The following is a 72089-nucleotide window of genomic DNA, read 5'->3' as shown; positions in this document are numbered from 1 at the left end:
ATAATATTAATATTCTTGACATTATAAATATTTATGAATATGCAGATAATGCTTAAATTATTTCATGGGTATGATCTAAAAAGGATAAATAGAAATGCTGTGTTCATTAAGCCAATTGGAGTATTAGAGTTTGTACTTTTATCAATGAAAAAATACTCACTGCCGCAGGCAAGCAAAGATAAAATAGCAGAAATCTGCTTCCCATGACCATATTTTCAGAATTGTTTTTAATGCTTCTGTTTGAATGTCAGCTTTATCATGGCAGGGGTGTTGTCTGTTCTGTTCAGTTGTATTTCAGTGCCCAGAGCAGCACCCACATATAACAAATGCCCAATAAGTATTTGCTGAAAAAATAAATCTGAGGGAAGAGTGCAAGAAGACCTCTTAGACTCATAGCTTCTCGTAGTGTACCACAAACAGCTTGATGTATACTTTGTAGTTTACACACACACACACACACACACACACAGAGTCCTACCTTCAATAACCAGAAAACAGAAAACCCATAATCTTCTCATATAACTTTGTATTCTTTTATGTCTTCAGATCAGTTAATAATGGCTTACTTTTATTTGACAGTTCTTTACCATGATGGCAGCTGAACACAGTTTGCCCAGTAGCCTGATAGAATCAGATTTGTTCATGAAATTTAAGTATTGACTATCAGCATCATGAAGACATTAATTTATCCAAAAGTGTGACTCTTTTGCCCATGGCATAGTAGGGTTGGTCTGATAGTATTATTGTTATTTCTAAAACATGAAAGGATATGAATACTTTTATTATGTAATTCTTTTATTTTAAAGTATACATAACACTATTGTAAAGTGTCTAAAACAGTAAAGAATTAATCAGAATAGTCTAATTATAAACCATTGTCTTTCTAAAAAAAAAAAGAGTTTGTAATACATTGGTTAAAAATGTCCATCACAAAAGAAACACTGTAGAATGTTTCAATCCTTAGCAAAGTTTAAATTGCAAAGCACAGATTAAATATGATCTCATAGAAGGAAAATTTATTAAGGGCTGGAGTGATTGGGAAAATTCACTAACAAAGTAATGACTTGAGTTAATTCTTCCATATTAGTGGTGGAAGAAAATGTGGGGAAGGATTAGAAGGTGGAAAAATTAATAGTTACTATTCTGGTGTAGCAGCAAGTGAGGAAATCCAAATGCCTACAACAAAGGATCACCTTTTTGTGGTGCTGAGGGAAATACTGACTGGATAATGACAAGGTTCCCAAAATAAAGACATTAGGATCCTAAATTCTTCATCCAATCAGTCTCTAGGATTTATTCTTCATCCAGTCAATCTCTAGGATTTCCTTGGAATGGAGTGAGGGATTAGGTGATAAATTCATACTTTTCATGACAAATTAAGGCTTTATCTTGAAATGTTCTATGGTTTATTGTCTGAGAAATTTGTTCAAACACTGTGGAAATATTGAGATTGCCTTTGGCCATATTCTCTACAATTTAGAGAAAAGCTGACCCCACTTTCTGCCTAAGGTCCAGATGAATGGTCTGCTTCATGGTTCTTTTCCCCTCGTCCCTAACCATGCATGACTAGGCTTTCTAAGGTTGGGGAAGGCTCATACTCAGAATGTAGCTCCAGGTCCATTTTAGAGTAGAAAAGAGCCTGTAAAAAAGACAGACTCTTTTTGTCATTTTTAGTGACAAAAATTGAAATGATTAAAATTTGTAATGATTAAAATTTTAATAACCAATTAAGAAAATTGTCTCATGACCACAAAACATTTAGAGGAAACAAGAACAGAAGGCACTTCTTTCTTTTCCTCCCCAAACTCTACCATATTCTATGCAAGCTCCATTCTATAACATCAAGTACATACTTTTGTCCCTAGCTCATCATGTCAGAGAGCCTCCTTGGGAATGGGATAATAATGATAATGGGTAGTTGTTTTGATATTTTTAAGACGGGCAGCAACACAGTGCAGCTTTGTAAGATTGATCTTAGTGTGCAGAATGAGTCAGATGAGGAAAAATCAATCAGAAGAAAATAAAAGGAAGGGACTTACTGAACCTGGCACTTCTGAATTGAGAGGAGCAAATTCAATAAATAGTTGAAAGCAAGAATTTGTAAAATATAATGACAAGTCGAGTGTTGGTAAGGAAGGGGAAAGAAGAATTAAAGAGGTCTCCAAGCCTGCTAATATGAGTGGGAAAATGATTTTATGGTACCATATTTGAAAAAGAACCGCTTTTGTTGCAGGGATATGAACTTCTTTTAAGAAAAATACCCTATGAACTTTTGGAAATATGGAAGTTGACATCAAGTAGAAGCCAAATGTTTTTATTTTCCCAGAACTATAAAAAGTAGAAATTATCATGGCTCTCTCTACACCTACAAGATATGGTTTAACATGACCCTAGGAATCTACATTTGAAAATAAAGGAGAAGAAACAAATTTTCCTTATGGAATAATTATAAATATTTTATGTAGATCCTCCTCCCTCTAGGAGATGGAGCTTAGTCTCTTGACTTATTTGAGTGTAGGTTGTAGTTAAAGACTTGCTTTCAAAGAATGGAATATGATACTACAAATAACATAGTTACCTTATTTTTAAAAGATGAATAATATTCCATTGTATGCATACATTTCTTTATTCACATATATGTTGATGAACATTTACCTTGTTTCTGTCTTTGCTATTATAAATAAAAACTGCAATGAACATAGGAGACCTGCTCCCAGAGGTGAGATTTCTGTACTTATTTGAGTATCCTAAAAAGTCAAATTCAGAGAAGTAGAGAGCAGAATGAAGGTTTCCAGAGACTGAAGAGAATAGGAAGTGGTGAAATATTGGTCAAAAGATATAAAGATTCAGTTATTAAAGATGAATAAATCATAGAGATCTACCATACTGCCTATGCTTGATCATATTTTATTTTAGATTTAAAATTATGCTGAGAAGGTAGATCTTATGTTAAATGTTCTTTTTTAAAAAAAATGCAAATATTGAGCCAGTAAACTTTATTGGACTGTACACATAGTCTCTCAGATGATAAGCTTGTTCCTCTGACTTACTGCTGGATTGTTAAGTAGCGTTTCATTTTTTTTTATTAGCTACACATGGCATTACAATGATCTTGGCAATTCATACATTAGAATCAATTAGGAAGGGAAGCAGAATAGAATAGACATTATGATTGCTGTATGTATATAGGTGACTATATGACCAATGTGATTCTGCAATCTGTACAATCAGAAAAATGAGAAATTATACCTCAATTGATTCTAATGTTAAATGTTCTTAACATACATACATGATAACTAATAAGAGGGGAAATACAGTAATGTTATAGTGGAGAAATCTGGTAATCACTACTTTAATCAGGTGATCAAGATTAACATCACCAATGATATCCTGAAGATATCATGTATTCCCTTCCTATGTAATAACAATACTTCATCATGGTATTCTTTCCAAAAAAAACCCTAGTCCGATCATAAGGAATATATCAAAAGAAAAGGACAATCTGTAAAGTGCTTGAACGGTAGTTATCAAATGTCAATGAGGTCACAAAAACCAAGGAAAGACTAAGAAACTGTCAAAGATCAGAGATGATTAAGAACTTTAACACACAAAAAGGAGATATGTGGAAAAACTGGTGAAATCAGAATAAAGTCTGAGTTTAGTAAATAGTAATGTGCCCATTTTTTTCTTAGTTTTGATTAATGTATTGCAGTGATTTAAGTTGACGACATTAGAGGAAGCTGAAAATGGGTAATGGGGAGCTAGAAATGCTATGTATTTGCATTTCTTATAAATATGAAATTATTATGAAATTAAAAAAATCATTTCCAAAAAGGACTCTGGGGGGAATTCTAATTACTACCCAGTTTGAAGAATCTCCTGTTGAGAAAGTAGAGCTATAAATATAAATGAATTGATCAGTTTATTATAACTTCAGGACATGGCATAGTGCCTGGCACACAATAATTCCTCAGTAAATATTTATTCAAATACTGAATCCCTGAGCATTTTGGATAACATTGTAAAAAAGAAGACTGAGTGTACAATCATAGAGACAGAAGGTAGTATGGGTATGGCCAGGGGCTGGGCAGAGGAGCCTATAGGGAGTGAATGTGATGTGTTTAGTTTTAATTTTCCAAATTGAAAATAATTCTGGAGATATGTGGTAGTGATGGTTGCACAACCATGTGAATGTACTCAGTCGCACCAAATGGTATAGTTTAAAATGGTTAAGATAGTAACTTCTATGTGATGTTTATTTTTCCAAAATTTCAAAAATTGGGAAAAAGGAAGCCTGAAGTATTGGTGGCACTTGTATTTATGGTGTAGGAGTCAGAAACATGGCAGAAATGAGTGAAAAGGGACTCAGGAAGCCAAGAGGGGCCAGGTTTTAGATGGAAAGTTTGGGAGGGTCAGCCATATTAAATACTGTGGATGTGGAGAAGACTGGGGCTTAGGAAGAGGCTGCTGGTGAGTGGGTTATAAAGAAATCACTGGTGCTTTTCAAAGATGAGGGACCAGAGACTGGTGATAAGTGACAAAACCAAACCAATACGCACACGCGCATACACACACACACTCACACGTGTAACCAAGAGGACAGAGAGATTGGGGTAGTGGGTGGAAAAGTAAATTTTTGTTAATGAGATCCAGCTATACACATTTGAAAAGCTGTTTCTATAAATATTTTTCTCCGTGTGATTCAGAGAGCATATCTTGGATTAATCAACTAAAATTCCAGGAAGAAGACAGCTCTCACCCTCATTTGGGAGAAAGTTTTTCCCAAATGGAGTTTGAAGGCAACAGACTCAGCTGCCTTGGGTTATAGTGAGCTTCCTGTGCCTGGAGCTTTGGGTTTGTATAGAGGGGATTCCTAGGTGAGGCAGGTGGTAGACCAAATGACTTTTAGTTTTGTAATGTCTTCAGGAATGTAGCATGATGCTATTGCACTTTGAGAATGTTTCAAAGTTGGACAACAGAGTTTGTGAAACTGTTAGTAGACTCCTCTGGGAAGAACAGAACAGGCAGGATCCTTGGAGACCTGGGAGACCAGCAGAGAAGAGTTTTGAAAAAAAAAAAATTACTTGTTTCTTCTGCCACTCCTCATCTCAGGCTATAATACCTTCACATCCCCCAGGCTCCATTTATGCCTTGAAGACATTGCATACTTTATATTTTACCATCCATTTGAATAATAATTATCAACAGGATCTTATCATCAAGGGAAAATAACACAATTATAATTGATAAATTATGTTGACCAAAATTTTCATATATTGTAATATCAGAAGACACTTATTTCTAACATTGTCATCCAGTGTTAGAATATTTCTGTGAGAAAAATCTCTGGTCACTTTCTTTAGCTAAATGACAAGCATCCTGTAGTGGGGGGTAAGAAGAGTGAGTAAGTTTGACCTAAATGTGAGATGAGACCACATGCAGAATAATAAACTTCACTTTCCCTCTTTCTTGATGGTTTCTATCCAATAACAGTCATCACTGTTAAGTACTTATTGAGTGGTTTTCTAACATAGTCAGATTCTTAATTGGGAATCTGTCTTTCAGGATGTGGTGAGCAGACATTATGAAGCTTCAACTGCAAATATGTGCTGTGACTCTTTCTTAATGAGTCTTATTTTCATAGGTCACACAAGAAAATCAATTGAATTATTTCACAGTCACACAATCCACACCAGGAAGGCCCTTCTTAATTCTTCTTTGTCTAATTCTCACTCCAGCTGGACAGCTTTGCTCATTGTCCCTCAAACATACCAAAATCATTTCAATGTCATTGCCTTTGGTCCAGTTCCGTTCCCTACTTCTTGGTGGAATTTTCTTTATGATTTCTCCAACTTCACACATTGCCTCTTTTAGAATTGCAGTAGAATTTATTTTCTATACACCTGACACTTAAAATATTTATTTATTTATTTTCTGGTCTTTGCGAATAGTTTTATTGATTCATGGATTGATATTCAACTGGGTCGGCTTACTCTAATTCAATTAAAGAGCATAAATTCTGGGACATTTTCAGGTTGGGTAAGCAACCATCCTAAACCCTGTCTTCTTTTCCTCACCATTATTAAAGTTTGATGACTGTTTCCTCATGGGCCAGAGACTGTGTTATCACAAGATCCAGAGGCCAACTCATGAATCCTTCTCACTGTGCACATAGATAATCCCCCTTGAAAACAAATCATCCTCTCTCCTTGGTTCCTTTGCCTCCTCTCTTTAAACTGTTATGAAAATTCAGTGAGCTCAGAGCTTTTTATTTAAAGTGTTACAAAGTCTGACTTGCCTAGTCTTATCATAAAGCTAATAGGAATCAAATTTAGTTATCAGTTCTGATTAACTGATGATTTCCAATAAACTAAGTCTAGGTTATTCTGGGATTTCTAGTCAGTTTAGTCACTCTTGTCTTGAATTTAATAATGGTAATGATAGAACAAAAAAAGATGAGGTCAATTTACTAGTAAAGCTATGCTTGCAGTGTTGACAGTTTTCAGATATCTGAGTTAGTTTAAATGTAACAGATTGTTAAATTGTTTCCCTCTGTGGGATTTAGAAACTTAAGACTGTAATTTTATAAGTTGAAAAACAGTGTGATCTATCATTCTTAGCCTTTATTAAACATCAGGATACTGTCTCTTCCATTTGGGGTAGAGTTTAATATTGAAAAAAAAAAGAGTTCAAAATTTTCTTTCCTGCTTTTGAATGAACAGAAATCTATTTTGTGAAGATAATTTTTTTTCTTTGCCTTCCTCTCTCCCACCCCAGGTGGCCCTGAGAATTCTGAAGGCTGTCTTTTAGTATGATTGAATAGGAAGTTCTCTGAGTGATATGACTTGAGAGCAACTTGAAAAATCCCTCTTTGTCCTGGAACTTTGTTCTGAAGTCCCAGTTCCACATTATATTGAGACGAAAATAATGTGGCCTTCAACTGCTTCCTTAGCCTGTTGGTTAGCTTTCTGCCCACACCCTCTGGGCCCTGGATAGACTTTGAGGGAGTGGGCACCCTGTGGGATGGATTGTGTCTAGTGGGAAACTCTTGATGATAGTGACTGGATCCGGTGAGTTTCTCCTTCTTTCTTCTGTAACTAGTTCAAGATGAAGTTCATTTTTGAACCCGTTTATGTGACCTATTCATGAATGAACAGGCCACCTGGGCACATTGCTGTGAAACTGTGGCTCACTTTGGAGGTGTGCCCAGCATGAGGGGGCTGCATATTTTATTGCTTTGCTCCCTTTCTTTGCTTCATTTCCTTTTTCTCCTTGTTCTCAAGGCCTTGGGATTGTACCTCTCAAATGAAGTGAAAACCTATTCATCTATGCCTTAGTCTCTGCTTCCTAAAAGGGCCAGGTTGAGACACTCTAGATGCTAGAATAGTTCTTTTGAGTGAAATAATTTCTCTCCTTGTGGGTCTGCTTTGAAAACAAATACATTCAGAAAGGAAAAGGTCTTAAAGAATATGGTTTGCTTCTAGCACTATTAAACCAGAATGAGGATATTAGTTTATTACAGGGCACAGGACAACAACAAAAAGGTATAAAAGGAGATAACAAAAAAGAAGAACACTAATGTAAAACTTCAGCTACTTCACTTTTTAAACTTTTTTTAGTCTCAGCCAACAGCAAGCCAAAAATAATTAAGTATCATTTCCATGCCCTATTTTTTCCCCCAATTCCTCATTAGATACGGCCCCAGTTTGGACTTGGAAAATACTCTCATATGGTATGTACATTTGAAATTCTATTTTTCTTCTTAACAATGAGTGTGCAATGGGAAATTTCCAAATGCTTACAATTTTTTTCATCCTAGCATTGATTTTAACTTCAAAAGTATAATTAACTGTATTTCTTTGGAAATTAATATGATTTAATATCCGCTGGGTTGTGAAGTAGTACTGTCTCAGATCTGACTTTATCAACTATATTTGTATCATTGAATCACTTAACCAACCAACTGCATCATCAACCCCAAATGTCATGAATGGCATGCTGAATCACAGACAGAACTGTACTGAGAATACAACCAGCCACACATGTAGAAGATGCCACATTTCCGTTAATCAGCTGAGGAATATTAACCTCTTTAAAAACTACTAGGGAGAAACAGCATGTGGAGAGACCAAAAGGCAGTTTTGTCTCAGTAAGTACATCAATATAAACACACTGCTTAAATGTAGTGGGTACGTATATGCACATACATTTAGCTTTTGCACTTTATATCACAACCATATACATAAGTCAAATTTTACTCTAAATGTAGATATTTGTCATTAAATATTTATGAGCGTGAGGACCTAGTTTTTACCAAAAAAATTATAATTCCCCTTCTTTTACTTCCTCTGCAAAACATTACCTATGAAGGTTAAATATTCTTAATTTCCTTTCTCTGTCCCCTGTATTTAAGCACATAGTTAAATCTTTACCACATCCATGTGAGTTAGGTATGCTGGGCTTCACTTTACAGAAGGAAACCCTGAAGCTGGGTTGTTTTGTACTATCAAAATCACAAATCTGACAATTAAAATGCAGTTCGAGGATTCAAATGCAGCTCCATTTGACCCTAAAGCTTTTCTTTTCCTGTTACTCTGTTCTGCTTCCTTTTAATATAAATGAAATTCCAGGGATTTGACTGTGAAATATTATTTCAATTTCTGTTTGAACCAATAGATTGATTAATTCTCTTTTGGGCTCCTTGGGTTTACAACTGGATTTTCCAATAGATCCTAGGATGTGATTCCAATCATGAAATTGATATGGAGGCAAGAAATCATTGGATTTGGTATACACAAGTAGAAGTTTTCAATGTACCTAAGATGTCAATGTCCTAAATCATGAAAATAGAAACAAATGGACATTTTGTGATCATGTTATACATATATTTTTAAATACAAAATGTACTTGGCTTTAAAAATGGAAAATTCAGCTCAGAGATGAGGCAAATGTAACGTATATGGCTGTTTAAGTTGGTCACATATGATCTTTTTAAATAGTTGACCCAGCTGGTGCACTACTTACCTCAGCATTAGCAGTGGCTTTGAGACTGAGTGTCATGTGCCTTGTCAGTCTGCCCCTGTTTGAATGCTTGCATTGTTCCCACTGACTTCACTGCCCATGCTGACTGACAGGGATAATACTTTTTCTACACTCTGTAATTTTTAACTTGAAAATCTCAAAGTGCATAAAAGTAAATGGAGCTTTGGCTCACTAGAGATGGATTTCTTTCCCTTTTTTCTTTAATTTTACAAGTGAAGTTGATATTTTAAAACTAGTCCTAGAAAAAAGGACTCAACTTGTAGTCACTTAGCAAGCATAGCTAACTATATTATTTTGTCTAATCCTAGTTTTATTGCTTTAACGCATTTGAGAAATTCTGCAGACCTTGTGAAGCAGGGAGGTATGGATGAAAGGAGTCAAGTATAAAATCATTGGCACAGGTGAAAACCAAACATGGAACAAAACACAGCAACAAAGAAAAAAATTCCAATACATTGCTTCCCAGCAGCATAAGAAATTTAAAAGCTTTATTTTATGATAAGCAGAATAAACCCTGACATTTAATGTGACAGCCATAAGGGCTGATGTACCCTGGGGCTGTCTTGCTGCAAGTGTGGGGCTGAGAGCCCCACTCTGTTCTGTTCTTGCTAGTCCATGGGGGATAACACTTTATTTAAATGTATTACATTTTTGTTGGACATGATGAAGATTCCTCAAAAGCCCATCCATCCTCCCTAATTTTCAATGCATTACATATTTGAAAATTTGAATGTAATTAGGGAGGATGGATGGTTTTTGAGGAATCTTCATCATATCCAATAAAATATGGCTGAAAGAACCAGCATGATGGTTAGCCTGAAGAAGGGAAATCCATTTCTGGAACCTTGATAGCTGGCTTCTAGGAAATGAGGATCTGTTATGGGAAAGAGAGATTAGACTTATTTTAGGAGACTTCAAACAGGAAAATCCTAGCTCAACATGTAGAAGCACTTACAGAGCTTTGGAAATAGGTGCTTAATATATTTTTTTGAAAGAATGAATGGGTGTGATTGAAAGCATGGGCACATGATCTCCCTGAAGTGGAATACTGTGGAAGAGACTGAAGTCTCTCTATTGAATTTTAAATGTGGAATTGATGAATTCTTCCAGGGAACAATTTCCAGAGAGGTGAGAGTTGGTTTGTGGGATATTTGAAAATTCTTAGAATCTTACTAATTCTGAAGTTGAATGTAATTTGTGACTCTCTTTATTAGAAATCTTTTATTTTCCATAGAGAAACACCACACTTTCCCTAAAATACAATTTGTGTTTTCCCTGATGATAAATAATATAATTTTAATAATGTATAGTCTTTTTAAAAAATTCTTATTTTATTGATATTTATAAACCAGATTATGGGATGGGAAAGGAAACTATGATCCTAGGTTTTCCTAGGAAAAATGATCTAGACAGTTTGTTGAGTACTTTCAAGTCATATAGTGAATTAAAAATGATGGTGTCTGGTTGGTGATCTTTTTATAAGATAATGGTGTTTTTCCTAAAAAAAAAAAAAATTAAAAGCTAAAATTCAAGACTTTGAAGTCTGCACAATTGATTCAGAATTAAGGGATATATTTAAAATTAAAGCTACCTTTTGGATTAAAATAAATTTGGTTGAAGAGAATTACAGTGGTTCTCAGATGAGGCAATCTTCCACCTATTCTACAACCACAGGGGAAATCTAGCAATATCTGCACATTTTTTATTATGACAACTGAGTCAGGGGTGGATGCTATTGGCATCTAATCAACTTGCAGTATACAGTATCCTACAACAAACAAGTATCCAGCCCCAAATGTCAATAGTGTGAGGGTTGAGAAAACCATTTGATGCTTCTCATTCATTTAAAACCAGACATAGGATTTCTCTGAACAATGAAATGATATGTATAGAATATAAAATATATTTTAGTTCTTATCTTCCGAAGATTTTCCATTTACTCAAATTGAAGTTATATTTGACAGAATGGCTAACTTTGACAACATGAGATCAAACATTGCAGAAGAGGCCCTGGCTTTCAGGCTAAAATTTCCTACCTTTTCTACTTGTATTAGTAACCCATCTTTGTTTCTCTTACCACTGACTTGTTCTTGTCAAGTATCTCTCACATTAAAAAACAAAACAAAAAACTCTCTTCTTTGGGAATATGTTGACTAATCTCTCTCTTTAAGTTCAATGTATTTGAAGAGTAATCTACAATTATTTACACATTCTTCATGCTACTGAGATTTCTCTAGAAACATATTACTAGTGCAAATCTAATGCATGCTTTTCATTTCTTATATTTATATCTCTGACAATTTATATTTTGTTCAATTTCTTCTGAAGAAGTTTTTTTTTTTTCTAGCTCTGTGGCCTCTTCTCAGTCTCTGAAAGGCCCTTCTCTTTCTGCCATCCTATCTTATTGATATTCTTCAGAATTCTATCCTTAATCAGCTTTCTCTTTTCACACAGCTTTTTCTGAGAGATCCATTCCCATGGAATTTAGTACCAGGAGGATGAATCTTTATGACTCCCAAATATAGAACCTGTAGTTCTGACTTCATTCTACAGTTCTGGATTTATATATTCATAAATTGTCCCCTGGATGATCTACAGATATCTCAAATTTAGTGTCTAAAACTGGATTACTCTTCAGGTACAATCTTCCATATACCTGAGATCTGCTAATGAATTAAGCAGTTACTTAATTTGCAAACTCTGAGTCATCTCCAACTCTTTTATCATCAATTCCTGCCAAATGTTTCAGATTTAACCTTGTGAATCTCTCATATTCATTTATTCTTCTCCATAACCAGTACTAACATCTTGATTTAGGAATGTCTGAATTATTAAATATTAACATTAATTTTTTTTTCAAATTTGAAAAAGGAAAAGGATGATTATGTTTTTTGCTTTCGACTTTTCACTGGTCACATCTTAGCTGCATCATAGAATTCAACCTACCATGGCATGTATATTTTGTTACCCATTTTCTTCCCAACTTTCTCTTCCTTCACAATCCCCACCCTGAAAACAAGATGAATAAGTCATGTTATTTCATGACATGTCTTTATGTAGTCCTTTTTGTTTAGCATGCCCTAGTGAACTAAAATTTTATTTATTATCTTTAAAAATTTTCTTCTTAATAAAGAAGTAGATAGAAATAGATTTAAAAAAAAGAAGAAGACGACCTTTGCACCACACCTTCTTGCCTTTCCACCTCCCTAGAGGCAGCACCTGTTGCCTCTTTTAGGAGTTTCTTCTGCTATTCACCTCTGTATTATGAAATGCTTTGCTTATGATGCTACTTCTTGACTTGTCAGCTTTAGATCTCTGCTATTGAGTGCCTTCTTTTTCATAATTCTAGTACCATTCACTTCAGGCTGATACTCAAAAATTAAGAACTGGTACAGCACAGGCACTGATTAATTACTACCAGTCTCCCAGGTGGTGTACATGTGCTAGCAAGTGGCCCTAATTTTATGATAATCTTTTATTCAATTATCACTATTGATATTATTATAACTATATAGGTTTTATCCACTGATGAAACAAATGATAAACTGTGATTATATTGCTTACATATTTTTGTTTTTCACAAGTATTAATTGATGCTTTAAAAATCATTTATTTCTCATTAAAAATTCATCATAAACCTCAATTCCTCTATGAAGTCTTTGCCACTGGGCCAAGTTGATTCTTCACCTGGTGTAATTCCTGTGTTATCTTTGTTGCTATGCTGACTACACTTTACCTTGAATATTTGTGTATCTGTGTTTTCTAGTATATGATCTCCTTGAGGTCAGTGATAATATCTTTGAGACATCAGCATCTTGCACCAGTGCCAAATGCATAGTGCTTAATAAATATCTGTTGAGAGGATGGAACAGGAGTACCCTTTTTGTAATAGACTTCACTATTTGGTAGATGGGTTTGAGAGCATTTTTCTGTTTTCTGCATCTCTTCTTACAGATTGCAAACTCAAATGTCCACTAGGATCCTGACTGTTAAAATAAATGAGATCAGCAAGTCTCACATAGTTTGTGGCACTTAAAGGGGTTACCTGCTTCTGAGTCCCAGCCAGTTGTTAGAGGAGAAAATCCTTCACTGCCAGACCTCCTATAATTTTGAGGGAAGCACAAACTTCAGGTCTAATATGAACTGCCTTAATTCAGTTGTGAAAAACTGTGTAGGTCAAGGAAATGATTCTTCAGGAATAATCCTGTTCATGGTCATCAGTTGATGAACTGAAGATTGTGGGTGAGCAGTGGGAGGTAGAGTGCATGTTGTTCCAGGTTCTCTGCTTGGTTTGGGTGCTGGTTTGGCTAAAGATGCCTCCTCCCCAGGGGCTCTGCGTCTACCTGATAATGGTGTCCTTTTGTCAAGTGAAGACAGCATGTAGAGTGAGGTCCAGCTGAAAGGGCTTGGTTAGGTTTTTATGAGATCGGGATCCCCTCCATTACATGGTGGTGGAGAATAATGGGTTAAATTATAAATGATAGTGGAAGGAGTGCAACTAGACTAAAAATTGCATAAGATGTGCCAATTCATGTTTTTTTTTTTTCTGATAAAACTTAATTTTGCAAACCCTGAGCAGATATTGCTATCCCCAGTTTGTAGATGTTGACATTTACCTTTCTTTTGAGTCTCCATTATTAGAACAGATTAACTGTAAAAGTAAGGTGTCCTCATTTTGCCCCATAAAAAAGTTCATGTATGGAATTTTGGAAATGGATTAAATGTCTTTTATTATTTTCCACTAGAAATTGCTACTACGATTTTTGATTTTGAGGTTTTTGTTTGGTTATAGATTGACTGAGTCATTCTTCATCCTTTATGCTCTGTATCATTTGCCGAGATTATGAAGATGAGTAATACATAGTTTCTGTGTTTGAGAAACCCTAAGTGATTGTTTGCTTCTATTTGTTCTAAGTGTAAAGGGTGAGACAAATGTTGGGGGGAAAATGTGTAAATAATTGAGAAATTTGGTGGCCAAACTGTGACAAAAAAAGTGAGTCATTCCTTTTTCTCTTGTTGCAATAAACAAAATGTGCTGGTAAAAAAATTGGAAAGCACAAATAAACAAGATTAAGAAAAAAATCCCCTCTTAGCCAGTGTGAGCAACTCTGTATTTATTTATTAAGCGATTATTTATACAAATTATTTTTTTACACTTTATAAACAAAGAAACCCATGCACACAAATCACACTAAATGATTATCCTATAGTCTGCTTTCTTGTTTAGAAATATATTAAAATGTTCTGTTGGTGTTTGAACACCATTTTTTTATGGATGAAAACTTATTACATGAAGATAAATAAAATGTATTTAATCAATCCTCTATTGTTAACTATTTAGGTAATTTCTATATTTTTCTTACACCATAGAGAAAATTTCTAAAGCTAGCTAAATCTTTTTTATGTGTTCTGAATTATTTCTTTAGGAAAAATTACTAGCAATGTAGCTATTGGATTTAAGGGTTTGTACATTGTTTGAGTTATTTTTTGATTTAACTTCTGTAGAGTTAAATCTACAGATTTAAGATTACAGATTAAATTTATAGATAACCAGTATGAGTTCATCCATCACCAGTGGATTTGAGTTGCCATTTCTCTTTACTTTTTCCAACACCAAGTAGCATATCTTTCTTTAAAAAAAAAAATCTTTTCTAATTTGAAAAATGGAAAAAAAAGCCTGTCTTTATAAAGACCCTTTTGAATAGTCTTTGACATTTGAACATCTTGGCTACTGCAGTTCTCTGTTGTAGGACTATTATTTTGTGTTGTGAAGAATTGGTTGGCTGATTATCTGCTTTAGTTATCTGCTTTAGAGCAAGTTGAGGGTCAGGAATGTCCTATTCACCTATGTGTTCCTGGATGCTCATGAATGTTGGTTGAATTGAAATGAATTGAGGAAGATGTGCTGTTTAGAAATTGTTAGCCAAGTGTATAATTTTCAATATAACCATTGAGAGGTTAAGTTACATCTTGCATAATAATGAGTAAGTTTTACTGATCACTGATTATATGCCAACACTATCTTCAGTGCTTTGAATTCTTAACACATTGCTATGGTTTAAGTATAAGGTATCTCCCAAAAGCGTATGTGTGAAACAATACAAGAATATTCAGAGGTGAAATGATTAGAGTATGAGGGCCTTAACGTAATCTGTGGATTAATCCACTGATTTGGACTAACTGGGTGGTAATTGTAAGCTGGTAGGGTGCGGTTAGAGAAAATAGTTTCCTGGGGGCATTCATTGGGGTTTATATTTTGTCCCTGGTAAATGGAGCGCATTCTCTCTGTGTTTCCTTTTTACCACGTCTTGAGCTATTCTTGGCCATGGTCTTCCACCATGATGGTCTGCCTCACCTTGAGCCCAGAGCTGTGGAGTCAGCCAACCATGGACTGAACCTTTGAAACTATAAGCCAAGATAAACTTTTATTAAATGACTATTTATACTATGTATGTTTTGTTCTTGTCAGGTTTTTTGGTCACAGCAGTGAAACTGACTTAAATACACCAAATTAGCATACTTTTAACACTGATAAACAGGTCTTAAACTCAGGACTAGCTACTTCCTAAGCCATCTTTATATTCCCCTTTTCTATCCTCTCCTCTTTTCCTTGTAGACATTTTGGATATATACTTACTAGAGAGAACAGCATAATGAACCTCAACACACCATCATCCAGCTTCAACAATTACTACCATGCAGCCAGCCAGTCTTGTTTCCTTTGTCTTTTCCTCATTACTTTGTACCCTTATTTCCATGTTGGATTATTTTAAAGCAAATCTCAGGCTCCTTCCTAAGATATGTCCAAGTCTCCTCCCTTAAGATGCATAGTCAGGTATAAGAACTCTAGCTTGAAAATACCATCTTTAGCTGAAAATATGAGACATTCTGGCCTCTGTTCCCCTGCCTGGCTGGGAGAGAGGTACAGAGCCACAGACTTGCTATTCTCCTAAGTGGATCATGACTTGGAGATGGTATTTCACATTAAGCAAATTCTTGAGTTCTCATGCTTATTTTTTTTGGTTCTGTTTTGTACTTAAAGGCCTAGTGATCCTCCACTGTGTGGTGGCTGATGGGAATTCAACCAGAAGTCCTGAAACGAATGGCCCTCTCTGTGGAGATCTTGGGGAAAACTGCACAGGTAACACTTCATATTCAGTCTTGGAAAGTTGATCTCCCTGTTTTAATCTTTTGATAATAGAAGTCATAATAGTAGGCAGTTCTTTAAGCACAGAGTAATGTACAAGGTTTTGTACTAAGTGGTATACATGCAATAATTCATTCATTCCTTAAAACAGCCCTCTGAGTGAAGTTATATTTTTTAAAATTTTATTTTAGGATAAAGTTTAGAAAGGTTAAGCAAATTTCCCAAGGTCACACAGCTAATAAATAGAAAATCTGGGATTTGAACTCAGGTCTTTCTGATTTCCAATATCTTCATTCTTAACTACTATATTGGATGTACCAGACATGAACCACAACCTGTGATATCTTGCACTAGATTCATGGAAAGATGGCACATACTGTTTAAATTTAAATTATTTTCTTTTCTCTGCTTGGAAAAAGAGAAAAAGGTAAAGGAGATGCTTGAGTTAGTTTTCTCAAAGTTATCGTTCTAAGGCAGAGTTTTTCCTTAGTAAGGGTTTATGGACCATCTAGTCCTTGCTGAAGTACTGAACCTTGAAACCAGCCATGAAAGCAGCCATTCATGCTATGCAAATTAATAGGCTTGGCTGTGTTCCAACAAAATTTTATTTAGAGAAACAGCTCATGGGCCCAATGTGACCCTTGGAACATAGTTTGCTGACCCCCAGTCTAAGGTGCTGTTTATTTTGTTTATAGATTATGTGATCTTGTCTTCTATAAGGTATTGTCTGATTTTTAAAAATAACAAAAATAAAATACAAGCCAATTTATAAGAGTAGGGTGGAGTAGAGAAGAGCCTGTAGGTTCCCTGGAAACTTTTCTGGGCTGGGAGTATGGTGACTTGATGTGAGTGCCCCTTTCCTAGCACCCTGGGAACGTTGTGGCTGAGCCAGGAACATGCTGAGCAACTCTTCCTGAGCTGAGTCATTAGCTCCAGCCCAGTCTTCGTCTTTCATCCTGGAGAGCAGTGGGTGGGCTGGAGGGTGTGCATAGGCTGTGGCATCCACTGGTGTCTTAGGTCATGCTTGTGTGGGCCTGGCCTTGTCACCCATATAGGGAGAACAAGGCCAACTTTATGTGATTGTGTGTTTTTCTTCAGTCTGGCTTCAGATGTCTTCAATGATGACATTTTCACATTTCCCTTGGGAAATTATCCATCATCTGATGACTGACAATGTTCAAAAATCTACTTCTAGATGTGTTTTTGTTTTTGTTTTGTTTTGCAGTGCTGGGAATTGAACCCAGAGCCTTGTGCATGCCAGGCAAGCAATTATCACTGAGCCACATTGCCAGTCCCTAAATGTGTTTTCTAATTTTACTTTTATTGTAGCAAGACATTTAACATGAGATCTAAATTTTTAATCAATTTGAAGGTGGACAGTACAGAAGATCTCTTGAATTTATTTCCTTTGAATAACTACAACTTCATACCTGTTGAGTAGAAACTTACCATCTCCTCCCTCCTCAAACTCCTGGCACAACCACCTTTCCACTCTCTGCTTCTATAAATTTTGCTGTTTTAGATACTTCGTAAAAGTGAATTCAAAAGGTTTTGTACTAAGTGGTTTACATGCAGTAATTCATTCATTCCTTAAAACAGCCTTCTGAGTGAGGTTATATTTTTTAAGATTTTATTTTAGGATAAAGTTTAGAAAGACTAAGCAAATTTCCCATGTCCTTATGTGACTGGTTTATTTCACTTAGTATAGTATCATCCAGGTTAAGTGACATTTTCATGCATTGTAGGGTCTTCTTCTTTTAAAAGGCTGAATATCATTTCCTTGTATTTCTATGCCACATTTTCTTTATCTATTCCTCAGTCAGTAGACACATGGTTTATGTCCAGTTTTGGATTCTTGTGAATAGTGCTGCAATGAGCATGGAAGTGAAAATCTCTCTTTGAGTTTCTGATTTCAGTTCTTTTGAATTAATACCCAGAAGTGGGATTATTGGATTATATGGAAATTCTATTTTTCATTTTTTTGAGGAGCCTACATATTGTTTCCCATAGTAGCTGTGCCATTTTACATTCTGACCAAAAGTTTACAAGGATTCCAATTTCTCCATATATTTGCCAACACTTTTTCTGTCTTTGATAATGGCAATGCTAACAGATGTGAGGTGATCTTATTATGGTTTTGATTTGCACTTCTCTGATGATTTATGGTATTGAACACCTTACACTTTGGCCATTTGTAAGTCTTTGGAGAAATATATATTCAATTCCTTAGCCCAGTTTAGAACTCAGAGTATTTGTTTTCTTGGATTGAGATGTAAGAGCTCCTTATATGCTTTGGATATTATTTCCTTATCTCATATATAATTTGAAAACACTTTCCCCTATTCTATAGGTACCTTTCCACTCTGTTGTTTCCTTTACTATGAATAAATTTTTAATTTGGTGCCATTCCACTTGATTTTGGCTTTTGTTGACTGTGTTTTGGATATCAAATTCAAGAAATGATTAACAATGATTATAGTGATTTTACAGTTTCACGTCTTATATTGAAGTCTCCAATCTGTTCTGAGTTGAATTTTGTGTATGGTGTGAAAAAAGAGCCCAACTTCATTCTTTTTACATATGAGTGTCAAGTTTTAAAACATCATTTATTGGAGAAACGATCCTGTTTTCATTTTGTATTCTTTGCACTGTTGCTGAAGATTAGTTGACCATATATGCATGAGTTTATTTCTGTGTTGTCTATTTTGTTCCATGGTCTGCATTATGTCTGTTTTTATGCCAGTACCACATTGTTTTGTTTTTGAGGATGGGGTAAATTGAACTCAGAGGCATTTAACCACTGAGCCACATCCCCATCCCTTTTGTTTTTGTATTTTATTTAGAGATCGGGTCTCACTGAGTTGCTTAGGGCCTTGCTAAATTGCTGAGGCTGGTTTTGAACGTACAATCCTACCCTTAGTCTTCTGAGCCACTGGGATAGAGTCCTGTGTCACTATGCCTGGCTACCGCACTGTTGCAAACACTGAATCTATCTTTGTAATATATTTTGAAATCACATTGATTGGTTTTCCTATGGAACCATCCTCACATCTTAGGGACGAATCTAATTTTCTCATGGTGTATCATTTTTTTATTTTGCTGTAGGATTTTGTTTTCTAGTATTTTGTTGAGGAGTTTTACAACTATGTTCATCTGGGGCATTAGCCTGTAACTTGATTTTCTTGAAGTGATTTTTGTTTGGCTTTGAGGTCACACAATGCTGCACTTACAAAATGAGTTTGGAAGTGTTCTCTCTGCTTCAACTTTTGGGAATAGCTTGAGAAGATTTAGCATTAACTATTTAAATATTTGATAGAATTTACCAGAGAAGCCATCTTAGTCCTGAACTTTTCTGTTTTGGAAGGGTTTTAATACCTCTTTTTGTATGTAATTGTGTGCGTGTGTGCTGCTGGGTTTTGAACCCAGGGCCTTGTGCATGCGAGGCAAGCATTCTACCAACAGAGCTATATCCCCAGCCCCTTGTTTCAGAAAATTTCTGATTTGATTCAGTCTCATTAGTTACAAGTGTTGAGATATTCTTTTCCTTATGATATGGTTATGGTAGGTTTTATGTTTCTAGGAACTTATTCTAGATCCTTCCATTTGTTGGTGTATAGTTTTTCATAGTCTCATGTGATGCCTTTCATCTCTGTACCATCAATTGTAATATCTTTTTTATTTCGTTCTTTATTTATTCTTTTCTTCTCACTGCTTTGCTATTCATCAATTTTATTTGCCTTTTCAAAAATCAACTCTTAATTCTTTTAATTTTTTTTTCTATTGATTTTCTTGTCTGTTTCATTTATTCTTAATCTAATCTCTACTATTTCCTCCCTTCTATGAACTTCAAGCTTGGTTTGTTCCTCTTTTTCTAGTTTCTTAAACTTTCTTAAAGTGTAAATTTGAGATTTTATTTCATTCTTTATTATTGGAAGTGGACTATTTGAGTCTTCTAATATTATAGTATTGCCATCTAGAGGAAAGTTTCCCAGATGGTCTTGGACCATCCTAGGTATCTTCCTTTTCTTACCTGTAATTAGTTCCCAGGAAAAACTGTAGAATGTACTAGGAATCATCATCAGGACACTCATATCGTATCAGGAGTAACTGACAGGAATAGCCTGGACTCTGTTCCTGTCCCTGCTAGAAGAAGAGATCCTACAGAGTTTTATCCTAGTGAGTCTCATTTACCCATTGTGTAAATCTCAGGGAAAGCTGCTTTTCAGGATTCCTCAACTGCAGTACCACACGGAACACATGCAGATTAGATTCCTTTCTCCCTGTATAGTTTTCCTGAGCTTTGGTGGTCACCACAAATCTTAGTATTTTATTGCTCCTTGCTGCCTGTGAAAATAATGTTGTTTTGCTTGTTGTATGAGTATTCTGTCTACTGGACTTGTACAAATCAATTGCTAACTAATGCATGGTGAGGATTATGTCTTTCTTTCATGTCTGTCAATATTTGCTTCATATATTTAGATATTATAATGTTGAATGCATATATATTTACAATAGTTTTATCATTCTGGTAAAATAAAAACTTTATCAGTGTACAACGTCTATGTTTCTCATTTGATCTCCTTTGGCAGATTTTGAATTAATGGCTATTTTGTCTAATATATGTCTAGTCACCTCTGATCTCTTTTGTTTACCCTTTGTGTGGGCTCTGTCCATCCCTTCAATTTTGGCCTCCATATATTCTTGAATCTAAAGTGATTCATTTCCATGCCATGCAAGACATAGACTTGAATCTTGTGTTTTTGTATCTATTCAGCCATTCTATAGCATAGGATTGGGAAGTTTAACTTATTTACATTTAAAGTAATTATTGATAGGGAAGAAATATCCTATTGCTATTTTGTTAATTATTTTATATCCTGTAGTCTTTTTCCTCTCCTGTTATATTCCTTTATGTTCTGTTGAGGTTTTTTTATTATTGATGTGCTTTGATTATTTTCTCTTTTTCTTTTACGTGTCTCCTTTAGATATCCTATTTTTGGTCACCGTGGGGCTTTCATAAAATACAATTGAAATATGATATATCAAGAACTATGTAATGTTTTGAACAACCTACAATAAAAATTAATTAAAAAAAAAAAGATTTAGTATATAAAGCTGGAAACAGCTTAACTTCAATCACATAAAAAATTCTTCCTTTTACTTCCTTTCATTCTACACCTTGTGACTGATATCACAATTTATACTTTTACACTATTGTATATCCATTAATATATTTTATATTTATAACCATTTTATACTTTTGTCTTTTAACTTTAAACTAAAATTAAAAGTAATATATCTTTCTCATTATAGTAATAGAAGGTTTTGTATTTGTCTATATATTTTACATTTACCAATAAGTTTTATATTTTCTTGGGATTTTTATAACTATTTAGCATTCTTTGACTTCCACATTACTTTGCTTGTAAGGTAGCATTGGAGGTGGTAAAATCTCTGACTTCCTCTGGGAAAGTCTGTACTTTTTCTTAGATTGTGAAGGTCAATTTTGCTTAATATAGTATTCTTGGTTGGCAGATTATTTCTTTCAGTGGTTTGACTATGTCATCTCACTCCTTTATGGCCTATAAGATTTCTACTGAGAAATCCACGTACAGTTTAATGGAGATTCCTTTGTACATGAAAAGTCTTGCTGCCAAATATTTTCTCGTCATCTTAGACTTTTGACCATTTGACTATAATGAGATTTGGTGTGGATTTCTTTGGGTTCCTCTTATTTGGGATACAGTGGACCTCCTGGGTATGGATATCCATTTATTTCCTTTGATTTGGAAAATTTTGTCCATTATTTATTTGAATAAGCTTTCTGCCCTTTCTCTATTTTGTTTCCCTCATACTCACATAAACTATATATTGAGCTTCTTGATGGTGATCTGTAGGTCCCTTGTTATTGTTTAGATATGAGGTGTTCACCAAAAGCTCATGTGTGAGACAATGCAAGAGAGTTCAGTGGTGAAATGATTGGATTATGAGAGCCTTAACCTAATCAGGTATTAATCCCCTGATAGGTATTAACTGGGTGGTAACTATAGGCAGGTGGGGTGTGGCTGGCAGAGGAGGGTCATTGGAAGTGTGCCTTTGGGATATACATTTTGTCCCTGGAGAGTGGAACTACCTCTCTCTACTTCCTGGTGCCATGTACTGAGTTTCTTTTCTCTACAGCATTCTTCTACCCTGATGTTCTGTCTTACCTAGCGCCCAGAGCAATGGATCCCAGTCTATGGACTGAGACTTCTGAAACAGTGAGTGCCAAATAAACTTTTCCCCCTCTAAAAATGTTCTTCTCAGGCCTTTTGTTCATAGCAGCAAAAAAAAAAAAAAAAAAAAATTGACTAAATCATCCTTTAAGCTTCTTTTTCTCTCTTTTTGCTCTTTTTTAACTGTACAATTTTCAATGACTTCTTCAAGTTCACTGATGATACTTTTTTTTTGCTTGACATAGTCTGCTTTTGAATTTCTAGTGACTTTTCAGTTCCATTATTATTCAGCAACAACATTTATGTTTAATATTTTTAAGCATTTATCTCTCTTTGTCGAAATGTTTACTTGGTACATGCATAGTTCTCCTTACTTTGTTCAGTATCCTTATGATCATTTATTTTGAATTCTCTGTCAGGTATATTTCCTCGTATCATTAGGATTAGTTTATTTTGACCCTTTCTTTGTGACAGTTTTCACTCTTTCTTCATTTCCCTTGACTCTTTTTGCTGGTATTTGAATATTGAAGAAAATACCTACTGCTGACAGTTTTTGCAGGCTGGTCTTATATGAGACGAGACCCTCATCAATCAATCCAGTTAGATATGGTCAGGACCTTTCAAATTTCCATGCTAGTTACTCTGACTCCTTTGTTCTTAATGGCCCTTGGACTCAAGAGAATGCCAAGTCTCATCAGTGCTCTGAGACAAATTAGACCAAAGTCAGTCTCTTGACAGCTTTGGCAAGAATTGGGTCTTTACATAGTCTTCCTGACGTTTTCTCTCCACAAGGAGAATCTGAGAAAAGGTCTTTTGGCGCTTTCATTCTGTGATACTTAGTGGAGGGTGCATGATTGCTGCTAGTTCAAACCGTGGTCTCTGTTCTTTCTGGCTCCCAGGCAGCTAGAGTATGCTGGGTCCTGTCAGTGTTCCAAAAGAGGCAAGACAGAAACATGTCATTTGTCAACCCTCAGATGAAACAGGACAAGTCATATATTGAATGTGAAGTTCGACTCTTTTACTCCCTGGGGAGAAGGTGGGCGCTGGTATTCTTCCTCTGCTTACTCTGTGCTGAGCCAGAGGATGAGCCAGGGAATTGCCAGTGTAAACTGCTGTCTCTGATATCACTGGTCTCATGTGGGTAGAGTATGCTCCAAAACAAGCAAGATAGAAACCAATCTTCTGGGAAGCCCCTGTAAGTGCTGGGGTATTGGATATGCAGTCTGAATCTTTCTCTTTCAAAGGAGAAGCTAGGATATGGAGTTGGGAGGCAGGGAGCAGGTAGTTCTGATCATATGGCACTGTACTCTAGGTAGAGACTGAGGTGAGAGGCTCTGATGACTTTCCTTGCTCGCTTCCATGGGTTTCTGCACTCATCTCGGGTACAGGAGCTTTTCAATTAATTTCTGCATTGCTCACAAAGGGAATTTGTCTGATGTTGTTGATGACTCAGTGAAGGGGAGGAGAGTTGAAGCCTCTTTATTCTGCTGTCTTTCTGATGTTACTTTCTGTTTTCTAATTTTCTATGTAATACAAATAGATGTTATTTTTGTATTTTCCTCCAATAACCTTTAACGAAAGAGGGGCTAAGGAAACCCCAAACAGAGTAATCCTCAGTCTTTCACAGCCATTTTGTTATCTCAGATGTCTTTCTTCTTCCAGCACCAAACTGTCTTCCTTTAAAGACTGTCCCATAGATGTAAATCTTCCCTCTGTCATACTCCCCCAGTAATCAGTGACACTTGACTTCTTGCATGGTTCCCATTGTACAAAAGCCAATTGATCAGAGGGTAGAAACTGTGGAATATGGTCTATATCTTCAACTTTTTAAATTCAAATTTTAAAAATTAAAATTGCATTAATTTTGTATTACTTGCATAATATTTGGACTTTTAGATTTCTCTTCCCTTCTACTTAGGAAGATCAGTGAGGAAATTGGTTCCCCTCTTAAAATCCATACCTTTCTCTGGATTTTGATCAAGGAATTTCCCTTAGTCATAATTTCTCAGAGGTGATCTGCAAAAAATGCCCAAATAATTTTTTTTAGTCATATCCTGCTTTCTTCCTACAGCTTCCAAATTGAAGAATCCTTGATTCTTGTGTCTCACCATCATTATTTGTTTCTATCCATTTTACTCCTTTTTAAGAGTTCAGGTTGGCATTTCTAGATCTTATGATACCCAAGTAGCATTATTAGCACAATTAAAGCACAAATAGATTAGTAGCTTGGTAGAGGACTAGAGTTTGTTTACCACAATTTGATGTCAGAAAAACAATTTTGGATTTTTCTGGATAAGATATTGTTCTTTTTCAAAAAATAATAATATCTTTTGCTATGTGAGAAATATGTCCAGGAAATGGAGAGAGAAAGGATTCTAGCATGGCTGTATTTTGGACAGTATTGATGAATCAAATGAGAAACTAGAAATATAAACCAGAAATATTCAGTATTTCTTTGGTTTACTCTCCTTTTCATAATAGTCTATTTTTAATCTACTCAGAAAACGGCAAAACCCCTCCCAAAAGATGATTCTAAACATGATGAAAATCAATGGATTTGATTTTGAAAATGCTAACCAGAAAATGGGCTTCCAAATTTTTGTGTCATCAGAAGTGCTATTATCTGATATTAACATCATCCTTTCATATTAGCAGGCTAATTCACTGCACTGCCTTAAAATATCACCTAAAAGCAATACACATGCTATGGTGAACACGCTTGAGTGATCTTTCAGGACTGAAACTGGATTGGCCTGTTCTCACGTTATAATTAACTGAATTTATATAAACCATCTTCCTTTTCTTTCCCTTCCCCTCCCTCTCTCCCTCTTTCCTTCTGTCTTTGTTTCCTTCCTTATTTTGTTTTCTTCCCTTTTTTGCTGTGTTTATTATATTACATTAACATGTATCTAGGGACCACACATCATACCAATAACAAAAGAAAACAATAGCACCCATCATCTATCAAACTTCTGCTAATTGCCAAATACCTTTCTACTGTTTTACATATATAAATTCACTTAATTTATAATTTTGTCTTTGTTATCCATTTTTTAGATAAAAAAAAATCAAGGCACAGAGAGACTAAGTGATTTGTTTCAGGTCACGCAGTTAACATGACTTTGGAGAGACCATCTCCTAAACTGCTTAGAATCATGTGGGAATATAAAAATGTGAAACATGAGGGAAATACTTAAAAGGAACGTTGCTTGGAAGTAAAGTCTAAATGGACAAAAGATTCTTGAGAGAGGAATTAATATGGAGCTGGAGCAGGTCGTTTCTAATAACTGGCTATGTGACCTATAGTAAGTCACTTAAACTTTCAAAGACTGAGCCTGTAACCTGTAAAATGAAAACGTGGATTGGGTGATCTTCAGGAATCTTTTCTGTGTCTAATTGTTTCTATGATTTAATTTTCACTATCTAAGGAAGGATTCCATTTTTAATTTGCCATTTGCTACCTGAGTAAGGCATTTATCCATTCCACTAATACTCATCATCACCTGCACCTAAGCAGAAGATGCTAGGTGCCCTGGATGAATAGTTCATACAGGTAAAGATAAGGTCAGAAAGGCAGTGGAGAGATGGTCAGCAGGTAGGTCCCACGAGGTCTTGCCAGGACTCAGAGGACATCCACCTTTACTCTGAGTCAGTTTAACAGCGTCCTCTGTTTTCTTGCACAGTCTAGGCAGTGAAGAGAACCTCAATAGAAGTAGGGAGATGAGTTACGTGTTGCCATGGAGACTTTTTGCAGCCTAGACATGGCTTACACCAGGGTTGAGGAGATAATTGGGTAATTCTACATGTATTCTCAATGCAGTCAGTAGGTTCTGCTGAGGAATTGGATGTAGAGCAAGAGAGAAAGAAGTTAAGATACTGCCAAATATTTGATCTAAATAACAGAAATAATGGATATTATTTACTGAGTTAAGGAAAGACCATGTTTGAAGGAAAAATCAAGGATCACATTTTGGAAGGGTTAAGTTGAAATGCTGGTGGGAGTCCAACTGGACCTAGTTGTATTGTTGGCATTGAGGGAAGATACTTGGGATGGAAACTACATTTGGGAATTGTGGCCCTAAAGATGTGTTTATAGAAAGGAGATGATGAAACCAGTCAGGGAAGGAGTGTGAAGAGAAGAGATGAGAAAACATGGAGCACCCTTGTACTGTAAAACTGTAGAGAGTGAGTGAGATGAGGAAGAACCTGCAAGGGAGAATAAGCAAAGGATCCATCATATACATTAGAATTGCATAGTGTGTATTCCCGACATACAAAAGGAATACAGTCTTTTTTTCTGTCCATTGATCTTTATTGGCTCCCAGCCTTGAGCAATTTTAAATGCATGAAGATATACTCACCCTTCAACACATGAGTCAGCTTTCTGTTACTGTAACAAATAACTGATATGATCAGCTTATTAATAAGAAAGGTTAATTTTGGCTCCTAGTTTTGGAGGATTCCATCTATGAGTTGGTCCCATTGCTTTTGGTCTGTGGCAAGGATGTGCATCAGCCTTGTTGGGGGAGGATGCTGCTCACCTCATGGTGGCTAGGAAGCAAAGAGAGAGGAAGAGACTATTGTATCACAACCCCTTTGAGAGCATGCCTGTAATGATCTGAGACCTCCCACAGGCCAACCTGGTTAAAAGATGACTTGCTGATCTGCCTGTATTGCTGCCCTCCCCAACCCATGCATTCCCAGTAACTTAGAAAGGGGTAAGAGTGAATGTGTGAGTCACAACTTCCTCTTTTACTTTTCTATAGCAAATGTCATTAGATATAGGACAAGTGGGAATCCTATATTATAATAAATTTTCAAATTTTGCTTTTATTCAAGGACACCATGAATTCCCATTCTCTAAAATCACAGTTAGTTAGCAAGATAAGAAGGAAAATTAACTTTAAAAAATATAAAACTTTCTATCTCACCTTTTGGCTTAAGCAGGTTGTAAAATGAGGGAAAACCCTATTGGGAAGATGCCTGGAAGCCAAGGAGTATAATATCAATGCCTTTGGCTCTACTTCATAGGCTCAGAGGACGTTTCTCTAAACTCTTAGATTCTTTTCTGTGCACTTCTACCTTTTGTAGGTCATATACCTGTGTGGAAGGATGGATTAGGAGTTATTTATTTTCCTTCCCCTCTCTCCTTATTAACACCTGTGGGACTTCTACTTCAAAATCTAGCATCCCTTATAATTCTCTTACATGGAATTTTAACTATGTATCTAAATAAGGGGCTAGAAATACTATGAAATTATAACTTTTGTAACATGTATTACAAAAAGTGTTCTCATAATAATTATAGTATTAATTGCCCTTAGAATTGATTTGTCATTTACAGAATCATCATCATATAGATTTGTAATAAGCACTGTCTTAACATTAAGTGAGGGTTTTAGGAAAAAATAGACCTAATGTATTCGTTCTAAAGAGTTTTAGTCGCAAAGGTGTCCTAAATCTTTTTTTCTTTTTAAGAATTAGAATCATACACAGAAGGACAAAGAAACCATGCTATATTTAATCAAAACATCCATAAAATTGAGGAAAATTCCATATTGGAAATAAGTCACTTGGGGGTCTTCTATATTCCTCCATGTTGGCTTAGCCCAAGGGGATCTATTACAGCTCATCTCACTGTTCATAGACCCAAGAAGGATGACCACTTCTCAGTGATTTAAAAAAGATGTCCTTGCTTCTGATTCTTTTTGCAAACTCTTAAAGTCAGATTTTTATTTATATCGACCTGCAGTAACCATAATGCTTGTTTTAATTGCTTTAGAATCTTTGGAAAATATTGTCTGATGAAGAGATTGCAATCCATCACTTGTAGTACTCTTCGGGTTTCATTGTGGACTAGCCAATCAGTAAATATAGGTTTTCAATGAAAATTTGAAGCATCATCTCACTCCCAAGGGGAATGCATCAGTTTAGGGAATGTGTGTTGGAAAGGGCAAGGTAAGGTGGAAAGAAAAATCACCAATTACGTTTCCCCATCCCAAGGTCATAGGAGTTTTCCTTGAGTTTTCAAGAATAAAAATAACACTTGGGCTGGGCATGGTGACCCATGCCTATAATCCCAGTGGCTTGGGAGGCTGATACAGGAGGATTGCAAGTTCAAAGCCAGCTTCAGTAAAAGCGAGGCACTAAGCAATTCAGTGAGACCCTGTCTCTAAATAAAATACAAAAAATAGGGCGGGGGATATGGCTCAGTGGTCGAGTGCCCCTGAGTAAAATCCCCAGTAACCACCACCCCCCCCACAAAAAATAATCATTATTTTGTCATAGAAGTAACTTTTCCTTCTTCTCAATGAATATTCTGGAATGCAAGGACTGGTTTTGCACTCCTGTGTCTTTATCATCAGGTCTCATGATAAGCAGAAAACATTTGGCTTCACAGTTGCTTAATTTTCAGTTAGCATGACTTTGATGTATTCTGATGAGGAGCAACTGGAATTTTAGGTGCAGCTCTCAAGGGAGAATGCTGATCAACTTTCTCATTTCCAGGAGAGGAAAAAAGGATCCCATTTGGGTTTGGTCTGGTTTGGTTTTAGATGCAGTATTCATGATTTGTTTTTCTTTTGGGTTTGAAAGTTCCATAGAGAAATCACTGGACATTTTCTGCCTGGTGGCATGGAAAGGTTTTAAATTCAAATAATGCTGGGAATACTTCAGAGCATGCTTCTTTGGCAAAGGAGGGAGTTCTGTGAGTGATCAAAACAGGACCTGGCAATCATGTTGCTGGCATGGATTTGTGCTGCTTGGATGGGCCGAGACTGATCAAATCACTGCATCCAGCAGCTGCTGGTTAATTTGCTTTTGGAATTATACTCTGTGTGGTGTTTATTAAAAAATTGAGTGCATTTAAAGGGGCACAGCAACGAGCAGAATCAGTAAAGTTTAGGATGCAGAGCCAAATGGCTTATATTTAAAGGCAAGTATGCCTGGCCAATCAAAGAAGCCTTTCTGCAGCAGGCCAGATCTGTCTGTAAGTCTTGCTGCTTCTTGAATTCATTTCTTTGCCCTCCATTGCCATGTTCCAGGCCTGTATCGCACTTGCCTGCCTGGCTCAGGTATGCCCTGGTGTTCTAGGCCCCTCTATCTTCTTGCTCTCATCCACTCTTCACTGACTTATCTGATGCATCAATAGAACACTTTATAGTTTAAAGTATTTTTTCAAAATTAATTTAATTTAATTCATAAGAACCATCTTCAGCTCTCTCTCACCCTGTATTTCATTTCAGCCTGCTGACATCCAGGTCTCTAAATCTATTCACAGCTGTTCTAGGCTCCTCCCCTTCAGGACCCTTCCATTTCAATTACCTCTGCCTTCCACCCTTGGTATTCAACCTTCGTATTCCTGATTCTGTGACTTTCTTTGCTCTTAACATTCTTCTTAACTAAATCAATTGCTTACTGCCTCCTAAAATCTATACTTTATAGAAATTTTTCTCTGATTAGGAAAGCAAATGGTTACACAAGATTTTTCTTAAGATTACCAAGATTTTCAATGTTCTAGAAACACCTCATTGCTGGGGATTGAATGTTTTAGGAACTCTACTAGGAACTTCCACATATATATGAATATCTATCTATCTATATACATATATATGATATATGTAATTATACACACACACACACACACACACATAGTATGTTATCTTAATAGCTCTTTAAGGTAGCAGTTATCATCCTTAATTTATAAATCAGGTCACTGAAACTCAGACATCTTAATTGCAGATAGTGAAAGGCAGAATTGAGAAGTAAACACTATTTTTCCTTCAGCTAATCCAGTGTTCTTTCCATCATTTCCAGTGTACTACAATTGCTTATGCAATTACAATGGTGGTTTTTTGGTTGATTGCATTGTTTTTAATTTCCTGTATTGCACCAATTAAAATGGTTAGGCAGGACATCCTTTATTTATTTTTCCAGTTCCTCTTTATAGTGTTAGAAAGCATTTAATGGAATGAAGTTCACTTATCAAGTTATTTGTCAAAATGACTTATTTGCCTTTGACACACTGTGCAGTTATTTCTAGAATTTTCAGTCCTTCTGATAAGATTCCCATGGACTAACGTTCATGGGAGCAAATATCTGGCACGAGCAGCAGTTGGGTGGTAACCAAGTCAACAAACAAAACCAGGTCAGCCAGTTCTTCAGCAACATTCTGCCATCCCCTGAAACTCTGAGCAGGCAGCCTTCTGTATCTGTGGATTCCTCATCCACAGATTCAGTCAACTGTGGATTAGAAATACCCTGCATAAATTGTTTCTGTCTTGACAAGACTTTTTTTCTTGTCATTATTTTCTAACACACTATAACAACTATTTACAATGCATTTATACTAGATATTACATTTATATTAGATTAGATATTAGATATTAATCTGGAGATATTTTTAAATATATGAGGGGATAAAGCATATGTGTACATATACTACACCATTTTATATAATGGGTTTAAACATCCTTAGAGTTTGGTATCTGCCCCGGGGTCCTGGAACTGATACCTGATAGATACTAAAGGATGACTGTACTGTGTTTGAGCATCACAAATATTTGCAGCATATAGGTGATTCAAAGTCATTTGAAATTCTTATTTCTCGTGGTCCTGTGTAATTACATGTATTGATTTCATAATATTAAGAAGTCTGGTAGTCATTGCTACTAAATAAAAGAATGATTAAATGTCACGGGGATGCCAGGTGCCTTATCAAACCTAGTGTGAAATGTCCTTCTGAAGTGAACCCTGAATGGTCTTCAGATGTCCGACTCCTGCAAGCTGTTGGTCATCCTGTGAACTTGGACAGTTTGATCCTGTGTTGGATCTGGCTTGTGTGTTATTTTCTCTTGGTGTAAGCAGATGTTAATTGGGAACCAACAGATGAAACAGCTAGTAAGTTATTTCTATACTGTTTTTCTGGACAGTCAATATGTACTGAAACTTTACATGTGAGGGATAGGGGAATTGTTACATATTAGTATTTTTAGTTGAAAAATCAGGCAGGTCAGTGCAGGATTGAAATCCAGGACAGGAAGCATCCAGTGTTTTCTCCCTCCTTCAGAGAAAGCCTCCATGGGCCCAGTGAGTGGCACACACTCCCACCGAGGCAAGCATGACCTCTGGATGCCCCAGGCTGAGAGTGGAGGTCACACACCTGCTGAGCAAGCTGGCTTGACAGTGCAGGAGGGTAGTGGTCAAGAGCGTGAGCTCTGGGGCAAGACAGCCTGGGCTGTGTCCCATTTCTATCACTCTTAACTGTGATCTTGGATAGTGACTTAATCTTAATCTGTATTGTGCTTTGATCACCTATAAGTTAGGATTTGCATGGTGCTCACCTTATAAGGCTGTCGTGATTGTTCAATGAGATGATATATGAAAAATAAATATATCAGAGACAGTAAAGACTATGTGTTTCAGTTAAAACAAAACAAAACAAAACAAACAAACAAAAAAAACCCCAGCTCAGCAGCAACAAAAACAGAAACCAAGCAACCAACTCCTTTCTATAATGAGGTTCTCAAAACATTCATGACAAGAAAGCCTTCTTTATTATCGTATCTCTCTTTTACCCACTGAAGATACCAATGTTTCTGAGAGACAGGTTGGATATAAGTCTTAAGTACAATATGAAAATTCCAACCACAATCCCTATTACCCAATCTCTAGTGCTATTTGAGGGCTGCAAAAGTTTGACTTTTATCCCAGTGTGTCCAGGGCAGATAAGAGATTGGAACGTATTCTCCAGAAAAATCAGCAGTGAGATGAGAATAAAATTCAATTTACAAATGAACTTTTTCTTGTTTTCCAGCTACCACCACACAATCAAGGCGGAAAGGCCACTTCTCTCGGTGCCCCAAGCAGTACAAGCATTACTGCATCAAAGGGAGATGCCGCTTCGTGGTGGCTGAGCAGACACCCTCCTGTGTGTAAGTGAAGCCCTGTAGCCAGCAAGCAAAGGGGTTCAGAACAAGCTGCACCTGGGGTACAGAAAGGGCTGCACAGCCTGGGGCTTGACAGGGCTGGAAAGTCTGAGCTAACCATGCCATCTGTGCAGACACGGTTCCGCCTGGTCCTGCCCTCAGCCACTTGTTTAGGGCTCTCTCAGCAGCCACTTATGGAGAAACTGACACAGACTTTCCTCCTGAAATATGAGCGTGTGAGAGCGCAGATCCGCTTCCAGGCTGGGCAGTGTCCTCTGCTCCCTTGCGCAAGCAAAACTGATTTTGTCCAGTGTTAGGATGCTTTTCAGCTCGAATAATCTCCTGGGTGGTACAGATGGAAACAGATCCTTCTGGCATGTGTTAGGTGGTTCGTAGTTAATGTAAATATGAAGGAATTCCTGCCAAATTAAAAGCTCCCTTTGCAAGGTGTCAGTTAAGTGTGAAGAAGTCAGTCTTATTTATAAATAGAGATCAGCAAAGCAGGGTTAAGTACAGTTGGGGACTGGGAGAGGAGCTCTCTTTCCAGTTTTTAGGAGATTTAAGAGTCTAAGCACCTGCAAAAGTTTTTGCATCTTTTAAATGTCTATTTTCTTCTAACGAGATATCCCTCTGAAGTGCTATCTGGGATATTTTCTTTATAGAAGAGCAGGGTGATTCTAATTTTGACCTGAAGTTCACAGAGTGTTTGTTATTTTTCACAGTTTTCTCAGTATAGAGTTTTTGTTTTTTTCCATAAGAATCTCAGAATAGTGATTCTGATTTTGTAGGGGAGTTTAAAGGTCATAGATATAGCATCAGAAAAATGAGAAATGATACCCCCATCTATGTATGATATATCAGAGTCCATAAATGTGTCCTATTGTCATGTATAACAAATTAAAACACATAAAAAAATAAAAGTAATGAAAAAGAAACATTCTAATCAAAAAATTAATTATAATTATGTCCAATTTTAAAAAGAAATATGCATGAATAATACTTAGCAAGGCTAAAAATTACGAATGCAAAATATCAAGGAATGTGTGTTGGAGGTGTGCTAAGAAGGGCAGAGCTGACTCTTTGAAATTTCATTTCATTATTTACTGGCTTGGAGGCATACATTGGGTTTTTAAAATATCAATGTCCTTTAACCCAGAACATTTTTCTAACTTATCCCTATGTCTGCAGATTTATTGTTTTTTTAATATTGCTGTTTTCTAAAATGAAAATCACCATATGTCATTTACTTTCCTAGGATCAACACACAGCTCGTCCCACTCACTTTGAGGCTAAAACATATTTCCTTGACCTCTGTGGCTCCTCTGATTCTGACTTAACTTCTGGCTATACCTCTCACCATATTCCCAAATGTTCCCCTAAAGTCCTACCTCCCTAGTCATGGTTTATTATACAAGTTCTTCCCATAGGCTTGAGAGCGTATTCCTGATGATGGTTTAAGATACAACTCAAATGCCAGCTCCTTCTGGACCTGGTCCCTCACTGACTTCCTCCTTCCCAGGCACATAGCCAGGTGTCAAGTAGATGCCCTTCCTCTGCCATCTAGTCACACTTCAGTGGAGGCACTTATCCACTAGAGCATAGCTGTCAGTGACTTTGAATGACCTCCCTGTGGCTGTGAATTCCTAGAGAGCGGGGCTTGTGGCTCACTCATTTTCGTGTTCCAGTGGTAAGCATGGACCCTAAAATTTAATAGGTGTGCAAAAAATGACTGATGAAGGAATGAATACATGTCTCTACCTGAGCCCATCTAATGCTATGCTAAATTTCAAAACCAAGGCCTCAATCAGAACCAGAAGCTCTTCTTAGAGTAGAATGATACAGAACCAATGGGAGGCAGAAGAGCACCAGGTTAGGGGACAGATTTTAGAGTCAGATAGACCTAAGGTGAGATTTTGTTTTTTACCCATTATTAGCAATGTAAACAGTGGGTCAATTACCTTTCCTAAACCTTGGTTTTTATTTTATATAAATAAATAGATAAATATATATATATGTATATATACACCCACATATATACATATATACGTATACACACACACACACACACACACACACACACACACATATATATATATATATATATATATATATATATATATATAGAGAGAGAGAGAGAGAGAGAGAGAGAGAGAACACCTTTATTTATTTTTATGTGGTACTAAGGATCGAACCCAGTGCCTCACACATGCTAGGCAAGTGCTGTACTACTGAGTCACCCCCCCCAACCCCTCAGTTTTTATTAAAAGGGATAAAAATACCTTCCTCTCAAGGGTTGAAGATTAAGCCAAGTAATATACATAAAATCACTTATGTGGTTTCCGACATTGTGGAGTAAATGTTCCGTAATCATTGAGATGAGTGGACAGATATCCAACCTAGGACTGACCTTTCATGGTTTGGTATAGCATGAATTCAGACAAAAATGGTCTTACCATTGGTGACAGCATCATCTTGGGAAACCAGCAATATCTCCTTTCACTTGTGATCATAGACATAGATTATGGACTCTAGTTTTTACATGCACACACACAAAAAAAAAAACCAAACAAGTTGTGTTTCAAATAATTTAAATCCCCTATTAGTTTCTCCATATATTCTTGGAATGTGGATAATTTGTTTCCAGATATATAATTTTCATTTATGAATGCAGCACAGTTAATTTACATGCTGCCGAGGCCACAAGCTTGGCAGCCAGACTACCTGTGTTGGAATCACAGTCCCACTCACTCAATGACTCTGCACCTCTGTTTCTTCACTTGCAGAAGGGGGTTGATAATGACATCTACTTCAGAGCTTGTTATAATGATGGACTTAGTACTTGTCAATCTCTTGGAACAGTGTCTGGTGATTATTTCAGAACAGTGACCCCCTAATCCTGGTTTTGCAATCCCTCTAGAGAATTGTGGAATCTTTAAAAATTATTCTCAGTTTTCCAATTTTATTTTATAAGCATTTATTAATGACTTAGTAAACATTAAGATCTTGCTCCTTTGGCTTCTTCCCCTCCCATATGGGAAATACTCTTGCTAAAAATGACCATCAGCTAATAGGTCACTGGTCAGCTGAAGACTGGCATGATATGAGAGCAATTATAAGTATGTTAGGATTTGACCTTCCAGCATGGTTTCATTGGTTTACAACATACCGAAGCATTACTTACTGAGAAATTCAGTTCAGCCACTGAACCCAGAGCTCATAATTAGAAAAACATTGTAATAGATAAGCTAGTCATTGTTAGGCCTTTTATAGGCAAGATTATTATTTTAAAATGCCATATTTACCGAGTGTGAAGGCACACACCTGTAATTCCCGTGGCTTGGGAGGCTGAGGCAGGAGGAAAGTGAGTTTAAAAGCCAGCCTCAGCAATGGCGAGGCGCTAAGCAACTCAGTGGGACCCTGTCTCTAAATACAATACAGAATAGGGCTGGGGATGTGGCTCAGTGTGCAAGTGCCCCTGAATTCAATCCCTGGTACCAACCAACAAACAAAAAACAACAAACATGCCATATTTAGTAAATTTATTAAAGAAATATTTAACTGGGAAGAGACTATACATATTTGCAAAATTTAATTACATTCTTCAAACTAAAAGCTTCCTCTTTCATGCAAATGAAAGTGAAATTTCCACACCTTTTCAATCCTATGTGCTACATATTTTTGATATTTCAAGATATTTTTAAGTGCTGTCTTTGTATTTGGACCTTGGAGTAAAGTCACCTACCTATCCTGCAGGAGGCCATTCTCCCCCACTTATTCTAGGTCCTTCAGCCATAGGTGACATTACATATTTCTCCTTTGCTTGCATCACAGTTTAGCTTCAATCAATGGTTGTTTCAGAGCTTGGGTTTTTGTTTGTATTTTGAAACACTGTATCAGTTGAAAGATTGGCATTAAGGGATCTCCTTACTTGAGAAATACAGGCTTTGCAGGAATTAACTGCCTCAGCTCTTGTCAAGCATAGGCTCTAGAATAGCCGGGCAATAAATCCTTTCTTAAAGAAAATTTAAGTTGCACATAAATCTTTTCAAGGTGCAGAAGTTAATCTTTTTGACACTTAAGTAATTCTTTGTATTGCTAGTATCTCTTTGTATTCCAATGCACTGGAGAATAAAGGTGAAATATTTATTAATGGAAAGGTACTGATATTACAACAGATAAGTTTGGTTCAAATGTCCTTAGACAAATTTCTATGTAATTTTTAAGTTTCTGTCACAAGTCAGAGAATTCTATGCGTAGCCTACAAATCACTGGGCTGTTTCTCATCTAGTGTTGCTTAGTCCAGTCCCAGCTGGGTAAAAGATTCATAACTGTCACCTCAGACTTAGTGCATTTGCTGAGTTGACACCATATGAAGATTATATTGATAGAGACTTTTAAGATTGAAAGGGGCTAGCCCCACTTAGAGAGCTAGTTGACTTTGGTTATTCCACTTTAAGAAGGCCATGGAATAAAAGGAGGCCACTTGGGGAGGGGAAGGAATGGTGAACAGATCTGGAACCATGGCCACAGAAAACCAGATTAAGGAACAGGATAGGACAGGACATGTTGTGTTTTTTGGGAGGGGAGAAGTAGTTGGGGAGATGGTGAATGCAAGAGTAAAGAAGAAGCTGGGTGCAGTGCACATGCCTGTAATCCCAGCAGCTTAGGAGGCTGAGACAGGAGGATTGTGAGTTCAAAGCCAGTCTCAGCAATTTAGGAAGGCCCTAAGCAACTCAGTGAGACCCTGTCTCTAAATGAAAAACAACAACAACAAAAAATAGGGCTCGGGATGTGGTTTAATGATTAAGTGCCCCTGAGTTCAATCCCTGGTCCCCCCCTAAAAAAAAAAAAAAAAAAAAAAAAAAGGAGTAATAGAAGAATATTCCCTGATCTATACCTCCCAAGTAGTAACACTAGAATTGAAGTATAGGGGAGAGAGAGAAAGAGAGGGAGGGATGGAAGGAGGGAGGGACAGAGAGAGAGGGAGGGAGAGAGAGAAAGACAAGAAGAAGAAGAGGAGGAGGAGGAGGGAGAGGGGGAGGGGAGGGGAAGGGGGAGGGGGAGGAAGAGGAGGAGAGGATAGGAGGAGGAAGGGGAGATTCTGTAGAAGTAGTATGTATGGAACTTTCTTTTTTTGGACCCTGGGTTCAGAGCTTTCACACTTTGATTGTATGAAACAATGTAATTTTAAAATTATTTTTAAAGAGTGCTTTGGCACACTGAAACTATTCATTATGTATATAGCCCTTGGATGAAATGGGAAATCCTGGGGATTTTTAAAAATTCCTTGTCATGAGGTTTTTAAGCACAATGAATACTATGGAGGGAATTTTATCATCTCCTACTTCTCCAAACGCAGAGATTAAAACTTCAAAAACAAGTCCTAATCACAAGTATCTTTGCTTATGTGTATGAGACATGTTAACCATGTTCCAGTGACAGGGTTTCAGTAAAGGGAAGAAGTTAGAATTACTCATGAACACAGTGGAGGACAACTTTTTATTCTTATTTTTTAAAAGAACTGTGTTCTTATGAATTTCAAGTAATGAAAACAATATTAGTTTCTTCAAAGAAGAAGGGGAGACTCCTAAGTCTTGCATTTTTACCTTGTCACCCTCTTGTTTTATTTTGACAGCTGCAATGAAGGCTACACTGGGGCGAGGTGTGAGAGAGTTGACTTGTTTTACCTAAGAGGAGATAGAGGACAGATTTTGGTGATTTGTTTGATAGCAGTTATGGTCATTTTTATCATTTTAGTCATTGGTGTCTGCACATGCTGTCAGTAAGTATTTTTTAAGTTTAATTTTAATTATCTTGCTCTTTGTTTTCTTTTCTTCTTTTCTTCTTTCTTTATTACCTTCTCTTTCCCTTTTGCTTCAATTGAAATAAATCTATTTTTGATGCTTGCCATCATTAATATTGAAGTATTTATTTACATTGAAGCCCCGATACACAATTTTTATCTTTTTATTGGAAACAAGTATTATAATTTGAAACAAATTTTATTTTAAAATTTTTAGGTTGGCCACATTAAGATATGTGCAATTATTTATTGTATGTGCAAATAATGATTACACATTCTTTTCCCTACTTTTCATTTTAAATCCCAAATTTGAAAGTCAAGAACCAGCATGCTTTTTCTTTGATGCACAGTGGCTTGCTGTAAGGATTTTTGTTTGTTTGTTTCGTACTGGGCATTGACTGAACCAAGGGTGCTCTACCAGTGAGCTACATTCCCAGCCCTTTTAAATTTTTGTTTTGAGAAAAGATCTCCCTAAATGGCCAAGGTTGGCCTTGAATTTGCAATCCTCCTGCCTCAGCGTTCAGAGTCATTGGAATTACAGGTGTGTGTGCCACTGTACTTAGCACTGAATTATTTTATTTTATTTTATTTTATTTTTTTAGCCACAGCAGCACCACCACATAGAATGGTGAAAAGGTGTTCTGTGTAAGTGTCGTCTTGTCTTGAGGAGCTAGCCAGCTTCCCTAAATGGTTGCATCTACTTCTGTTCTGTTGTGTTCCCCTCTCAAAGTGCATGTCTCATGATTCCTTTCCTCACAATGTTCTTGGGAGAAAAACAGCAGCAGAGTCTGACTTTTTGTGTATCTTTGAGACTTCAGGCAAATTTCTTAATACCTTTGAACTTTAGTTTTCTGTGAAACAAAAATATTAAATCAGTTGATATGTAGAATTCCTTCTATTATAAAATTGAAAAAAATACTTTTGAGCTTATATACTTTATGATAGGAAGAAATATTCATAATGCCAAGTTTGGGGCAGAGAAAGAATTATGCAGACCTTGGAAAATAGCCTATTTTGTAACATGAATTTTGAAATGTACTTTCAGGAAGGTGGACTGTCTAGAAGTTTAAATAATAATTCAGAGGCTATGTTCACTCTCTTGTTTTCTTATATCTGTTCCTAGTTTCTACCGTTTCTTCTCTATACACTAAATAATGCTCCCTGAAAAGTTTTCTTGTGCCAACTATTCTCCACCAACACTAATGAGCCATACTCTTCCTGTTTAGACAACTATACTCAACCCATCCTGTTGCCTATTGTAGTTTAAAAGAAAATCCAATATATTTAAGAAAAAAAGCACCTTACCCACCTTTAACAGTCTAGAAACAAAACCATACACTTTTGTTGAATCATTTTGTGTTCACATGAACTAACGGGCCCATATTAATTTCTAACATATTATTTTCTAAGTCCTCTTCGGAAGCACCGTAAAAGAAAGAAGAAGGAAGAAGAAATGGAAGCTCTGGATAAAGATACAACTCCTATAAATGAAGACATTCAAGAGACTAATATTGCTTAAGAGTAAGTAGATGGGAAACTATTCCAGTGATGTGTAAGTGGTGAGACGTCAAGTAATCAATGGTGGGAATTTGATTATTTTTAAAAACATCTAAAAGTATCTGGATTCTTTTTTCCCCTTAGAACCTGAAGGCAAATAAAATACTCTGTCATAGTTTTCTTCTGAATGTTACCACTCAAAGAGACAGGCATTCTAACTCTGCTTGGTCGTAGTGATTATACCTTTTTTTCCTCATTAGGGGGCATAAGGAAAAAGTATCTTTAACTTATATTTACTAAACATTTACCATATGTCAGTGCCCTTTATATGTATCAGTCAGGATTTCAGAAGGAATCACAAATCCACTTGAATAATCCCAGGAAATTTTGTGGAGGGGGCTGTGAGGGCCGGTTGAAAGTGACCCCCAAGGAGTGTGGAGGCTGCCTGAGTCTGGTGGTGGCAGGGAGCTCTTCTTCCTGGTGAGGCTGGGGTAAGAATTACCCTAGAGCCAGAGGCTTGCTGGAGGAGTACCAATCCAGCAGGAACCCTAGTTGAATAAACAACCACTGCTGGGACCTTAACAATGGAAGAGGAAACATCAAATTAAATATCCAAGACTTCTTCCTGCCTTCAGATCTGCTACTGGCACTTTCTACTAGCTGAGTCCAACCAGAATCCAGAGAGCAATCTGTACTAACCAGCCCCCTGGATATGCAGCAAGACAGAGAAAGCTGCTAGGGGGCACACAGAGGAGGACTGACAAAATCCAGCAAGACAGTTTTAGTGGGACAACATCAAACCTGACTCAGACTGGCTTAAAACTGAGGCCATGTGTTGACTCACTTGAATGGAAGCCCAGAGGAAGGTAGGCTTCACACTTGGTCAAACTGGAGACTCACGCTAAGAAAACAGATTATTTTTCCCCTTTTGCTCACTGTTCAAAGAGTTGGCTTCATCCTTGGCCAGTTGTTCTAGATCACAGGAAAGACCAGCAGCAATCGGGCCACAGGTTTTCTCAGTCACATTCAGCAGGAGAGTGGTGTCTTTCCATGGCCCTCTCAACTGTACAAAAAATCTCCTTTTTCTGAATATCCCAGATGCTCAATGGGATGCAATAAATGCCTGTTGAGAAATTATATTGTTCTACTAATCTAATACAAAGACCACCCTAGTGAATTGAATCCACAAATGCTACCTCTATATTTGTAATTATTGTCATTATTACATAGTGTATTTTTTTTAAAATGGCTGCTCTTATTTTCTTTATTTTCACAGGCTGATGGCTGGTGGCAAGTTATAAAAAGCCTTGCTCCTTTGAAAATGGACAGAACATGTCTCAGGAAAACAGCTAGTTGAAATGAATTTTAAATATTGTATTTACTTTTTATTTGTATCTTCAGTTTGTGTTGTTTATTATTGTTTTTAATAATAATAATTTTATTAGAGTCTATAATTGGGAGGAAAAACACCTGAGTAGGTAACAACAATAAGAAAGGAATTTGAATAAACTTTCACGTAAGTTTTGTCACCTGGATTATTAGTTAAGTAAAAAAGTGGGAAGGAGTTTAGATCTTAGGGACTGAATTAATAAAGCTACTATTTTCATATACTTATTGTGTGCTAAGAATTTGAAATATGTTATTTTATTTAATCCTTTCAATAATCCGTGAGACACATAAGATCATTATTTCCCAGATGTGGAAAGAAGCCAAAAGAAGTTAAATTATTTAACCTAAATTTAGAGTTAGGAATTGGTGGAGCTGGGATTTGAACCAAGCTTTACCCAGATTTGAAGTTGGTGCTCTTAATGATCATTTTTGTCACTTTGCATTGGTGACTTCACTCAATGATATAAGATTTCATATTGCACTGCATTTTGCTATGATTCTGAGAGTCAAGGCCATTTTCTTGCAGGAACACAGAAGGCTGAGTCCCAGCCAATGTTGCTGTTACCATCATGCTTTCTGTGGAGTTGAATTTTACTATATTTCTTTGCTCCTTTATAAAGTATCAATGACATGAATAAATTCTCACATTATTAAAACAAACAAATTTACCCCATAGCTAGAATAATGAATAGAGGTGGAAAAGTAAATTCCTGACATTCTTTAAGCCCTGAAAAAAGTGTTTATGCTCAATAAAATATAAAGCACCAGAAGAGGCTGTCAATATCAGTGACAGCACTGCAGACCCCGGGAAGACATTAGTGATGAACACACCCCTCTTTCTGTGTCCTTTTAAACAACAGCATCTGTGAATGCTCTCAGGTGAATTTTGGTACATGAATGTAGCATCTATTACCATCTTGCAAATGCTCCTTCAACTCTATGATATCTTTACTAAAGACTGCATTAAATTCCAAATAGTAGAATTCAACATTGTCAATATTCCATAGAACATGGAACTTCCTACATTGATTAGGAGAATCACTTACAAAAACCAATGAAAAATGTCTCCAAATTTCTGCATTTTGTGACTGTCAGCCAAGTAGCTTCTTTTCCAGAATCTTTTTAAATTTTACTTTACAATGTAAATCCGAAAGCCAAGGTAAAGCAGAGAATTCAGACAAAAGCTGAAATTGTATATCTTTTTCTAGTGTTTTGAGTGAGGGATGGCAGTGACTATGTATTACACAGAAATAGTTTACCTATGGATAAGAGTCAATTCAAACAACTGACAATGTTCACAATTGATTTTTTTCTTCTGACTTAATTGTTGTCCTTGACGCATGCTTACATCCAATTTGTTCATGTTATATGTGCTACATTTTCAAAAGTCTCCAAGGGGATCATTCATACCCTCTTTCTTCCCCAGTCTTCTTTGGTACTAAAAGAGTTTGGGAAAAATGCCCATTATTGAATTAAAAACACAAGATAATTCTATAAATGTATCTTCTTTACCGAACCAAGGTTGTCTGACCAATAAATCTCTCAAGCCAACTCAGGCTTGGGAATTCCACTTTGATACTAAAATTTTAAAGGTGTGTTTTGAAATTCTGATGTCAAGATGAATTTCAAGTACTTTCCTGTCTTTTCAAAATATGTTTTATAATTATTTTTGCATATATTAAATGACTTTGTTTATGTAAACTGTCAATAATATCATGTAATAAAATACATTTATTTTTAAAGCAAAGCAAACATTTTTACTTGGAAAATTTCTATTGGTAGCATGAAATATTAATAGAAATAAAATTGAACATTACTGTTTTAAAAACTTTACACTTTAGAGAACTATTCATTAATGCATTTATATAGCGAAGTTAGACAATGGGTTTTCTTTAGAAGTGAGCATTATTTGAAGTGTGTTGGGCACCCATGGGACTGTCTGCCCAATACCCAGACCCCATCTTTGAACTCCACCTCCAGCTGTATTTGGTCAGTCTAAGGTGGGCACTCAGTCAAATCAGAACAATTAGTCATTCCCATGGGAGTTAGGAACTCGATATCAGTGTGTTTTGGGTCCTTGGAGTAAAAACAATGTGCATTCTGAAGCTTTGACAGTTATGTTTTGCTTCATCTGAACAAAAAAATCAAAGGATACTGGTCAGCAAAGAGAAGAATAAATCAATAAAGAACAGAGCTGAGATATAATTTTCCTGACAGAGAGGCTTGGTTGTACATACTGTGGAATTTTAGCCTCACTCTATCTGTGAGCTCCATGAGGCATGTTAGTATCTTTGTAATAAATTCCTCATTTGCCTTAAGCTAGGTCTGTTTAGGTTTCAGTAACCTCACCAACTCAGTAGCTCTGGAGGAAGATTGCAGAGAAGTTTTCTTTAATTCAGTAATTGTGTCCTCTGTGAAACAGAATTTTGAATCATCATTTTTAAGGAGTACCTGCTACTGTATTAGGAATGTTTCTAGCAAAAACACTGCATTTTTCTCCATCCAGACATTCAGAAGATTATGGAGAAGGAGCAGGGAATTGAGTGAGCATTGATTGGGCACCACTGTATTACAGGTGTGCCACCCACTGTGAGGAATGCTAAAGAGGAATAGGAAAGGATTTCTGAGAGCCTTTGAACTGATAATTTCATTATAAATGTAGTGCTAGAGTGGTTTATTTTTAGTGTCAACTTGACTGAATTAAGGAATACCTAGAAATGTGGCAAAGTATTATTTTATGTTTCCAGAGGAAATTAGTGTGGGAGTCTGAGTGACTAGTTGGGAGTAGACTAGTGGTTGGGAACCATACCATCTACTTGGCCAAGGGCCCAGAGAGAGCAAATACAGAAGGTGAGCTGGTCTCTGCTCTGAGAGGGAATATAGACTTTTTGTTTTCTTTTCCTGCTGCCTTGGATGTCAGAACTCCAGGCTACCTAAACTTCGGACTCTGGAACATAACACCAGTGGCCTCCAGGCCTCAGCCTTAGACTGGGAGACACACCACTGTCTTGGGTTGAACCATGCTACTGGCACTCCAGGATCTGCAGCCTGCATGTGGCTTGCTGTGAATTCTTCAGACACAACAACTGCATGAGTCAATTCCCCTAGTAAATACCCTCTCATACATCTGTATACATATCCTGCCAGTTCTGTGTCTTCAGAGAACCCTGCTCTGAGAGAAGCTGGAAGCATTATGGAAACATACAGCAAGATGCTTTGGCCAGCTTGGAAAGAATCCAGAAAGTTCCTGGAAGAAATGACATCTAAGTTGATGATTGGCTTTGAGAAATCATCCTCTCTGTCCTAAATTCTGGGCAACCTCAAATACTTCTTGCATTCTTGTCAGATTCTACAGAATTCCTTTAAAAGCAGTAGAGGAACCAGTGTGGGGAGAGCAGTATTCTAGAGTGTCACTCCTTGTTCCAGGCTGCCCTGGGCACTGCAAGCGAGAATATGTGGTGACATGTGTTGCAAGATGAGATGTTGCTGGTTTGAATGATCTTATATGATTAAGTGATGGCCTGTGATAGAAGACAGATTTTCATTTCTTTCCCACAGTAAATTATGTAGGCCTTTCACATTTTGTATCCTATTTCATTGACCATCATGTAATAGAGATTAAAATTCTGAGTCAAATAACTGTTGTTCAGATAAGACTTGCATTGTGCAAAATTTTGTGAAGAAAATCAAGGACATATTTCAGTGCCCATGGCTTCAAGATCAAACTATGACTTAAAAAGTTCTTCTTCTTATTATATTCTGCATCTCGTTATTAAAACAGCCATATCATTTCATTCAGTCCTTCAAAATTATTTATTCTGTACCAAGTACCTTAGGGGCTCGGACTATACCATTTACCTTAAACAGTTAAAAAGAAAAACAGCTCTCTGACCTCATAAAGCTTATCTTCCAGTGGATCCAATCTTTCATGGCATGAATTTAAAACAAGTCTTCTCCAAGAAGTTTGTTACCCAAAGGACATGGGTACAGACTTTTAACCTAAAGAATTATCCTGGAGCATGAAACTCAAGATGAGCTCTCAGAGAAGAATATGGTAGGATTTGCAGATTTCCCTTATCCTGAGTAATCTACATATTTTAATAATGAATATTAAGAGCAGAAAAATATAGTCATGCTTTTTTGATGCAACAATGTCTGTTTACATATTTTTTTCTATGCTTGATGAATATTGGCACTGCCATTGGGCATCTGCTCTTCTTCAATGAATCCTCTATGCATCCAAGCATTTTTTTTTTCTGCAAAGGAACCTGTTTGCATGTGATCATCCTTGGCAGCCAAGCATTGATGTCAGAACATGATGTGCAAATAGTCCACTCTTGCCTGTTTGCAAGTGTTACTGGAGCCTAGGAATGTGTATCATAATAACATCTAGTTGGCACTTCTGTAAGCTCTGCATTCCTCCCCAGGACCTGTCAGATCTTGGTGGTTGAAGTAGTCTGAAATTCTTTATTAGGAAACAATATATACTACAGAATTCCAAAAACTGTATCAGTAATTATTTTCAAAAGGAAAATAATTAAGGTGGTTTCTGAAAATTTCCAAATGTGGATTTTGAAGTATGTTTAATCCACAATTCTATCAGTACTTGTATTCTGCAAGATATGTTAACCAAACATGATTTAAAGGACTTTCCTTCCATGCTTTTAAATTCTCACGTTTAAATTACAAAGCTAAATATAATAAATATGCCACAGAAGTACTTCAAGTGGCTTGTTTTCTTCATCTTCTCTTGTTACTTTACTTAAAAAGTCAAACAAATAAAATTCTTCACAATCTGTGCACAGTGGCACAAACCTGTAATCCCAGTAACTCAGGAGGCTGAGGCAGGAGGATCACAAATTCAAAGCCAACCTCAATAACTTAGCAAAGTCCTAAGCTGTTTAGTGAGAGCCTGCCTCAAAATAAAAAGGGCTGGAGATGTGGGTGATAGTTAAGTTCCCCAGGATTCAATCCCCAGTACACCCCACCAAATCTTTACAGATACAGAACTCTTTAATATTGCTTGTGATGGCAAGTATAATTACTCTTATGTGTGCAGAATAATAAAGTATATTGAAAGTCTGTGATCCAAGCTTAACAGAGATGTTCAGTGTTTTGGGTTATAGTAAGAATGGGAAGAAGAACTTGTGTCTGATTTGCTCTTGAAAAATATTTTTTGTGAAATTCTACAATGTGAAAACATTAAAATAAACCTATGTTAAGTATATTCTTTTGTAACATCCTATGAACATTTTTGTTTACTCAAAGGATCAGAGCTAGTAATTCAAAAACATCATTTACATAATGTTTTGTGTCTTGTTAATTGGTTTTTATCTGTTTATTCTAAAGCAAAGATAATCTATTCTTGCCAAGCACAGTGGCTCACACCTGTTATCCCAGAGGCTCCAGAGTCTAAGACAGGAGGATTTCAAGTTCAAAGCCAGCCTCAGCTATTTAGTGAAGCCCTAAGCAATTTAGTATGACCCTGTCTCAAAATAAAAAGAAAAAGACTGGGGATGTGGCTCAGTAGCTAAGCACCCCTGGGTTCAATCCTAGTACCAAAAAAATAATAAAAAAAAATCATCTATTATTGTGAACTGTGTCACCACTACTCTGCCTCCTAATGACAACTGAACTTCAAAATATCTGAACTCTTTACCAAACCAATTTTCCTGATCATAACATAAATGCCATGGGGTTGGAGGGAACTTATATCTGAACTAAAACAATGCAAACATTATGAGCACAGTGTATTCAGACAGATCTGGGCTTCAATCTCAGGAATGCTACTTAACTGTGAAGCCCTGGGAAAATTACTTAACCCATTAATGTTTCATCTTCAGAGTTTAAATAACTTAAGGTGAGCTAAGAGGATTAAATGAGATTATGCCAATAAATTTCTTGGCCTGGTACCTGAAATATTTTAAGTACTCTCTAGGTACAAGTTCAATTAATGTTAGATATCATCACTAAGATCAGTGGTAATAGGGAATGATGGTGCTACTGATAATGATGCTCTTTAATCACTTATGGAAAAGGACAAATTCCCCTTTGAAATGGAGTCATTGCACTGATACAGTGGAAAGTCTTGTGTTTTTATGGACTTATGATCTCTATGGAAAGGAATGTTTCTATTTCTATTGGAACACATCACCTCTAGGTGAGGAATTCCAGCTCAGGGGCCCATTTATCTCCCTACACTTTTCCTTCTTCTCTTTCTTACTCCTTCCTTAAGCATACCCAATGAGAAAAATTAAGAAAAATATTATAATCCCATTGAAAATGATCAAAGACCCAATCATGTTTAAAATTTTGTTGAGGCAGAGGTAAGTTAGGTACTTTTGATGTCTCTTCATCATCAATGTTTGTTTAAAAAATAACTTGGGCAGTTAACTGGGAATAATCTCTTTTTGTTATTCAAATTATCATGCCATTTGATTATACCTAGATGATAAACTTGAGGTTCAGGAAGCTTAAGTAAGGGGTCTTGAACTGTTTGAAAGTGGCAACTATTACTGGTTTAAAGAAGGTACCTAAGATGTTACTATAATGTAATGTTTATATAAATAATAATGATGAGACACATGTACATTTTGTTATTCAAATGGAATATGTGCTTTCAAATGTAGTGTATTCTGTCTAGTGGGTTGAAATAGAAATCCTATGGTAGTGTGGGAGTATGTCACCAATTTCATCCTATGTGGAGTCTACCACAAATCATGGACATTATGTAAATTGATATTCAAGGTTACAATTAATTGTCAATAGCCCTGGGCCAAGTCATATTAGAGCCGGAGGCAAAAGGAAGAGTATGTGCCTCTATATGCTCCTTGAAATATCCTCCTATATTTTGTACCAAGTAGAAAGAATTAATAAAAAGTTCTATAATCAAAGAACATGTTGTATGTAAAACTTTGCATTGTTCACACACCTTTGTCAACCCTCACAAACCTGTCCTGCAGGGACCCAATGGTCCCAGGACAGGGAATTGCAGGTGGATTGCAAATAGACTGTTCCCATTGCAAAAGAATGCAAAAGTCATCCCAGATTATTTTCATTTATAATTTTGACATTTTGTTCATCATGGATTTTTGTATGAAGTTTGATTATTTATTTTGGTTCCTGAGGTTTTTGGTGTCCCCTTAAATCAGGGGACAGAGCAAGTGAGTGCCTCATTCTTGTCACTCTTATCCCAGCCCTGGTTGTTCACCAAAGACACAACAGGAGACTAAACTTAGCAGAATTTCTAATTAATTTTTCATAAACTAACAAAATCTCCACTAGAACCAAAGGAATTTTGCATTTTTGCAATCCTCACCAATATTCTAGAGATTTAATTAAAAGACCTTTGAATTGAGTATACACACACACACACACACACACACACACACACACACACACACATATATATAAAAGTTATACATGGACACAATATTTTTATTTTGATTATTTTAAAATTAGATTTTCTTTTTTTTCTTTTTTTAAATTCTAATTTGTTATGTATGACAGCAGAATGTATTAGAATTCATATTACACATATAGAGCACAAATTTTCATATGTCTGGTTATACACAAAGTGAAGTCACATCATTCGTATCTTCATACATGTACTTAGAGTAAGGATCCATCTCATTCCACCATCTTTCCTACCCCCATGCAACCTCCTTTCCCTCCCTCCCCTTTGCTCTATCTAGAGTTCATCTAATCCACCCATGCTCTTCCCCCTCAACCCCACTATGAATCAGCCTCCTTATATCAGAGAAAACATTCAGCATTTGTTTTTTTGGGATTGGCTTACTTCACTTAGCATTATATTCTCCAACTCCATCCATTTACCTGCAAATGCTATGATTTTATTCTCTTTTAATGCTGAATAATATTTCATTGTGTATATATACCACATTTATATACATATTGTTATCCATTCATCAACTGAAGGGCATCTAGGTTGGTTCCACAGTTTAGCTATTTCTTATTTATTTTTATGTGGTGCTGAGGCTAGAACACAGTGCCTCACATATGCAAGGCAAGCACTATGCCACTGAGCCACAACCCCAGCCCTGAACTGAGTTTTAATATGAACTCCATTCCTTACCAATGATATGATTTCTGATAAACTACATAAATTCGTGCAGCCTCAGTTTCTTAATCTGTAAACTTGATATAATACTACCCACCCATGTACTAGTGGTGAGCTCAGTAAAGCTCCTGGCCAGGGCTGGCTTCATGGGAATGCAATTGGTTGCACACAGGGCCTGGTACTTAGAATGGCCACACATTTGAAATTCTTAATTTTTGAACAAAGTGCCCAGATTTCTCACCTAGCACTAGACTACACAGTTTACATAGCTGTCCTAACCATAGCAGAGTACTTATGATACAATAGGCACTCAGGAAGCACTAGGGAAACCAGCTGTATTGCAGTTGGTTTGTGGATGCAATGTTCACAGAGTGTTTGCCTTGTGCTCAGCACACATGGATGCAAGGGTTTCAAAAAAGCACTATGTTTGTTATGGTCCTTGCCTTCTATGAAGGCAAACCAGGATAGAGTGGAAAAAGACCATGGAGAGCAGCTAGGGGTTAACAGACTGATATTGGCTATGAATGCAACTATATTTCAGAGAAGAAAAGGCTTCTTCCTCTCTTTTGAATTGTCCAACCTGGGAAATAAGATCTTCTCTAGAAAAGAGGTCTTCAGGCCTCAGAGCCGTATCATTATTCACTTGAGTTGGATCTTCTCTGCTGAGGCCAGGAGGTGTGCTCTAAGGAGGTAGCTTCTGCAGCACCTCCTCTCCCCTGGCATGGACAGCCATGAACGGCCTTCCTTAAGCTTCCAGTCTTGGCCCATCCTTCTGGACACCCACCAGTGAGCTTGGGTGAGGTCTAGAAGTTTCAGAGGGGTCACAATTTACCAGGTTCGGGTCCCCTTTTGCCTGTCCTTCTTCTTGATTCCTGGCAATCAGCTGATAGTGTTGTTCTCACCTTTTCGACATCCTGCACACACATTTGTTTTAGGCAATACAAATAGAACAGACTTAAGATGCAAAGCTTGCTTATGATTTCATCAGTTTGGTTTCTTATTCCTCTAGCAACTTATCCTCTGGTAAAACAAAATCTGATAACCTGCTTTCTGCCCCAAGGTTCCAAAGTGTAGGAACACAAAAACCTGCCTGCTCCTGGGAGGGAAGAGAGACACATTTCTGTTATCTCTAGTAGCAATACGTGCCCAATATGGGCTAATGCATTAATGCAGTTGTTTTTCTCCACAGTAGGCCACTCTGGGAAATCCTCAACAAATTATCCTTCTATGTAAAATAAGGCAGGGGGTAGTAAGGATTTATACAGGGTTGCCTGGCTGGCAGATTTTATGTTTTCTGATTTTGGGGGTGTGTTTTCAGCTTCTTCTGAGGAGGTTTGAACTTAAATCAAATTTATCCTCTCCCTGCTACACTCCTGCTGTGTAGAGATGCTTTGAGCTGCCCCAGATACTACTTTGAGGAGGTCAGCTTACGACCAGGACAAGGGAATTGTCTTTCTCTTCTTGTTTCAGATGCTGCCCACTTTTTCTTGTACCAAGTGTGTTCTACACTTATGGGATGTACCTATTTCTGCTCTGAGGTTTTGGTGACTACTCCCAAACTGTTCCAATTAAGAATAGGAAGGGAGAAATGGGCACCCACTGGGTCATCCCAGGCCTTCAGAGGGATTCAGCTCCCTGGCTCTGCCACTCTGCTCCCCCCTCCAAGCCTTCTTCCTTTAATCATTATATCCTTGTCGCCTGGCTCTTTCCTTGTCCACACTCAGCTGCCTCTGGTCTTTCTGGTATCTCAAGGTAGAGCAGCTTCAACACCATGGAATGCCCCTGTCTTTTCAGAGAAGGGGTGGGCTTTCTCTTGGTTTCTGCTGACTTCTTCCTTACTCTCTCCTAGGCAAGGTGTGGAACTAGGATGCTTCTGCTAGACACCCTCTTATTAAGCATTTGATCAAGAAAATTGTCCCTGAGAGGATTCACTCTCTGTGATGTCCCTCAGAGAGAAATCTGGACCACTTGCATCAGTAAGTTTTTAAAAGCTAGTTCATGAAAACGAATACCTTGGCATTATCATGCTAGGCAAGAATTTATCCTCCTTCCACCTCCATCTCCTTAGGTTGTATCACAAAGAATTCTGTCTGTAATAAAGGGAACATCCCAGGAGAAGGCGGGGGGAGTTTTTTTGTTCACATCACTACAGGGGTTTAGACAAAGCAAGTCCCAGGAGGAAAGCTGCTGTGTCTTGTATATTGCTAAGAGCTCTGTGGGATGGATAGGAGTCAATAGTTGAGAGAGTAAAGTGAAAAATTCCATTTTTAGAGAACAACCATTACAAACAAGATCATATGGGTTTGTAAATGTGCTGTACAGATCAGTGCTTCCAGATTTAAAAACAAAACAAAACAAAAAAACAACCCCCCCCAAAAAAAAATCCAGTTGGTTAAATTTGAATTTCAGGTAAACAACAAATGGCATGGTATTGTAAGTATGTTCCAAATAGTGCTGTTTCCTTGGACACCTAGTAGTTTTATTTTGCTAAATTGACAACTCTCTCATGGAATAGAAAAGCATGGGTTGTAAAGAGGTATATGCTTAAAATGAGGCTGTTGGATTGGGCAAACAAGATAATCATGCACCTGTTATGTCATGCTAAGATTTCACACTTTACTAGATGGAACAGATAAAAGGTTTTGAGCAGGAAAGTGACATGCTCAGATGTGTAATTTAGGAAGAAGATTCTGCAGGTATTGTGCAAGGTAAACTAGAAAGTGGAGAGGTAAGGAGCAGGAGAAATAATAGGAGCTGGAATTAGAAGGTAAAAATGTAAATACTGTGATATAGTCAAGACATTTTGGAGAGGGAATACATAATTTTATGACCTGCTAAATGGAAGAGAAGCAAGAGTCCCCAAGAATGATAGCTCCCCACAAGTGACCAGGGAGCACTGCTGTGAAGAATTGGGATATGAATTGGAGGAGGGAGAGCTGGACAGGGATGGAGGCTTGGTGAAGTCATACAGATATTGACTTTGCTTTCAAAATATTGGATTTGAGCTCTCCAGAAACATCTTTATGGAGAAATTCAGCAAATAATTTGGAATGTAGTACAGCAATCCCTCATTCTCAGTCCCACTTTTTATGACTTCAGTTACCTTGTCAACCACAGTCCAAGCATCAAATGGAAAACTACAGAAATCAACAACGTATAAATCTAAAATTGCTCACTGTTTCTGTGTAGTGTGAGGAGTTCTTGCCCTGTCCCACTTCAGCCAGCCCAGGTGTGACTCATTCCTTTGTCCCTTGCATTTACAATGTGTACACTGCTTGCCCACTCATCTTAGCCGCAATCTGGATGATCAGATTGGAAGTTGTGGTTTTGTTGTGCTTGTGTTCAAGTAACTCTTATTTTACTTAATAATGGCACCAAATTGCAAAAGTAGTGAAAATGGCAATTTGGGCGTGTCAAAGAGAAGCTCTAGCATGCTTCCCTTCAGTGAAAATGTGAAAGATTTTTATGTAAGAAAGAAGGGGAAAAGATTGTGTGCTGAGGTTGCTAAGATCTATGGTTAGAAAGAATCTGCCTGTGAAATTGTGAAGAAGGAAAAAGAAATTTACTCTAGTTTTGATGTTGTACCTCAAACTGCAAAAGTTTCAGCACAGTGCATATAAGTGTTCAGTTAGGATGGAAAAGGTATGAAATTTGTATAAACATAAATAGAAAAAAATAGTATGTATAGGGCTTGGTCTTATCCACAGTTTAGGCATCCGCTGGAGATCTTGGAACATGAAATTCCCCTCTGATAAGAAGGAACTAACAAAAAAGAAATAACCCACTATGGGCTAAGGAACTGAACAGTTACTTCAGAGAAAAAGAAATACTAATGGTCAACAAATATAGGAGAAAATGTTCAACATCTCTAGCAATTAGATAAATGTAAATCAAAAGCTACACTCAAATTCCATCTCACTCATATCAGAATGGCAATTACCAAGAATACAAGTAATGGCTTCCGATTGCGATCACCAGGTGGTCGAACCTGTTCTGAGGTTGCCGGGTGCTGAAGAGTGAAGACTTAAATCCAGGGTCATGGCAAAACACCATGAAGTTCATTGCCAGGACTGTGACGATATAGGAAGGGAATGTGGAAGGTGCATACAGGACCCTGAACAGAATCCTCAGCATAGCTGGGCCCAGTGAGGACATTAACAATGAAGATACTATGAGAAACTTGCCTCAAACCACAGCAGGAAATCTATGAAATCTGCTGGCAGATCTACAACATGAAAATGGCTCGAAACATCAACTTTTTGATGTGAAAGAATGGGGCAGATCCATCGCAGGGCTGCTGAGATGTGGATAGGAGGCCCACATCCAGTTTGTCTCCACCTCTTTTTCTAAAATAAACTCAAATCACCCGTATGCAAGAAAACTTGTATGTAGAGAAGCAAACCCACTGGTCAGCAGTAGACCGACCCTCTTTCTTATTAAGTGAAAGAGAAAATGAGTCCAAAAGTAGTCTAGGAGAAGAATGATGGTTGTCAAAGGATAGGGAAGGGGGCAATCAGGAATTGTTTAATGGGCATAGAGTGTCAGTTTGCAAATCTGAATACATTCTGAAGAAAGATATTGCTGCAAAAAAAGTAAAAATGGTAATTTTTGTAAAAGTATTTACAATAAATATGTTTAAGTCTAGGATACGTGAGGAAAATTTCCAAAGTGTGGTGGGACATATACCTACCATTTTCTACCCACTTTTATAAACTCTAAAGCAAAATCTTATTGGAAAAACATCTGTTACTTTTTACTGAGCTACTCCTTCCATTCCTGTGCAAGCATTGGACAAAGAGGAGAGGAATTATGTATGTATTTGGAATAAATTCTGCTTCCAAAATACCTTAAAAAAAGAATACAAGTAATGATAAATGTTTGCAAAGATATGGGGAAATAGGTATACTTATACATTGAAGGTGGGACTTCAAATTGGTGCAACCACTACAGAAAGCGGTGTAGAGATTCCTTAGAAAACTTGGAAAGGAACCACCATTTGACCCAGTTATCCCATTCTCCTGTTTGTACCCAAAGGTCTTAAAATCAGCATACTACAAAGATGCACCCCATCAATATTGATAGCAACTCAATTCACAACAGCCAAACTATGGAACAGATGAATAGATAAAGAAAATGTGGTATATACACAATGGATTATTACTCAGTCATAAAGAAGAGCAAAATTATGGCATTTGCAGGTAAATGAATGGAACTTGAGACTATCATACTAAGTGATATAAGCCAATCCCCAAAAAACCAAAGGCCGAATGTTCTCTCTGATATGTAGATGCTAACCCACAATAAGGGAGGTGGGGAGCAGAAGAATAGAAGTTCATTGGTTAGACAAAAGGGAATGAAGGGAAGGGAGGGGGGATGAGAATAGGAAAGACGGAGTGAATCGGACACACTTCCCTATGCTCATGTATGAATACACAACTAGTGTAACTCCACTCATGTTTAACCACAAGATTGGGATCCTAATTAGAAAAATTTTTACTCCATGTATGTATGTCCAAATACAATCTACTGTCATGTATGTCTAAAAAGAATAGATAAAAATAATTTTGAAACAAGAAGGAACTAGCTGGGCGTGGTGGTGCATGCCTGTATCCCAGTGGCTTGGGAGGCTGAGGCAGGAGATTTTTGAGTTCAAAGCCAGCCTCAGCAAATTGTCGAGGCCTTGAGCAAATCAACAATATGTTATCTCTAAATAAAATATAAAAAAGGGCTGGGGATGTGACTCAGTGGTTAAGTGCCCCTGGGTTCAATCACTGGTGTACACACTTATACACAAAAAGAACTATTGTATGGAGGATGAACTGAAGGGCACCCATATGGGGTTCATGGAAAGATGAGAGGATTGGCAGTAACTTGATGTGCAACAGTGATAGTTAATGTGGGAATGGAGGGCTAAGCAGCGACACTAGATAGACTTCCAAAGAAAAGAACTGGCAGAACTTGACATAAGTGTGATTGGAAACAAAGGAGAAAAGGAGGAGACATAGGTACTTTTGGTGCTATCAGCAAGGAAGACTGTGACGTAGAAAGAAGAGCCAGCAAGAATAAGGTGAGGCAGAGTTGATTTTAGGGATGGAGGAAGGATTCCACTGTGCATTCATTGAAACTATCAGCTTGTCTATATAATATCAAAGTTAAGACATCTTGCTAGCATTGATTATACATCAGAGTTAAAAATATAGATTTTGCAGAGGGAGGAAATCATGACAAGTCAATAATATTTCTGAGGGTATGAATATAGAATAAGCATATTAACCCTCAGAGGTGCTGTGAACACATTAAAACGAATTGCAAATTTTTGTGTGTGTTTGGTTTAAAAAAAAATGCAACTCACATTCCAAATAAGCTCAGTAGAAAAAGAATCTAATAAATTAATTTAGTCCATTTCAAATCTGTTTTTTTTCTCTTCTGAATGTTTATCGCCATTAAGGGAAAAACAAAGTAAACATCCAAACTGGTTTAAATTTAGCTCAACTTAGTAACATAAAGCATCTCTTCCAAAAATTTCCAGACTTGCTTGGAATACAAAGCTCAGGCTCTCAGAGTCTCTATTTCATTCTGTGTCTCTCAATAAGGTAGTGTGCAGGGGCTGAGCAAAGGGGCTTAGAACTCCATGGGTTTCCAGATTATTTTGGTAGGGCATCCATTGTTATCTGGGGACACAGTATCTGGCCCACCTGACTTCCATGTGTTTCTATTTTTTTTTTATTTTTGAATACTGTACTTGGAGGCAGGTGACCTTATGGTCCTATCTCTTGGTACAGGCATGATCTCAGGGATCAGTGACCATCCCATCCCTGCTCATTTGATTTCTGCTATCTTGTTGGCCTCTATCTCATCTCTTATCTTGTCTCTGGCTATTACATCCCTTGAAATATTATTGCACCCTGCCTTGGCAGGTTTCATGACAGGATGTCTAGTTCTCAATGCAGCACCCGTTCCACACACAAATGGATGCATGCAGGAAAGCAAAGATTCCTAGTCGGCAGTAGCTGACTATTATGGCCTAGGAAACCTCACATGGGATTTTATACTCAGTGAGGCAAAAGGAGAAAATTAAAATGAAAAATTAATCTCCACCTAATACATGCCCATGTGGATTTTTCTAACTTGAGAGGTTATCAGAATCTCAGAGTGATTAGTTATACCTTTAAGTGTTCAGAACCTCCATAGAGATAAAGGTAGAAGAGTTCAAATATAGCCTTGGAGGAAGCACCCAACCGAGGAGGAAAACGGGGCCAGCCTTGGAATAGAAAGAAAACCCGGAGATGGGAAGAGAACAAAAAGAGTACAATATAAGAAAACCAAGGAACAAAAGGAAAGAGACAAGCAGGAGAGGGTGTCCTGTGGTGGCATCTGACACAGAGATGAAACTGAGGAAAAGTCAAAGGATTCACCCAGTCAGAAGCTATGATGGATTCTGCAGAAGGTTTAGAAAGTTGCAGATTTTCATTCATTTGCATTCAGTCACACTTGGAGTAAAGCTTGTAAGAGTCAGGTCTTCATAGATGACTTCAAGTATATCCATAAATACATACTTATTACAGTGACATAACTTCGATAGAGAACTTTGGAGCAGAAGCAGGATTTGGCAGTCACCGTGGCCATAGTGGGATGAGGGTAGTGAAAATTATTTAAGATCGGAATGCACTATGATGTTTTGTGACTGTTTGACTGGAAAGCTTGGATGGGATCCCTGACCTGTCAAGTTGACTAGGTTTTCAAGTTTAGCACAGACTTGATAAAGAAATCTCTGGTTTTCTTAACTCAACTGGGACTTCTTTGCACAATTATGGCAAATAATAGAGTTAGTGATTGTCCTCATGGAGGAAGATGGATTAGCAAGAATTCATCAGTGTTTATTTAGCAGTCCAAGGTCAGGATTGCAGCCTCTCCTGGTGCACTCTACCTGTATGAGCAGCATTTTCTGCTAAAGTTGTAATATTACCTTTTCTGCATTCCTTTCTTAATTGCAAGGCAGAAACCAGGAGTTATAGAATCCTTTCCTCTTTTTCTTCTAGATTAGAATCTTCTAATCCACACAAAATTTGGAAGGTGGGAGGGAAAAGAAGCCATAGGTCTCCAGGGACAACTGGAAGCCAATGTCCACACAGAGGGCAGCCTTAAAGTTGGCAATGGTTTCCAGGAGTGTGCAGAGTGTCACATGTTTCTAATTATAGCTTTCCTGACCTTTGATTCGCAGTGTTGCAATGGCTGCTTAAATCTTTAATGCCCTGCAGTAAAACTCTTTTACCTGGAGACCTAGGGAGATTCTGTTTCCCCAGTGAAACCCAGAGGGAGGCATTGGGCAGGGTGAGCCCCCCAGAATATCAGCTTCCTTTTACTTCAGTATCAATATTAATAATTATGAATATTATTTCAAATACATTGATGCCAAGAAAGGGATACACTAATGTTATAGTTTGAATTTTCCTCAATTTGTGATGAACTTCCAGCACCCATTATTTTTTTGGTAACTAGTTCCAGAATGCACATGAGGCAGTGGGGAAGCTGAGGAGGACAAGCTAGAGAACCCTGAGGGGTGTGTTGGTGGGAGAGGTACTGCTCTGAGTAACTGAGCTTAATCCCACTTGGGTGTGTCTGAGGGAGTGGAACAACCCCAGAGGGTTCCACCAGGATTGTGTCAAGATGGCGTGTTTTCCACAGACACCTGCTTCTCACTGGTTGAGGGTTACTTTGAATGGCAGGGTTAAGTTCCCCCACCTGTGGGCTGTCTTGCTCACAGGTAAAAGCCATCCCTTTCTATGCTGGAGAAAGCCTTCAGGCAGAGAAGCGAAAAATCAGAGGCAGGTGAATTTCTAGACCTGCAGAACTGATGTCCAGGCCACAGTGTTGCCATCGGCATGTGACCTCCCTGCAAGTCGGACAGCATCTTTCCTCTACTTCTATACAGTGGCGGGAGCAGATATCAGAGTGCAGAAGGCTGATCGTGGTGGAGAGAGAGGTGAGGGCTGACAACATGCCCTGTGGCTATGAAGGTGAGCAGTGAACACTGCTAGAACTCAGCTCGGGTGGTCAGGAAAAACCTGCACACCCTGCTTGTGTGTGTTTTTCCCTCCATCTTCTCTGTCCTCCTCCTCCTCCTCTTCCTCCTCCCATTTCTCTTCTTATAATTGATAATAGTTCCTCTTTCAGATAATACCTACTAAGAAGTTTAAGAAATGAATAGCTATTTTTTAAAGAATTTCCACAAAATAGAATGATATTTCTTCTCCTAAACATCATCCCTGGACTGCTTCGCTTCTCTCTGTCAACCCCAGGCTGACAGAAAGCAATCACCTGCCTTCAGCAAATATGAGAGGAATTCTCAATAAATATAGGTTACCATGGAAACCAATCCAAAAGAGAATAGAAAGTTAAGTTTGAATATTAAGGATTTGTTTGAGTTTAGTGACATTTTCTACCATCTCTGAAATTTTACAGCCATCCCTCACTGTAAGTTTCTGCACATTTTAGTGTTTTCTCACCAGTCCTCCTTGACCTCTTTTCCATCTTCCAGGAGCTCATAAAATTGCCATTGCAAATGATCCCTGGGGGTGGCAGGCATATGGTGCTCAGGATGAGAGATCTGGGGTCAGACAGAGCTGGGTGTGTGTGTCAAGCTTAGATATTTTCCCATCAGCTTTTGAGCCTGCAAACTCTTCTTACAGAAGGTCATCTTGACAATTGGTTTGGTAAGTGGAAAAGCTTTCAGTATGTCTTTAAAAGGCAAAGAGAGCTTCAAGGACCATTGTAATTTTCTCTGCACATCTCGTGTTCATATTCAAATCTGAGACTTATTTCCTATTAATAAAAATGATTTTCTTAGTGTTATAAAGTATTCTGACAAAAAAAATTCAGGGTGACATAAATTCTCAGATTTATCCACAGCTCAGAAATGTCTCAAGAAAATTGTCTTTAACTGATTTGGAAAGGACCAAGGGGTATTTTTTGTCAATAGCAGTTAACCAATAGCCCTTCCTTGAGATTCTCAGAAGTTGATTTTTATTGGGGTTTGGGGAGATCTCATAAGTGAGCTTGGAATCAAAACTATGTGTTTGAATTTCAAATCATGCAGTCTATTAGCTAATTAAACATAAGCAAATACTTATTTGAGTTTCAATTTCCTCAAAAGCCTTAGAATAATTTCTAAATGCCTAATTGAACTTTGGGACAATTCTTTATTCCTAATCCAAATCAACACTCATGTAACACCTACTATGTGCCAGGAATTTCTCATAGGAATTCTGTATCCTCCTAGCCACCCTATCAGCAGATGCTTGAGATTAACCCAATGTGATCCTAAGAAAACAAAAGGACACAAAGTGACTGACTTGCCCAGGATCAGACAGCTAATTGAGTGGCACATCCAGGATTCAAACTCAGGAAGTCCATCTCCAGATTGTTACCAGCACTAGAAAATATGTAATAAGTACTTTTTCATGTACAGGCTATTGTGTTAAGCACTTTACAAATACCCTCTAATTCATTCCTCATAAGAACCCTGTGGTATGATTATTTCTCCTGTTGTACAGAGAAGGAAACAAGCTCAGAGTCTGAACCTCAGGAACTTGCCGGTGGTCCTACAATCATAGGTGCATTATCCATTTTGCTTTTAATTTCTAGCCAGAGCTCACCTGCTTCTTTGCCTGGCTAAATTCTCATCATTCTTCCACTCTCCAATTAAATGATTTTTCTAGCAGTCTTCCCTGAAATCCCTATCCTAGGTTAGACCTCCTTTTAGATGAAGTTTTAGAAATTTGTGAATTTCCTTTGTAGTAGTGACCATAAGTTTATTGGTCACTAAGTTATTGTCTTTTTTTTAATTTTTTAATATTTATTTTTTAGTTTTCAGCAGACACAACATCTTTTTTTGTATGTGGTGCTGAGGATCGAACCCGGGCTGCATGCATGCCAGGCGAGCGCGCTACCACTTGAGCCACATCCCCAGCCCAAGTTATTGTCTTTATTCACACTTGATTAGCACCTGCCTCTCACACCAGCATATCATCACATGGAGACAGGGACTACACCTCTTCCTGTTCAAAATTTTATCCCTAGCACTTAGCACATAGTCGGTGTGCACCAAGTATTTAATAAATTAATGCACTCCAAACTTTTTTAGGTTGATGCTGATAAACATTAGAATCTAAAATGGACAAAAATTCCCATTCTCTATTTCTGCAAGAACAGTGATGTGAATCTCAAGAAAAAAACAGAAATGAGATGAAAGCAAGTGAAAGTCAGGCCATTTGTATGGAAAGATTTAATACTAGGAAAATGAAGATGTGTAACCAGAGCATTTTAAGTGGGAAGAAAACTGACTTGATTACAGGAACAGGAACAAAAGGGATATTTTTCTACATGGTTTGATTTGGGGGTAGCTGTATGTTTCCCTCCTATTTCAAGCCTCATCTATATTGATGAAGGTGTAGGTATAATATCTTTGAAAGGTAGAAAGATTTTAGTTCTCAGTCAGAAAGTTTCTTTTTATAATTGAGAAAGTCATGGCTCTGAACTATACAATGATTTTACCCATGGTTGCATTTTGATGGTGGAGGCAGACCCAGGATCCAGGTGTCTTGGTGGAAGATCTGAAGGTCTCAGGAAGGGAGGGTGGAAGGGAGAAAAAGAAAGAGAGAGACAAACTAGAAATTATTCTTTACAGGATGTGACATCTTAGAGGATGGGCTGTGTGTAGATTGAAATCAAATGACCACAATCTTTTACAGACACGCCCACTAAGAGGTGGAGTCTGTTACTCCACCCCTTGAATCTGGAGCCTAGCCGTGTGTTTCCTTTATCCAATGAGACCTGAGAAGTGCTTGCACATTGGAACTTGATGTCTCTTGATGCTGGGGATCCTGAGACTATACCATGGAAAGCCATCTGGGCTAGTTAAGTGAGGATGGAAAATGAATTGAGCATTTTCCCAGTCATTCTAGCCAATAAGCTACTCCAAGAATTATGAGCTAAATGAAATACTGCTTGTTTTATGTCATCAAGTTACATAAAAAAGCACCATTTTGTTTAGTACATGGGTTGTCTTGTTACACAGCAGAAATTAATGACTATAAGGGGTTATAGAATGAAATACTTCAATTATACAAATCTAAAAAAATATGCATTGGTTTTGAGACTAGGTGGCTAGTAAAGGTTGAAAAATCCGGAAAGAAAACTATTGGAAGCATTGAAAGCATTTTCTAAGTGGACATTGTTGTAACTAGATGGAAAAATGAATAGTAGCATTATGGTGGCAAAATTCTGTGCTACCCATAGAATTACCTAATGAACCTATGGATCTGGCTAAGGAAGTTAGTTAGAAAAAAACTTCTACACACTGGATCAAATTACTAGGTGACTTGCTTTGGCCACTTGTATACTAGAAAACATACAAGCAGAGGTTTGAAAAGTTCTTCTGCTTTGGAATTCACTCTCTTGCTCTGAGAATCTTCCATGTGAAAAAGAATGAACTATTTTACCATGGGATGGGATTTGATGTAAAGAAAGTTCCACTGATTTCAGACAACTTAAAGAGAAATGGTTTTGTTTTAAACCACTAAGTTTTTGAGACAGTCTGTTATGCAGCAAAAGCTAACCAATATTTGTTGGGTTTGTACAGACAGCAAATAGAGAAGAGAAAGTTCCCTAAATGTCTTTGAATACTACAATATTCGGTGAGTAGCATTTGTTAAGATAATGCAGGAATAGTTATGTGCTGCAGCAGTTTCTTTTTCCATCTTCTGGATTTAACTAACACACCCAAATAAATAACTACATAAGTCCAGAAGATACAGAGATTTGTATCTGCAATAATTCAGGCTTCCAGCGAGGATTAGGCTGTGAGATAATGCATGTAGAAGAAAGCTAAGGCATCAGACAACTGATAATTATACTCATGAAATTGTCAGAGAGAAAGTGTACTGAATTAAGCAGTAGAAGCAATTGTGTTAGTTCACTGAACATTTACCCTGTACCATATCTGTGCCAAAACAATACGTGATTCCATTAGGGTACTGTAATAGAAACTTTAAATTTTACTTTCTAAGGATTTGCCATGCTTTGAAGCTCCAATAAAAGGCTGATAAGAAAGAACTCAAGAAAACAGAAATAAAGCTGTATCTGAGCCATAGTTTCACAGCAAATTTAGTCTAATAAAAATTTCACATAAATTATTTTTAATTGCCTCTTAAGAAACACAACTCTTTGGAAAACAGATTCACTTCCAATATGATGTCCAATAAAAAAGGAAGACTTTTCCTTATTTTTGTGATTTATTGTCCTTTACTGCTTTTCAGGTTGAAAAGGAATTATAGTTGTTCAAAAGGTTTTTAAATTTATTTTCTTTTTGTTTCATGATATAGAATTCTTACCTTATTACTATTGAAATTATTGAAAAGACATAGCCCAAAATTGTTCTTAAAATTTGTTTGCATTTAGTCTTGCTCATTTAAATCATTTTAAAAATAAACTTTATTTTCAAGAATAGTTGCAGAGTCACAGAAAAATTGTGATGATAGTGTAGAGACATTCACCCATGCCATGGCTCCCAGTGTCTCCTGTAGTTAATGTCTTATATTGGTGTGGTGCAGTTGTTACAATTAGTGAACCAACACTCGTGGTATTAACTGAAGTCCACATATTATTCAGCCTTCCCTGGTGTTTGCTTAGGGTTCTATTTCAGTTCTAAGTTGCTATTTAGGATACCACATTTCATTTTCATCCTGTCTCATCAAAGGTACCAACATGGCTTATCCATGTGGTTATGGATCTTCATCATATGGCTGAGGTGATTCTTGTAAGGCTTCTCCTTGGTATAGTCATTCTTTTTTTTCCTGTTTTCCATATTGTATGGTTTGGATGGAATTCACTATGTTATTCCACACATAAGAGATTGTTTTAGCCAGCATTTTTGCTTCAGTGATGAAAGAACTTGACCAGAACAATTGTAGAGGAGGAAAGGGGCTCACGGTTTCAGAGGTCTCAATCCATAGACAGCAGGCTCCATTCCTCAGGGGTCCAGATGAGGCTGAACGTCATGGCAGAAACCTGTGGAAGAAGTGGCTCACATAATGATCAGAAAGCAAATAGAGGTCTCCACTTGCCAGATACAAATATATGCCCCAAAGCTATGCCCCAATTCTCACCTCCTACAGCCACACCCTACCACTTCAGTTAGCCCTCAGTTAGTCCCTAACAGGGGAGTAATTCACTGATAGGGTTAAGACTCACAGCCCAATCATTTCTCTTCTGAACCTTTTTGCATTGTCTCACATATGAGTTTTTGAGGGACACCTCATATCTAAACCATAACAAGGATGTACAACTATGCCCCAGCTCCCGGAGGGTGGAGAATCTACAGTAAGGTATTTGAAAATTTTGTTTATTTTCTTCCATTTACTTATTTAATAATTTATTTATATCAATATGGATTCATGGATGTTTATTTTCCACTTCGATTTATAATCCAATACTTCTCTCTTTTGTTGTTTAAATTGTAGAGCTTTGAGAGCTCTTTCAGTTGACACCTGTGTCCCTTTAACATACTCCTCTCATTATGGAGTTTTTTGTTCATTTATAAGTTTTTGAAAGACAGGCTTTATATTAATCTCATTTTAACTAGGTATGTTTCTCTCTCTCTCTCTCTCTCTCTCTCTCTCTCTCTCTCTTTTTCCATTTCTCTTATTCATTATGATATGAAAATAGGAGAAGATAAGTGATCTCAAATTTTTCTGCTTGAAGATAAATCAATTTTCCCTGGAGCCCAGACAGGAATTCTTAAATGCCTGTACAAAAGAATCACCAGGACAGTTTGTTAAAATTGCCAATTCTTCCTCTCCTATGGACTAAAATGCATCCCCATCTCCAAATTCATATGTTGAAACCCCAACCCTCAATGTGTCTGCATTTGGAAAGAACTCTTAGAAATTTATTAATGTTAAATGAAGTTAGAAGGGTAGATTCCTAATTGTATAGGAAGAGGAAAGATATATCTCTCTTTCTCGCCATGAATTTCAATTGAAGAAAGGTCACATGAAGACACAGCAAGATGACATCCATCTGCAAGCCAAGAAGAAGCCTTCATCAGAAACCAGCACCTTGATATTGGACTTCCAGTTTCCAGAAACATGAAAAAAATAATTTCTGTTTTGAAGCCACCCAGTCTGTGGTGTTTTGTTACGATTGATCCAGCTAAGCTATCTTTTTTTTGTGGTTCTCCTGACATTTTGATAGAATGGATAAAATAAGGGCCAGGGATTCTGCACTTGAGGGGGCACCTCAGAAGAGGCTCATAATGTTCTTGGAGGGCTTTGCTTTGAAGAGCATTGAGTCTAACAGTGGAGGCATGACCTTGGCCATGCTGTTTCTGGACAGCAGATACACACTTTCCCCTCTAGTGGCTTATTATACTATTTAAGCACAAATCTATGGTTTGTAGCAAAATGGTATAGATTTTAGGATTTGCCAACAAAACAACGGCTATTCCACAGGAAAAAAAAATACACATTTAGGGTCAGAGTTAGTTTTGACAATTTAGACTTTGAGTACATATTTGAGTATACATCCACTTTTTCCTTGCATGCTTGGACCACTAATGACCACAAACACTTCACATTTTAAGGCTGGAAGGAAACTAAGGGATCATCAGCTCTAGTTTTCCTTTCCCTTGATGTATAGAAAAGAAATTAAGAGTCTTAAGATGACTGAATTGTCCAAATTCACATGCCTATTAAAGATGGAGCTAGGTCTAAAAAAAAGTTTTCCTAATAGATTTTCGTGAAATATACTATTTTAGATTCTTTCTAATTTCTTATTTTTACATCAAGGTATTATTGTCCTTGAGTTTCTAAATTGTGTCTTTTGTCTATAAAAGCAGATACTGTAAAATGTAAGTGTGTCCCATTTGAAGGTCTGTATTAAAACTATTTTTAAGTTTACCATGAAAAATACTATATCTGACACAGAGCTCTTGACTTGTGCGAGTTTAATCTGAGTGTAATCATGAAAGTTTGCTTCCACCACAATAGAGGCAACTAGCTACTAAAGGTTTAGGGTTTGGAAGAACAGGCTGGGCAAGGCATTGTGACAAGTGTGTTCCTGGGGAAAACCCTTCCTGAATTAAGTTTAGGCAGGGCTACTGATGACTAACAAGTAGACACAACTCATTTCCATGTAGGATGTTTCATAAAATTCAACCAACTGACAAAAGAAAGACCACCTTGACTGAATGTTTCACAGAGCTAAGGGCTGCACTAACTCCAGATGAGCCTGGAGCTGGGAGTTTGTACTTTTGTGGTTATCCAAAGAACACTGGACTAGATCGAATCTTGGCTTTACCCCTTACTAGCTTACTAGTAAGCGTCCTTTCGCAAGCTATTTTTGACTCTTGTCCTCAGTTTCCCTATCTGTAAGTTGAGGGGGCTTGTTTTAATATCATTGATAATCCTTCCAGATTTAAACGAACTATGAATAGCTATGAATATATAACTGACATTTCTGGACCATTGCTTCTAAATATCTCAAAAAGTGTCAATTTGTTTATCTTGTTTTAGATTTTTTTTTCCTATTCTGGAACTTTGTGATGGCTTTCAGAATGCAAGGATTCCCCTCTCCAGAATGCGTCACTTTGGGGCAGGTGGGAAGGAATTCTTGGGACCGTTGTGATGTGGCAACATGATTCCCTGGTAGATGGGCCTGGCCTCTCCCTCCCTCTTTCTGCCTGGCTTAGCCTCCTCAGTTCCTTCCCCCCCACTCCCTGAGGAGGTGGTTTCTGCCTTGCTATGCTGGTTGTTGGGGCGTTTGTGATGTAGAATCTGGAGGACAGGGGACAGGAGAAGGAGGAAAAGATGAGCTAGAGCCAGAGAAGGGGTTTTTCCAGAGAGCTCGGGTAAAACCAGCACATCACTCAACATATGAGAGGGTCCTGAGAAACATCGTCCTGGTCCCTGTGTCCTTTCCCTTAACTTGAGAAATCCAGTGACATCTAAACTCCTTTTTTGTTCTGGACTCTGTTTTCGGATGACATTGTTTGGTGACCAAACCACACAGTTAATGGTTCCACACACATCACAACATTTTTAATTAACTCTTTACCAGGAAAATCAAAGGGTCTCCTGGGGAAAATATTGTGGAGAAGATTTCACCTTGCTCATGGGACTCAGCATGAAGGCTCTTGATATGATGTTACAAAGGCAGGCATATATACTGCCTTGGGCTCAAGATTGAGAAACCCCAGGAGGAAGGAGACTTTAATCTACTTTGATTGCTATGGTATATTGAAGGCACAATTTCTCATTCTGGAATGAGTGAGTATTGAATAGAGTCTGTATATACAGTGTCTATTTTGGGTCACTGATTCATAGTTAGTGAGGCTGGGTTTTCTAGGGAATGGTTCATTGGGCCAGTCCTGAAGAAGTATAGCTCAAGAGAGAGAGAGGGAGAGGGAGAGAAAGGGCGGGGGAGGCAGACAGACATGGAGGAGTTTAGAGTTGAGAAAAGAAAAAAAAGAAGAGTGATGGTGATTTAAGTGCATTCTTTGCAATTCATTCATCTATAACTTGTGATATTCTGCTAGAATTTGAAAGAAGGGGAAGGGACTGCACATGTCTGGGGTCATCAATTTTATCTGCAAGAAAGAAATAATACTGTCTCTTTTGCAGCATTGCCACAGGATTATAAGCGATAGATGTTGACGTGAACAATTTACCGGGTTCAGACAACACAAAATGTAAGTGAGCCTTATATTTTACTATATATCATAGTTACCATAAACTAGTCCCATTTTTCAATTTTTCTTGAACAAAGAAACAAAAAAAAGGACTTGTTTCTAATATAATCTTAGGTGATTATATCACAGATAAAGGCTGAAGGGTGGGGAACTTGGGTTGCCTTTAAACACAAGCCCAGAGCGCTCAAAACTCCATTTGGTACCATGTGGAAACCACTAAGCAGGGTCCCAGGCCCAACTATGGCTTGTGAGGATCAGAGGTGGTCACAATTTAGTGACTGAGAACTGCAGTTTTATTCTGGAGCACCTCTCCAATCAGTGAAAGTAACTTCTCTCAGAGCAGATGAAAAGAAACAAATAAATAAACAAACAGATTTGCTACGTGACTGAGATTTCTCCCATCTTAACAAAACTGTTTAGCCTTTTCTGTTTGGCTGTTGCTTAGCTTGATCCTTTTTGTTCTCACTTTTCCTTTTTTCCTTTAGTAATTAGCTTTGGAAGAAAATAACTCACATAGTGAAAATGATCTAGACAGTCTCATTTTTTAAAAAAGATCCTTATCCCACAAGGAAGTGTGTAATTCACAGTTGCTTGAAACCCACACAAACTTGTGTGCACAAATTAGTAACAATTTTTAATACACAGACTTTATGGTCTGCTGCTCAAAATATTCCAGACAGATTTTAGTTGAAAAGAAAGATAAGGTGGGAATCTCTCTCCATGGCAACGGTGATTTGAGGAGTAGTTTACACTTCAGCAATGATCTGTGACAGCTTCTGAAGATGTTTTGGGGTTTGCATTTCATAACTACCTAGGTAGGTGAGAAAAAAATCAGAAAGGACACAAGCTGAATATGTGGATTTTGAATCATCAGCATGTGTGGCTTTGGCTGGGTGAGCCTTCCATTAATTGCATTTGGAGATGAGACCTAATGGTGCTCATGATGATAAAACTGCAATAAAGGTAAATCATCTCTTTTCATTGTATAAGCTACAACGTCTTGAATTAATCTCTACATCAATAGGAGACCACATGCAAAGTCATGATAAGAATACTCAAAATTTATACTTACTTAAAATTAATCAAGTCAAAATAAAGTTTCTTGGGCTTTCTCACAAGTCAAAAGGAGGCAAGAAAAAAAATAGTCTCAGTTAAAAACATTGTGCTGTATATACATGATATGTTTTATTAAAAGATGTTTCAAAGGTGTCTCGCTGGGCTTCACCACAGTAAGAATTTAATAAGCCAGACTGGGCGATGCCCTTTGGAGTCCACATATGTCCCTCCAGAGGGGCAAGACAGACAAAGAGAGCTTGCTTCCTGCAGGCAAGTTCTGGGCAGCAAACACCAGAGCTGGTCTGAGGCTCAGTCCGTGCAAAGGCAGCTACTCTGATGGCAGGTAAGCACCAAAGCGAGGGAAACGAGGTACAGGCTTCCATTTTAGAACATACATGAAAGGCAAATGCAATTTAGGGTGCTTCTTTTTTCCTCTTATTTCTTTATTTTGATTGAGATGATTGCTTTCGCTCAAAAATTTCAAGACACACAGAAAAGTATAAGGGAAAGAAAAGTCATTATTATCACAAGTCAGAGGTAATGTCAAATAGCTTTTGACCTTTTTTCTGATGTTAAGAGTTAGACTTTTGAATGTGAAAGAGACTGTTAAAGGTTATTTGTTAGTCCCTTGGATGCCGAGTCTCCAGGCAGCCTGAGTCTGTTCCTGAGCTCATGGGGCCAAGTGCATCCAAGTTCAAAGACTGCTGGTCCAGGATGTTTAGCCTCACATCACTTTGCCTCTTGAGTTCAATTATTTTGTCTATTTCTTCAGTTCTTAAGATTTCTCAGAGAACAACAGCTTGCAGGGACCAAAAACACATTCTGAATTGCATACAAAGCCCAAATTGTTCTATTTGTGATTATCTAAATGCATTTTTTAACTTGGACAGAATTCTTGTGAAAACACTAATTAATGGATAAATCTGGGGGGAAAAGTTATTTTTATCAGAAGTACAATTATTTTTCTCTCTAGCCATGTGTTTAACTTCCCTATTTTGGTATGTGGGGTAGGGGATAGATCTGTAGTTAAACAGGGTAATCATCTTTAATCCAAATGCCTTCTGCTGAGAGATGCCACTGGAGTGTTTCTGAGTGAGCAGGGAGCCTCTCGGGATCCACAGGCCCAGGAACATGTTAACATGTTCATATTCCTAGGAACTCTTATACTTGGAGGCTTCATTCCTCATCCTATCAAATATATTAAAGTATACCTGCTTTGCACATTGCGTATCATTTTTGACTGTAGAATTCATGAAAGGATTTTTGCAAAGTTGGGAATTATTAAGAATTCATGGTCTTATGATAAGAGCTTTCCTATTATTGTGTATATATGATAGTTGAGTTGCAGATGTCACCTTGGCATATGTATTAGTTTCTTATCGCTTCCACAACAAATGGGTGGTTTAAATTATTATTGTTTATTCTCTCACAATGAATGGGGCAGAAGTCCGAAATCGTTTTCCCAGGATTATACTCAGGTGTTGGCAGAGTTGTGCTCCCTCTGGTGGCTCCAGGGGAGAATGTTTCTCTCCTCTTCCAGCTTCTGGAAGGTCCCACATTGCTTGGCTTGTGGTCTCATCTCCCCAATCTTTGCTTCCATCTCCAGGTTGCCTTTTTCTACATGTGTATAATTTCCTATATAGATACTTTTGACAGCAGTTAGGGCCCACCCAGATGATTCAGGATTATCTCCTCATTCCAAATTTTTTAACTTCATCATATCTGCAAAGATACTTTATTTAATAAGTAAAGTAATATTAATAGCTTCTAGAGATGAGGACTTGATATCTCTGGGGCCACCATTCAGACTACTGCAACAGGATATATTTTGTGGTTATTTAATTAAACCTTTATTAATTTTGATTTAATAATATTTTTATTTGCATATGTCAGTATTGATTCTTTTTTCAGATCTCAAACTTTCTTGTGGACCCTTCCAAAGCTTCCAGCTCTAGTGCATTGCTCACGATGGATAAAAGCCCAGACAAAATTTTTTATTCCTATGTAAATCCAGTGGGGTGAAAGAACTTGTCTCATTTCCTATGGCCGAGATAGATAGTTTTCTAAGAGACATTTTGCAAAGGAAATTGCTAAGATGCATCAACATGGAAGGATATTCATGTCTCCAGAGCCCTTGGGGTTCATATTTCTGTGGTAGCAAATAGAAATCCAGAGAAGCTTGATGTCACCTACTGTTCATATAGAGAATCACTGTACCTTAAATCCCAAACTTTGATCAATTGCTGCATTTGCTGGTTTTGGGGGACTTACTGGGCTGCAGGTACTATGAACCATCCTTTTAAAGTGCTGGCTTTAGTATTTATAGAATTTTTCAAAATTTGACCTAATCCTCAGTTTCCAGGTGAGGAGTTCAGGTCCAGATAGGCTTAGTAATTTTCCCAAAGTCACCGAGCACAGAGATATCAAATACCCAACTATTGGACTCAAGGTCTTTCTAGCCACTGAGCCTAAGTTCTTTTTTATAAACTATGCTGTATAATTTTTTAAAGAGGAAATGAATATATAATCAATGTATAATGAAGTTGACAAGGAAGTGTATGACAAAGAAGTAAAAAGTGTAGCCTAAAAAATAAAAGCATTAGAACCAGGGCAGTGACTTGACCTGTCACTCCAAATTCATATCCATTTCTGTCCTAGAATGGCCAAAACAGTTGACATTGTTAATTAAATTACTGCTGTGTCAATTTGTGTGTTTGTTTGCTTTTTTGGTAAACTATATATAATTGATTGCATTGCATGAATTCTGATCTTTGTAATTCAAGTGTTTAAGATCTTTAGTCTTTTTTTTTTTTTTGTACTTGGAATTAATTGATCCTGGGGAATCTTTACCACTGACCCACATCCCTAGCCTTCTTAATATTTTTTAAAATTTTGAGACAGAGTCTCACTAAGTTGCTTAGGGCCTTGTTAATTTGCTGAGGTTAGTTTCAGACTTACAATCTTCCTGCCTCAGCCTCCAGGGGTGCTAGGATTACAGGTATGTGCCAGCACACCACCTGGATATCTTAAATTAAAAAGAACTTCCCCAGCTAGTGTAAACATCCAGACATGATCAATTCAATTAGTGTTAAGAGTCACAACTCTTCCCACAGCAGAAAAACCAATACCCTAACAGAAGTATTTCCTAAGTGTGAATGCTTGTTTAATCATTCTACTTCTTTCCATACTCTTATCTGTAGTATGATTTCCTCAATTTTCCTTTAATTCCTTTTTAAAATTTGTATTTTAGAAAAGTCAACTATATCATTATCATTATTAGAAAATGAGTGTTACCCAACATAAATAAAAGGTAAATAACCCCTATTAATGCAAAGGGATTTAAAATTCTGACTAGAGGGTGTAACTGCCCACAGAATAAGTTTCAGACTTGCTATATTATCATGAGAAATGGAGATTTGCAACAGGTGGTGAAAGCACTTTGGCATTGACCCCAGACCATCCTCCTTGACAAAATCTGAGGATTTTAAGACCTGAAAAGGGAGTCACCTTCCCATCAGATGATTCAGTGGGCTTATGGGTGTAGCTATGATCCCCTTGAACACACCTTTCCACCCCTGTGCCTCCCCCGCTTTCCTTGTGGCCAATGGGCTGGAATTAAGAGTCAAGGTTATGTGTCGCTTTGACAATGTAAACTCAGAAGGGCTTGAATGACAGATACCCAGTCTCCTCTCTCCAGCTCTACTGCTGTGGATAAAGACCCTACAGGTAACCGTCCTTCTCACATTAGCCAGACACAGCGCCCGGCCATCCCTTGCTGGCTGGCTTCAGTTCCCCGTCTGCCTGCAGGATTATTAAACAAATAGTCACATCCTTTTATAGGAACTGAGGGTCACTTTGCCCTCTTGGTTCTACAGAGCTGCCTCCCACAGCTCCTGCATGTTCACTGTGCTCCCATGAGCAATACCCCAGGGGGGACATGGTGTCTAAAAACTGATCTCATCATCCACTGATGGCTACTGTGTATCCTGCCTCCAAGGTGCAGATCCCTCCTCAATGGAGGAAGAGGAAGTGATGAGAACACTCCTCATTTGGGGAAAAACTGCTGTCCTACAAAATGATGGTGACCAAATAGATGCTCTTCCTATTTACATGAGTCCACTCAGTCCTTAAGGGGTTCCAGCCATCTCCAGAACAGCCTGACTGCAGCAAGTGTCTTCTAGGTAGTAA

General features: G+C 37.3%; 1 protein-coding gene and 1 pseudogene across 1 annotated transcript; both read left to right on the top strand.

Annotated features, from left to right (window-relative positions):
* The first annotated feature begins 15022 nt into the window (after positions 1–15022).
* On the top strand, positions 15023–40982 carry Btc (betacellulin). The gene is made up of 6 exons (XM_077110148.1): positions 15023–15026; positions 16085–16183; positions 32219–32336; positions 37966–38112; positions 39544–39654; positions 40907–40982. The coding sequence occupies exons 1-5, from the start codon at positions 15023–15025 to the stop codon at positions 39650–39652; spliced, it is 477 nt and encodes a 158-aa protein (XP_076966263.1). The 3' UTR covers positions 39653–39654; positions 40907–40982.
* A 12168-nt stretch (positions 40983–53150) lies between these two features.
* Positions 53151–53400, top strand: LOC143406500 (small ribosomal subunit protein bS21m pseudogene; annotated as a pseudogene).
* The last annotated feature ends 18689 nt before the right edge of the window (positions 53401–72089 follow it).

Source organism: Callospermophilus lateralis, chromosome 8 (genome assembly GCF_048772815.1).
Source record: "Callospermophilus lateralis isolate mCalLat2 chromosome 8, mCalLat2.hap1, whole genome shotgun sequence".
In the NCBI taxonomy this organism is placed as follows: Eukaryota; Metazoa; Chordata; class Mammalia; order Rodentia; family Sciuridae; genus Callospermophilus; species Callospermophilus lateralis.
The sequence above is the reverse complement of the archived record's forward strand: the minus strand, read 5'-3'. Positions and strand labels throughout refer to the sequence as shown.

Coding starts and splice junctions, on each gene's coding strand:
- Btc (XM_077110148.1), top strand. Junction 16,184..32,218: donor TCTTGGGGAAAACTGCACAG/GTAACACTTCAT, acceptor CTTGTTTTCCAG/CTACCACCACACAATCAAGG. Junction 38,113..39,543: donor GGTGTCTGCACATGCTGTCA/GTAAGTATTTTT, acceptor TTATTTTCTAAG/TCCTCTTCGGAAGCACCGTA.